At 39.6% G+C, this 72089-nt stretch overlaps 2 protein-coding genes across 2 annotated transcripts; one reads left to right on the plus strand and one right to left on the minus strand.

Moving 5' to 3' along the window:
- The first annotated feature begins 30627 nt into the window (after nucleotides 1-30627).
- On the plus strand, nucleotides 30628-39387 carry LOC145655732 (homeodomain-interacting protein kinase 2-like). The gene is made up of 9 exons (XM_081709227.1): nucleotides 30628-30632; nucleotides 33254-33605; nucleotides 34172-34539; nucleotides 35093-35216; nucleotides 35514-35618; nucleotides 35735-35821; nucleotides 36123-36304; nucleotides 36522-36601; nucleotides 39182-39387. The coding sequence occupies exons 1-9, from the start codon at nucleotides 30628-30630 to the stop codon at nucleotides 39385-39387; spliced, it is 1509 nt and encodes a 502-aa protein (XP_081565353.1).
- A 26855-nt stretch (nucleotides 39388-66242) lies between these two features.
- Nucleotides 66243-71543, minus strand: LOC145655734 (ubiquitin carboxyl-terminal hydrolase 29-like). Its single transcript, XM_081709229.1, has 12 exons — nucleotides 71309-71543; nucleotides 70846-71128; nucleotides 70715-70754; nucleotides 70323-70493; nucleotides 69944-70075; nucleotides 69695-69821; nucleotides 69400-69536; nucleotides 68878-68971; nucleotides 68670-68749; nucleotides 67870-68551; nucleotides 67655-67793; nucleotides 66243-66788 (listed from the first exon to the last, which is right to left on the minus strand). Exons 4-10 carry the CDS (start codon nucleotides 70475-70477, stop codon nucleotides 68422-68424), a joined length of 855 nt encoding a protein of 284 aa, XP_081565355.1. The 5' UTR covers nucleotides 70478-70493; nucleotides 70715-70754; nucleotides 70846-71128; nucleotides 71309-71543; the 3' UTR covers nucleotides 66243-66788; nucleotides 67655-67793; nucleotides 67870-68421.
- Nucleotides 71544-72089: the final 546 nt, after the last annotated feature.

Below are 72089 nucleotides of genomic sequence, written 5' to 3' on the forward strand. Positions count from 1 at the left end.
TATAAATACTTATCCAGTATGTGAGGGACTTACACATTGACTCCAGCTCCACAAAACATCCCAGTGGAGTTCTGGGGCAACACGACATGACGAGAGTCTCCAAGCAGCCACGCTGTGTTAGAACCTCCGTTAGAAGGATATCTCACAAGCCATACATGGGTAAAAGACCTTCCGCTTGAGCCCACAATAATAATGATTTTTTTTCCCCCATGAAAGTGTAGTTGGAAATGTTTCTTACCCAGGGAGCGAATAAGAATATAGGTGACAATGGCAGCCACAAAAATAATACAGCAGATAATGTCTGCACATCTCCTGAACAAAAACAAGAAATATTATTACACATTGCATGATTTAAATTATGTATTAAAGTTATTTAGCTAAGTGAAATAACTTTATAGTCTTAGTCTAGATCTATGGCCTTAGTATAGTTCTTGTATAGCGTTAATAACAGACATTCTGTGATCCATGATGTGTAGAGCTTTAAATGGTTTTTTAAAGTCAGCTGATGTGGAGGAGTAAATCGGAGAAGCACTGAGAGATTGCCGGACTCGCCTCTTGTTAACTGGTCGCCTGAAAATGGGCTCATACGGAGGAGGTTCCCCTGAGAAGATAGAATTGAAGAATATATATATTCTATAAATTCTAAGTATATACCATTACATTAGAATGAATTTAAACCTTTGAAAAACATATATTCAGTCACGCGTGTCTGAACCTTTGACCGGTACGCTATATTTTGTCTAACACATTTTATATACAGTTGTCATGGAACGCTCCCCTTCACACTAGCCATGTGGTACGGCCCGCCGCGTGCAGTGGGAGTTCATAGTCTTGTTTGTAACCACGCCTGTGTAATTAACGCGCAACTGCACATGGTTTAGTCTTGTAACGTCTGTGTGTTTAAACCGCTGTGGGAGTGTGCATCTTAGTCGGTCAATGCCCATGTTCGTGTTCACATAGTTCGTTATCTGTATTCGTGTTTTATGTTCACTGTTTATGTTGCATATGAGCGCCGGTGTCTTTATCGTGTGTTAATACACGTCTGTCCGTCCTGCTCCTTGTCCAGCGACACTAGGGCCGTTACAACACTTTTCTTTTTTTTTTATGACACCTTCTGCACACATACGCTTTCGATCTGATACACAGTTACAGATCGTACACTATATAAATGTTTTTAATATAAGGTAGACCTACCAAGTACGTAAGAACATTTATTATTTTAACATGAAATGTACAAGCTAGTTTTGTACATTTTTTTTCTTTTTTAACCATTGTATTTGACGTATGGGTTCTCATAAAATCTTTGGCATATGGCTATATCTGGAAAAAACAACAACAACAAAACTCACCGCAATAATCTGGCATGCTGACTACAGTACACTCCCTTGCACTTTCGATAAGCGCCATCACACAGAGTCCGCAATGTGTAATGTTTCAGTAAAAAATAATCTTGCATTCGATAATCTATTCTTATGACGCATCATTCCAGGTTATTGACACATTGTGATGTTGGAAGTCACAGCACGTTCTCGTTCTTAGCTCATCAACAAAGGCAGCTTGGTCACGAGCACCTGCTTTCCATGCTATGGGATGCTCGCGCTCAATTTTCCATGTCCTGTATCGAATATTTAGGCCTATACGATTAAACTGTCCGTGGTTACTGTGCTTTTAACGTACAAAAAAAGCTACACAAATAATAAAATAATCTTTACATAATAATGTAACCTTAGGCTTATCGCCAAGATGTAACCTGTGAGGCTAAGTGACAACGTCTCCCGTCCCCTACCTAAACTACGTCTACACTGACTATGAGAATAGTAGTATAGTATAGTAGTTCAAGAGTATAGTAGTGATATGTGATAACAATTTGATTTGTTTATTTTAAAGACTTTCTAAAGTTGCATGTATATAACCAAACAGGCAATTTACATGAGTTTGCCATCCCAATACTTTAAATTTTTACAGTAAATATATTCAACATTATATTATGGGTACAAGGAAAAGTGATATGTAGTGAACCAAATAGATATTTAACAGGCTTTTGCCATCCTATTACTCCAAATTCCTACAGTAAAAATGACTGAAAGTCATTCATGAGTACAAGAGAAACTGTATTTCAAGAATTTAATGAAGTGATTTGATAACAATTTGATTTGTGCATTTCACTCAGCTTCATGTAGTGATATATAGTGAACTGAATAGACATTTCACAGGATATTGCCATCCTATTACTCTAAATTCCTACTGTAAAAATGACTGAAAGTCATACCACAGGTACATAAGATAGTGTATATCAAGAATTTAGTGGAGTGATCTGATAACAATTTGATTTGATTTATTTATAGAGCTTCAATTATTACATATATGGAACTGAATAGACATTCGACAGAATTTTGCTACTCCATTATTCCAAATTCCTGCAGTAAAAATGACTGAAAGTCATATCATGGGTACAGGAGGAAGTTTATTTCAAGTACGTAGTGGAGTGATTTTATAACAATTTGAATTGTGTATTTTATAGATCTTCGAGTAGTGATATATGTTGAACTGAACAGATGTTTAAGAGGATTTTGCCATCCTATTACTCAAGCTTCCTACAGTAAAACACTTGAAAGTCATACCATGGGTACATGAGAAAGTGGATTTCATGAATATTGTGGAGGGATCTGATAACAATTTGACTAGTTTGTTTTCTAGAGTTTCAAAAACTGATTATATAGTGGAACGAATACATGTTTATGAGGATTTTGCCATCCTTTTACTCCAAATTAAAGTAAAAACATTGGAACGTAATAGTATGGATACACAAGAAAGTGTATTTCAAGAATATATTGGAAGGATTTGATAACAATATGAATTGTGTATTTTATAGTGCTTCAACTATTGCATATATGGAACAGAATAGGCATGAACAGGATTTTGCCATCCTATTATTCCAAATTCCTACAGTAAAAATGAGTTATACCATGAGTACATGAGAAAGTGTTTTTCATGAATATAGTGGAGTGTTCTGATAACAATTTGGTTTGTTTATTTCATAGAGCTTCAAATATTGCATTGATGGAACCATATAGACATTTAGGAGGAATTTGCCATACTTGCCATACGTCCTTCGCCATATGCATTCTTGCATTTTTCTCTTTGCTGTTTTCTGTTATAGTCATAAATTCTACATATATTTATTGAGAAAATCCTTTAAAGAGGCGCATGTCCATCATCACGTTTTATTTGTTTGGCTTTTTTTTTTGGTTTTACTATTGGAAACAAAATTACTTTTTTTGCATTTGATGTTGATATCATTATGGCAGGCTTTAGTGGAGGTACTGGTGTCTATATTAGATGATTAAATACACAGCACCAGCAGTTCTGAATCTTTGTGTTAAATAATCTATGCTGATTGTCACGATCAGTCCCTTCCATGTTCCGTGTTTTCCATGTCTTGTGTTTTGTTCCGTTCCACGGTTTCATTTTGTCCTCACACTGATTGCGTACACCTGTCCCTCGTTTCTAGTTCATGTATTTAAACCCTGCTGTGTGCCTTGGTCGTGGCTGCCTGTACACGGGCATCTCGTCGTTCCCGGAAGAAGCAGGCTCACGTTTATTTTGATAACGACGAGATCCCAGGTAAGCGTCTACCCGTCTTGACCAACGCTGCAGGGGGGAGCGGCCTGCAGCGCAAGACGTGAAACCACGGAAAGAGGGAGTCCAGGAGGGTGGCCAATCTTGACATTATTACACTCAGGAATTAAAAACTATATATTTTGTAGCATCCCATGAAATGTGATCTTTCACACATAATGAGAGAGGTTGGCAAAGAACTAAAACTCAATTAAATATATCAACTTCCCCTTAAGCCTCTCATATACTCCACATTTAGGAGCAAGCCTACTCCTACACAATAAGCAGTGCGGTATATGAAAAGAGTAGGCGTATCAAATAAACAGAGCAACATGGTTAAGGTCCAGCCAGATATGTAAATGTTTGCCAGAACATCCAGTGTGTGTCTGCCGTTTGGTCAAAACTGGATCAGTCCAGAGGCCGCCCCGTCAGATCTCTTTTGAACAAAACAGTGGTCGAAATGCTGTTGAGAACAGTTTTACAGTTACAACAACAGAAAAAAGACTCAAATATATGCTGGATGGTTTATTCATTAAGGGAGAAAGCTGTCTCTCTTGTGGAGGATTTGCCACAGAGACCTGGGCATGTGGTATGGTCTCTGCACGGTGCCGTCATTACGCTCCAGACCCTCCACTAGAGGAGACAGAAACATCACAGTGGAAATAAAAACAATATAGTCCTGATGATTGGCATATGTGTAGTAGCTTGAGAGTGAAATGTGTGTGTGAGTGTGTGTGAAGGATTACTCCATATATCCCTTTATGTGCTCGACTGTTTCATTAACGGAAGCGAATCCAGGGAGAGAGAAGTCTGGAGGAACGTCCTGCCAGTCAAAGCTAGGCAGACATCTCCCTAGTTCTGGGTGGAGGGAGAGACAGAAAATAATATGACTAACAATTAAACCTGCTGACTTATCACTGCAGGTATAAGTACTTTCCTGGTGGTTTGGTTATGTTTTGGTACATAGCATAGTCAAACTGTTACAAAACAGAATGGACAAATTAACAGGTAGTTGTGTAATCCTGCTGTCTTTACCTGGTTTACTTGGCGTGTAGAAATATGGACAAAGCTCTTGATTGAGGATGTCTTGGACACTCTGTAGTGGAAATGCATGTGAAAATCTCATTAACATGCAGAATGCTATGTATGCACAAATGCTATGTATGCGTGAGTGGCTAAGCCAATGCATGAATTACATGTACAAAGAGTTGCATATTGCAAAGACTTTTGATACGACAAATTCTGTTCTGTCAAGAGTGAGGTGAGGGTTTATTTCTCAGAGATGAAGCTGGTTACATTGCTTATTTGCAGTGTGAGGTTTTACCAATGTGGTTTGGGCGAGGTCAAGTCTAGGGTCACAATACTGCTGCTGAAAGAAGTCTTTAGGCAGGGCATTTGGGGCATACGCCTCTGGGGGCAACTTCCAGAACTCTGAAGGGCATTTTTTAACACAGACCTGCAAACCAACGCACAAACACACAGAGTGAAGGAGATCTTATTTGAGTAGCTAAACACAGTGTTGCTTTTTATATTTCTATCTACACTATTTACACATTGTTCATTGCATGATAGAGCAAAAGGCTCCCAAACCAAGCAGCAAAAGGAGACCCAAGCCCCCAGACTTACAAACTGGCATTCACATACTACATGCTAAACTGTTTTGTAATAAATGAGTCTCATGTGCATATTTCTAAAAGGCTACTGACATACGTGTTTGGTTTCTGTACAATGTCAACAGGACATTTGTGTGGAAATCTCACTTGAGTGGTTGGACACTGGAGACCCTCTAGAATGGCGTCCATTTCTGTCGTTGCTCTGGCACACTTCAGAAGGTCAAAGTAGAGGACGTTTGGTTTGTCACTGAAACACGAGAGGATGCAGGAAACAAATGCAGCTTGACACATGAATATTAGCCAATTAAATAAACAATTTTTATTCAATTTTTTGAGTATGTGTATCAGGATTCAGTGCTGGAGAGTCACACCACTACCCAGCTAAGTGTTCTTTCTTCGAGGGTGAATTGGACTGGGGTAACCAATAAACTCTGCAGTGTTGTGACACTCCTAGACCTGAGTTTGGACCCCTTGGTTTAGAGACAATCATTAAACACAAGTGATTTGATTGGTTCCACTTGTTGCTGTGCAGTGCCAATCATGAAAATCTTAAAGCTAAAGTCTAACCCATCTTGTCTTGTTGATGTTTCATGTTTCCACATGATTTGCACCTGCACAGCTCCATTGTAACCCTAGTCCGACTCACTAAAGTCCATTCGAAAGAATACTGACGGTGTTCCTTACATACTGGGTGTGCTGTTTTGGTATTCCTGTGAAGATATAAATACTTATCCAGTATGTGAGGGACTTACACATTGACTCCAGCTCCACAAAACATCCCAGTGGAGTTCTGGGGCAACACGACATGACGAGAGTCTCCAAGCAGCCACGCTGTGTTAGAACCTCCGTTAGAAGGATATCTCACAAGCCATACATGGGTAAAAGACCTTCCGCTTGAGCCCACAATAATAATGATTTTTTTTTCCCCCATGAAAGTGTAGTTGGAAATGTTTCTTACCCAGGGAGCGAATAAGAATATAGGTGACAATGGCAGCCACAAAAATAATACAGCAGATAATGTCTGCACATCTCCTGAACAAAAACAAGAAATATTATTACACATTGCATGATTTAAATTATGTATTAAAGTTATTTAGCTAAGTGAAATAACTTTATAGTCTTAGTCTAGATCTATGGCCTTAGTATAGTTCTTGTATAGCGTTAATAACAGACATTCTGTGATCCATGATGTGTAGAGCTTTAAATGGTTTTTTAAAGTCAGCTGATGTGGAGGAGTAAATCGGAGAAGCACTGAGAGATTGCCGGACTCGCCTCTTGTTAACTGGTCGCCTGAAAATGGGCTCATACGGAGGAGGTTCCCCTGAGAAGATAGAATTGAAGAATATATATATTCTATAAATTCTAAGTATATACCATTACATTAGAATGAATTTAAACCTTTGAAAAACATATATTCAGTCACGCGTGTCTGAACCTTTGACCGGTACGCTATATTTTGTCTAACACATTTTATATACAGTTGTCATGGAACGCTCCCCTTCACACTAGCCATGTGGTACGGCCCGCCGCGTGCAGTGGGAGTTCATAGTCTTGTTTGTAACCACGCCTGTGTAATTAACGCGCAACTGCACATGGTTTAGTCTTGTAACGTCTGTGTGTTTAAACCGCTGTGGGAGTGTGCATCTTAGTCGGTCAATGCCCATGTTCGTGTTCACATAGTTCGTTATCTGTATTCGTGTTTTATGTTCACTGTTTATGTTGCATATGAGCGCCGGTGTCTTTATCGTGTGTTAATACACGTCTGTCCGTCCTGCTCCTTGTCCAGCGACACTAGGGCCGTTACAACACTTTTCTTTTTTTTTTATGACACCTTCTGCACACATACGCTTTCGATCTGATACACAGTTACAGATCGTACACTATATAAATGTTTTTAATATAAGGTAGACCTACCAAGTACGTAAGAACATTTATTATTTTAACATGAAATGTACAAGCTAGTTTTGTACATTTTTTTTTCTTTTTTAACCATTGTATTTGACGTATGGGTTCTCATAAAATCTTTGGCATATGGCTATATCTGGAAAAAACAACAACAACAAAACTCACCGCAATAATCTGGCATGCTGACTACAGTACACTCCCTTGCACTTTCGATAAGCGCCATCACACAGAGTCCGCAATGTGTAATGTTTCAGTAAAAAATAATCTTGCATTCGATAATCTATTCTTATGACGCATCATTCCAGGTTATTGACACATTGTGATGTTGGAAGTCACAGCACGTTCTCGTTCTTAGCTCATCAACAAAGGCAGCTTGGTCACGAGCGCCTGCTTTCCATGCTATGGGATGCTCGCGCTCAATTTTCCATGTCCTGTATCGAATATTTAGGCCTATACGATTAAACTGTCCGTGGTTACTGTGCTTTTAACGTACAAAAAAAGCTACACAAATAATAAAATAATCTTTACATAATAATGTAACCTTAGGCTTATCGCCAAGATGTAACCTGTGAGGCTAAGTGACAACGTCTCCCGTCCCCTACCTAAACTACGTCTACACTGACTATGAGAATAGTAGTATAGTATAGTAGTTCAAGAGTATAGTAGTGATATGTGATAACAATTTGATTTGTTTATTTTAAAGACTTTCTAAAGTTGCATGTATATAACCAAACAGGCAATTTACATGAGTTTGCCATCCCAATACTTTAAATTTTTACAGTAAATATATTCAACATTATATTATGGGTACAAGGAAAAGTGATATGTAGTGAACCAAATAGATATTTAACAGGCTTTTGCCATCCTATTACTCCAAATTCCTACAGTAAAAATGACTGAAAGTCATTCATGAGTACAAGAGAAACTGTATTTCAAGAATTTAATGAAGTGATTTGATAACAATTTGATTTGTGCATTTCACTCAGCTTCATGTAGTGATATATAGTGAACTGAATAGACATTTCACAGGATATTGCCATCCTATTACTCTAAATTCCTACTGTAAAAATGACTGAAAGTCATACCACAGGTACATAAGATAGTGTATATCAAGAATTTAGTGGAGTGATCTGATAACAATTTGATTTGATTTATTTATAGAGCTTCAATTATTACATATATGGAACTGAATAGACATTCGACAGAATTTTGCTACTCCATTATTCCAAATTCCTGCAGTAAAAATGACTGAAAGTCATATCATGGGTACAGGAGGAAGTTTATTTCAAGTACGTAGTGGAGTGATTTTATAACAATTTGAATTGTGTATTTTATAGATCTTCGAGTAGTGATATATGTTGAACTGAACAGATGTTTAAGAGGATTTTGCCATCCTATTACTCAAGCTTCCTACAGTAAAACACTTGAAAGTCATACCATGGGTACATGAGAAAGTGGATTTCATGAATATTGTGGAGGGATCTGATAACAATTTGACTAGTTTGTTTTCTAGAGTTTCAAAAACTGATTATATAGTGGAACGAATACATGTTTATGAGGATTTTGCCATCCTTTTACTCCAAATTAAAGTAAAAACATTGGAACGTAATAGTATGGATACACAAGAAAGTGTATTTCAAGAATATATTGGAAGGATTTGATAACAATATGAATTGTGTATTTTATAGTGCTTCAACTATTGCATATATGGAACAGAATAGGCATGAACAGGATTTTGCCATCCTATTATTCCAAATTCCTACAGTAAAAATGAGTTATACCATGAGTACATGAGAAAGTGTTTTTCATGAATATAGTGGAGTGTTCTGATAACAATTTGGTTTGTTTATTTCATAGAGCTTCAAATATTGCATTGATGGAACCATATAGACATTTAGGAGGAATTTGCCATACTTGCCATACGTCCTTCGCCATATGCATTCTTGCATTTTTCTCTTTGCTGTTTTCTGTTATAGTCATAAATTCTACATATATTTATTGAGAAAATCCTTTAAAGAGGCGCATGTCCATCATCACGTTTTATTTGTTTGGCTTTTTTTTTTGGTTTTACTATTGGAAACAAAATTACTTTTTTTGCATTTGATGTTGATATCATTATGGCAGGCTTTAGTGGAGGTACTGGTGTCTATATTAGATGATTAAATACACAGCACCAGCAGTTCTGAATCTTTGTGTTAAATAATCTATGCTGATTGTCACGATCAGTCCCTTCCATGTTCCGTGTTTTCCATGTCTTGTGTTTTGTTCCGTTCCACGGTTTCATTTTGTCCTCACACTGATTGCGTACACCTGTCCCTCGTTTCTAGTTCATGTATTTAAACCCTGCTGTGTGCCTTGGTCGTGGCTGCCTGTACACGGGCATCTCGTCGTTCCCGGAAGAAGCAGGCTCACGTTTATTTTGATAACGACGAGATCCCAGGTAAGCGTCTACCCGTCTTGACCAACGCTGCAGGGGGGAGCGGCCTGCAGCGCAAGACGTGAAACCACGGAAAGAGGGAGTCCAGGAGGGTGGCCAATCTTGACATTATTACACTCAGGAATTAAAAACTATATATTTTGTAGCATCCCATGAAATGTGATCTTTCACACATAATGAGAGAGGTTGGCAAAGAACTAAAACTCAATTAAATATATCAACTTCCCCTTAAGCCTCTCATATACTCCACATTTAGGAGCAAGCCTACTCCTACACAATAAGCAGTGCGGTATATGAAAAGAGTAGGCGTATCAAATAAACAGAGCAACATGGTTAAGGTCCAGCCAGATATGTAAATGTTTGCCAGAACATCCAGTGTGTGTCTGCCGTTCGGTCAAAACTGGATCAGTCCAGAGGCCGCCCCGTCAGATCTCTTTTGAACAAAACAGTGGTCGAAATGCTGTTGAGAACAGTTTTACAGTTACAACAACAGAAAAAAGACTCAAATATATGCTGGATGGTTTATTCATTAAGGGAGAAAGCTGTCTCTCTTGTGGAGGATTTGCCACAGAGACCTGGGCATGTGGTATGGTCTCTGCACGGTGCCGTCATTACGCTCCAGACCCTCCACTAGAGGAGACAGAAACATCACAGTGGAAATAAAAACAATATAGTCCTGATGATTGGCATATGTGTAGTAGCTTGAGAGTGAAATGTGTGTGTGAGTGTGTGTGAAGGATTACTCCATATATCCCTTTATGTGCTCGACTGTTTCATTAACGGAAGCGAATCCAGGGAGAGAGAAGTCTGGAGGAACGTCCTGCCAGTCAAAGCTAGGCAGACATCTCCCTAGTTCTGGGTGGAGGGAGAGACAGAAAATAATATGACTAACAATTAAACCTGCTGACTTATCACTGCAGGTATAAGTACTTTCCTGGTGGTTTGGTTATGTTTTGGTACATAGCATAGTCAAACTGTTACAAAACAGAATGGACAAATTAACAGGTAGTTGTGTAATCCTGCTGTCTTTACCTGGTTTACTTGGCGTGTAGAAATATGGACAAAGCTCTTGATTGAGGATGTCTTGGACACTCTGTAGTGGAAATGCATGTGAAAATCTCATTAACATGCAGAATGCTATGTATGCACAAATGCTATGTATGCGTGAGTGGCTAAGCCAATGCATGAATTACATGTACAAAGAGTTGCATATTGCAAAGACTTTTGATACGACAAATTCTGTTCTGTCAAGAGTGAGGTGAGGGTTTATTTCTCAGAGATGAAGCTGGTTACATTGCTTATTTGCAGTGTGAGGTTTTACCAATGTGGTTTGGGCGAGGTCAAGTCTAGGGTCACAATACTGCTGCTGAAAGAAGTCTTTAGGCAGGGCATTTGGGGCATACGCCTCTGGGGGCAACTTCCAGAACTCTGAAGGGCATTTTTTAACACAGACCTGCAAACCAACGCACAAACACACAGAGTGAAGGAGATCTTATTTGAGTAGCTAAACACAGTGTTGCTTTTTATATTTCTATCTACACTATTTACACATTGTTCATTGCATGATAGAGCAAAAGGCTTCCAAACCAAGCAGCAAAAGGAGACCCAAGCCCCCAGACTTACAAACTGGCATTCACATACTACATGCTAAACTGTTTTGTAATAAATGAGTCTCATGTGCATATTTCTAAAAGGCTACTGACATACGTGTTTGGTTTCTGTACAATGTCAACAGGACATTTGTGTGGAAAAATCACTTGAGTGGTTGGACACTGGAGACCCTCTAGAATGGCGTCCATTTCTGTCGTTGCTCTGGCACACTTCAGAAGGTCAAAGTAGAGGACGTTTGGTTTGTCACTGAAACACGAGAGGATGCAGGAAACAAATGCAGCTTGACACATGAATATTAGCCAATTAAATAAACAATTTTTATTCAATTTTTTGAGTATGTGTATCAGGATTCAGTGCTGGAGAGTCACACCACTACCCAGCTAAGTGTTCTTTCTTCGAGGGTGAATTGGACTGGGGTAACCAATAAACTCTGCAGTGTTGTGACACTCCTAGACCTGAGTTTGGACCCCTTGGTTTAGAGACAATCATTAAACACAAGTGATTTGATTGGTTCCACTTGTTGCTGTGCAGTGCCAATCATGAAAATCTTAAAGCTAAAGTCTAACCCATCTTGTCTTGTTGATGTTTCATGTTTCCACATGATTTGCACCTGCACAGCTCCATTGTAACCCTAGTCCGACTCACTAAAGTCCATTCGAAAGAATACTGACGGTGTTCCTTACATACTGGGTGTGCTGTTTTGGTATTCCTGTGAAGATATAAATACTTATCCAGTATGTGAGGGACTTACACATTGACTCCAGCTCCACAAAACATCCCAGTGGAGTTCTGGGGCAACACGACATGACGAGAGTCTCCAAGCAGCCACGCTGTGTTAGAACCTCCGTTAGAAGGATATCTCACAAGCCATACATGGGTAAAAGACCTTCCGCTTGAGCCCACAATAATAATGATTTTTTTTCCCCCATGAAAGTGTAGTTGGAAATGTTTCTTACCCAGGGAGCGAATAAGAATATAGGTGACAATGGCAGCCACAAAAATAATACAGCAGATAATGTCTGCACATCTCCTGAACAAAAACAAGAAATATTATTACACATTGCATGATTTAAATTATGTATTAAAGTTATTTAGCTAAGTGAAATAACTTTATAGTCTTAGTCTAGATCTATGGCCTTAGTATAGTTCTTGTATAGCGTTAATAACAGACATTCTGTGATCCATGATGTGTAGAGCTTTAAATGGTTTTTTAAAGTCAGCTGATGTGGAGGAGTAAATCGGAGAAGCACTGAGAGATTGCCGGACTCGCCTCTTGTTAACTGGTCGCCTGAAAATGGGCTCATACGGAGGAGGTTCCCCTGAGAAGATAGAAATGAAGAATATATATATTCTATAAATTCTAAGTATATACCATTACATTAGAATGAATTTAAACCTATGAAAAACATATATTCAGTCACGCGTGTCTGAACCTTTGACCGGTACGCTATATTTTGTCTAACACATTTTATATACAGTTGTCAAGGAACGCTCCCCTTCACACTAGCCATGTGGTACGGCCCGCCGCGTGCAGTGGGAGTTCATAGTCTTGTTTGTAACCACGCCTGTGTAATTAACGCGCAACTGCACATGGTTTAGTCTTGTAACGTCTGTGTGTTTAAACCGCTGTGGGAGTGTGCATCTTAGTCGGTCAATGCCCATGTTCGTGTTCACATAGTTCGTTATCTGTATTCGTGTTTTATGTTCACTGTTTATGTTGCATATGAGCGCCGGTGTCTTTATCGTGTGTTAATACACGTCTGTCCGTCCTGCTCCTTGTCCAGCGACACTAGGGCCGTTACAACACGTTTCTTTTTTTTTTATGACACCTTCTGCACACATACGCTTTCGATCTGATACACAGTTACAGATCGTACACTATATAAATGTTTTTAATATAAGGTAGACCTACCAAGTACGTAAGAACATTTATTATTTTAACATGAAATGTACAAGCTAGTTTTGTACATTTTTTTTCTTTTTTAACCATTGTATTTGACGTATGGGTTCTCATAAAATCTTTGGCATATGGCTATATCTGGAAAAAACAACAACAACAAAACTCACCGCAATAATCTGGCATGCTGACTACAGTACACTCCCTTGCACTTTCGATAAGCGCCATCACACAGAGTCCGCAATGTGTAATGTTTCAGTAAAAAATAATCTTGCTTTCGATAATCTATTCTTATGACGCATCATTCCAGGTTATTGACACATTGTGATGTTGGAAGTCACAGCACGTTCTCGTTCTTAGCTCATCAACAAAGGCAGCTTGGTCACGAGCACCTGCTTTCCATGCTATGGGATGCTCGCGCTCAATTTTCCATGTCCTGTATCGAATATTTAGGCCTATACGATTAAACTGTCCGTGGTTACTGTGCTTTTAACGTACAAAAAAAGCTACACAAATAATAAAATAATCTTTACATAATAATGTAACCTTAGGCTTATCGCCAAGATGTAACCTGTGAGGCTAAGTGACAACGTCTCCCGTCCCCTACCTAAACTACGTCTACACTGACTATGAGAATAGTAGTATAGTATAGTAGTTCAAGAGTATAGTAGTGATATGTGATAACAATTTGATTTGTTTATTTTAAAGACTTTCTAAAGTTGCATGTATATAACCAAACAGGCAATTTACATGAGTTTGCCATCCCAATACTTTAAATTTTTACAGTAAATATATTCAACATTATATTATGGGTACAAGGAAAAGTGATATGTAGTGAACCAAATAGATATTTAACAGGCTTTTGCCATCCTATTACTCCAAATTCCTACAGTAAAAATGACTGAAAGTCATTCATGAGTACAAGAGAAACTGTATTTCAAGAATTTAATGAAGTGATTTGATAACAATTTGATTTGTGCATTTCACTCAGCTTCATGTAGTGATATATAGTGAACTGAATAGACATTTCACAGGATATTGCCATCCTATTACTCTAAATTCCTACTGTAAAAATGACTGAAAGTCATACCACAGGTACATAAGATAGTGTATATCAAGAATTTAGTGGAGTGATCTGATAACAATTTGATTTGATTTATTTATAGAGCTTCAATTATTACATATATGGAACTGAATAGACATTCGACAGAATTTTGCTACTCCATTATTCCAAATTCCTGCAGTAAAAATGACTGAAAGTCATATCATGGGTACAGGAGGAAGTTTATTTCAAGTACGTAGTGGAGTGATTTTATAACAATTTGAATTGTGTATTTTATAGATCTTCGAGTAGTGATATATGTTGAACTGAACAGATGTTTAAGAGGATTTTGCCATCCTATTACTCAAGCTTCCTACAGTAAAACACTTGAAAGTCATACCATGGGTACATGAGAAAGTGGATTTCATGAATATTGTGGAGGGATCTGATAACAATTTGACTAGTTTGTTTTCTAGAGTTTCAAAAACTGATTATATAGTGGAACGAATACATGTTTATGAGGATTTTGCCATCCTTTTACTCCAAATTAAAGTAAAAACATTGGAACGTAATAGTATGGATACACAAGAAAGTGTATTTCAAGAATATATTGGAAGGATTTGATAACAATATGAATTGTGTATTTTATAGTGCTTCAACTATTGCATATATGGAACAGAATAGGCATGAACAGGATTTTGCCATCCTATTATTCCAAATTCCTACAGTAAAAATGAGTTATACCATGAGTACATGAGAAAGTGTTTTTCATGAATATAGTGGAGTGTTCTGATAACAATTTGGTTTGTTTATTTCATAGAGCTTCAAATATTGCATTGATGGAACCATATAGACATTTAGGAGGAATTTGCCATACTTGCCATACGTCCTTCGCCATATGCATTCTTGCATTTTTCTCTTTGCTGTTTTCTGTTATAGTCATAAATTCTACATATATTTATTGAGAAAATCCTTTAAAGAGGCGCATGTCCATCATCACGTTTTATTTGTTTGGCTTTCTTTTTTGGTTTTACTATTGGAAACAAAATTACTTTTTTTGCATTTGATGTTGATATCATTATGGCAGGCTTTAGTGGAGGTACTGGTGTCTATATTAGATGATTAAATACACAGCACCAGCAGTTCTGAATCTTTGTGTTAAATAATCTATGCTGATTGTCACGATCAGTCCCTTCCATGTTCCGTGTTTTCCATGTCTTGTGTTTTGTTCCGTTCCACGGTTTCATTTTGTCCTCACACTGATTGCGTACACCTGTCCCTCGTTTCTAGTTCATGTATTTAAACCCTGCTGTGTGCCTTGGTCGTGGCTGCCTGTACACGGGCATCTCGTCGTTCCCGGAAGAAGCAGGCTCACGTTTATTTTGATAACGACGAGATCCCAGGTAAGCGTCTACCCGTCTTGACCAACGCTGCAGGGGGGAGCGGCCTGCAGCGCAAGACGTGAAACCACGGAAAGAGGGAGTCCAGGAGGGTGGCCAATCTTGACATTATTACACTCAGGAATTAAAAACTATATATTTTGTAGCATCCCATGAAATGTGATCTTTCACACATAATGAGAGAGGTTGGCAAAGAACTAAAACTCAATTAAATATATCAACTTCCCCTTAAGCCTCTCATATACTCCACATTTAGGAGCAAGCCTACTCCTACACAATAAGCAGTGCGGTATATGAAAAGAGTAGGCGTATCAAATAAACAGAGCAACATGGTTAAGGTCCAGCCAGATATGTAAATGTTTGCCAGAACATCCAGTGTGTGTCTGCCGTTCGGTCAAAACTGGATCAGTCCAGAGGCCGCCCCGTCAGATCTCTTTTGAACAAAACAGTGGTCGAAATGCTGTTGAGAACAGTTTTACAGTTACAACAACAGAAAAAAGACTCAAATATATGCTGGATGGTTTATTCATTAAGGGAGAAAGCTGTCTCTCTTGTGGAGGATTTGCCACAGAGACCTGGGCATGTGGTATGGTCTCTGCACGGTGCCGTCATTACGCTCCAGACCCTCCACTAGAGGAGACAGAAACATCACAGTGGAAATAAAAACAATATAGTCCTGATGATTGGCATATGTGTAGTAGCTTGAGAGTGAAATGTGTGTGTGAGTGTGTGTGAAGGATTACTCCATATATCCCTTTATGTGCTCGACTGTTTCATTAACGGAAGCGAATCCAGGGAGAGAGAAGTCTGGAGGAACGTCCTGCCAGTCAAAGCTAGGCAGACATCTCCCTAGTTCTGGGTGGAGGGAGAGACAGAAAATAATATGACTAACAATTAAACCTGCTGACTTATCACTGCAGGTATAAGTACTTTCCTGGTGGTTTGGTTATGTTTTGGTACATAGCATAGTCAAACTGTTACAAAACAGAATGGACAAATTAACAGGTAGTTGTGTAATCCTGCTGTCTTTACCTGGTTTACTTGGCGTGTAGAAATATGGACAAAGCTCTTGATTGAGGATGTCTTGGACACTCTGTAGTGGAAATGCATGTGAAAATCTCATTAACATGCAGAATGCTATGTATGCACAAATGCTATGTATGCGTGAGTGGCTAAGCCAATGCATGAATTACATGTACAAAGAGTTGCATATTGCAAAGACTTTTGATACGACAAATTCTGTTCTGTCAAGAGTGAGGTGAGGGTTTATTTCTCAGAGATGAAGCTGGTTACATTGCTTATTTGTAGTGTGAGGTTTTACCAATGTGGTTTGGGCGAGGTCAAGTCTAGGGTCACAATACTGCTGCTGAAAGAAGTCTTTAGGCAGGGCATTTGGGGCATACGCCTCTGGGGGCAACTTCCAGAACTCTGAAGGGCATTTTTTAACACAGACCTGCAAACCAACGCACAAACACACAGAGTGAAGGAGATCTTATTTGAGTAGCTAAACACAGTGTTGCTTTTTATATTTCTATCTACACTATTTACACATTGTTCATTGCATGATAGAGCAAAAGGCTCCCAAACCAAGCAGCAAAAGGAGACCCAAGCCCCCAGACTTACAAACTGGCATTCACATACTACATGCTAAACTGTTTTGTAATAAATGAGTCTCATGTGCATATTTCTAAAAGGCTACTGACATACGTGTTTGGTTTCTGTACAATGTCAACAGGACATTTGTGTGGAAATCTCACTTGAGTGGTTGGACACTGGAGACCCTCTAGAATGGCGTCCATTTCTGTCGTTGCTCTGGCACACTTCAGAAGGTCAAAGTAGAGGACGTTTGGTTTGTCACTGAAACACGAGAGGATGCAGGAAACAAATGCAGCTTGACACATGAATATTAGCCAATTAAATAAACAATTTTTATTCAATTTTTTGAGTATGTGTATCAGGATTCAGTGCTGGAGAGTCACACCACTACCCAGCTAAGTGTTCTTTCTTCGAGGGTGAATTGGACTGGGGTAACCAATAAACTCTGCAGTGTTGTGACACTCCTAGACCTGAGTTTGGACCCCTTGGTTTAGAGACAATCATTAAACACAAGTGATTTGATTGGTTCCACTTGTTGCTGTGCAGTGCCAATCATGAAAATCTTAAAGCTAAAGTCTAACCCATCTTGTCTTGTTGATGTTTCATGTTTCCACATGATTTGCACCTGCACAGCTCCATTGTAACCCTAGTCCGACTCACTAAAGTCCATTCGAAAGAATACTGACGGTGTTCCTTACATACTGGGTGTGCTGTTTTGGTATTCCTGTGAAGATATAAATACTTATCCAGTATGTGAGGGACTTACACATTGACTCCAGCTCCACAAAACATCCCAGTGGAGTTCTGGGGCAACACGACATGACGAGAGTCTCCAAGCAGCCACGCTGTGTTAGAACCTCCGTTAGAAGGATATCTCACAAGCCATACATGGGTAAAAGACCTTCCGCTTGAGCCCACAATAATAATGATTTTTTTTCCCCCATGAAAGTGTAGTTGGAAATGTTTCTTACCCAGGGAGCGAATAAGAATATAGGTGACAATGGCAGCCACAAAAATAATACAGCAGATAATGTCTGCACATCTCCTGAACAAAAACAAGAAATATTATTACACATTGCATGATTTAAATTATGTATTAAAGTTATTTAGCTAAGTGAAATAACTTTATAGTCTTAGTCTAGATCTATGGCCTTAGTATAGTTCTTGTATAGCGTTAATAACAGACATTCTGTGATCCATGATGTGTAGAGCTTTAAATGGTTTTTTAAAGTCAGCTGATGTGGAGGAGTAAATCGGAGAAGCACTGAGAGATTGCCGGACTCGCCTCTTGTTAACTGGTCGCCTGAAAATGGGCTCATACGGAGGAGGTTCCCCTGAGAAGATAGAATTGAAGAATATATATATTCTATAAATTCTAAGTATATACCATTACATTAGAATGAATTTAAACCTTTGAAAAACATATATTCAGTCACGCGTGTCTGAACCTTTGACCGGTACGCTATATTTTGTCTAACACATTTTATATACAGTTGTCATGGAACGCTCCCCTTCACACTAGCCATGTGGTACGGCCCGCCGCGTGCAGTGGGAGTTCATAGTCTTGTTTGTAACCACGCCTGTGTAATTAACGCGCAACTGCACATGGTTTAGTCTTGTAACGTCTGTGTGTTTAAACCGCTGTGGGAGTGTGCATCTTAGTCGGTCAATGCCCATGTTCGTGTTCACATAGTTCGTTATCTGTATTCGTGTTTTATGTTCACTGTTTATGTTGCATATGAGCGCCGGTGTCTTTATCGTGTGTTAATACACGTCTGTCCGTCCTGCTCCTTGTCCAGCGACACTAGGGCCGTTACAACACTTTTCTTTTTTTTTTATGACACCTTCTGCACACATACGCTTTCGATCTGATACACAGTTACAGATCGTACACTATATAAATGTTTTTAATATAAGGTAGACCTACCAAGTACGTAAGAACATTTATTATTTTAACATGAAATGTACAAGCTAGTTTTGTACATTTTTTTTCTTTTTTAACCATTGTATTTGACGTATGGGTTCTCATAAAATCTTTGGCATATGGCTATATCTGGAAAAAACAACAACAACAAAACTCACCGCAATAATCTGGCATGCTGACTACAGTACACTCCCTTGCACTTTCGATAAGCGCCATCACACAGAGTCCGCAATGTGTAATGTTTCAGTAAAAAATAATCTTGCATTCGATAATCTATTCTTATGACGCATCATTCCAGGTTATTGACACATTGTGATGTTGGAAGTCACAGCACGTTCTCGTTCTTAGCTCATCAACAAAGGCAGCTTGGTCACGAGCACCTGCTTTCCATGCTATGGGATGCTCGCGCTCAATTTTCCATGTCCTGTATCGAATATTTAGGCCTATACGATTAAACTGTCCGTGGTTACTGTGCTTTTAACGTACAAAAAAAGCTACACAAATAATAAAATAATCTTTACATAATAATGTAACCTTAGGCTTATCGTCAAGATGTAACCTGTGAGGCTAAGTGACAACGTCTCCCGTCCCCTACCTAAACTACGTCTACACTGACTATGAGAATAGTAGTATAGTATAGTAGTTCAAGAGTATAGTAGTGATATGTGATAACAATTTGATTTGTTTATTTTAAAGACTTTCTAAAGTTGCATGTATATAACCAAACAGGCAATTTACATGAGTTTGCCATCCCAATACTTTAAATTTTTACAGTAAATATATTCAACATTATATTATGGGTACAAGGAAAAGTGATATGTAGTGAACCAAATAGATATTTAACAGGCTTTTGCCATCCTATTACTCCAAATTCCTACAGTAAAAATGACTGAAAGTCATTCATGAGTACAAGAGAAACTGTATTTCAAGAATTTAATGAAGTGATTTGATAACAATTTGATTTGTGCATTTCACTCAGCTTCATGTAGTGATATATAGTGAACTGAATAGACATTTCACAGGATATTGCCATCCTATTACTCTAAATTCCTACTGTAAAAATGACTGAAAGTCATACCACAGGTACATAAGATAGTGTATATCAAGAATTTAGTGGAGTGATCTGATAACAATTTGATTTGATTTATTTATAGAGCTTCAATTATTACATATATGGAACTGAATAGACATTCGACAGAATTTTGCTACTCCATTATTCCAAATTCCTGCAGTAAAAATGACTGAAAGTCATATCATGGGTACAGGAGGAAGTTTATTTCAAGTACGTAGTGGAGTGATTTTATAACAATTTGAATTGTGTATTTTATAGATCTTCGAGTAGTGATATATGTTGAACTGAACAGATGTTTAAGAGGATTTTGCCATCCTATTACTCAAGCTTCCTACAGTAAAACACTTGAAAGTCATACCATGGGTACATGAGAAAGTGGATTTCATGAATATTGTGGAGGGATCTGATAACAATTTGACTAGTTTGTTTTCTAGAGTTTCAAAAACTGATTATATAGTGGAACGAATACATGTTTATGAGGATTTTGCCATCCTTTTACTCCAAATTAAAGTAAAAACATTGGAACGTAATAGTATGGATACACAAGAAAGTGTATTTCAAGAATATATTGGAAGGATTTGATAACAATATGAATTGTGTATTTTATAGTGCTTCAACTATTGCATATATGGAACAGAATAGGCATGAACAGGATTTTGCCATCCTATTATTCCAAATTCCTACAGTAAAAATGAGTTATACCATGAGTACATGAGAAAGTGTTTTTCATGAATATAGTGGAGTGTTCTGATAACAATTTGGTTTGTTTATTTCATAGAGCTTCAAATATTGCATTGATGGAACCATATAGACATTTAGGAGGAATTTGCCATACTTGCCATACGTCCTTCGCCATATGCATTCTTGCATTTTTCTCTTTGCTGTATTCTGTTATAGTCATAAATTCTACATATATTTATTGAGAAAATCCTTTAAAGAGGCGCATGTCCATCATCACGTTTTATTTGTTTGGCTTTTTTTTTTTGGTTTTACTATTGGAAACAAAATTACTTTTTTTGCATTTGATGTTGATATCATTATGGCAGGCTTTAGTGGAGGTACTGGTGTCTATATTAGATGATTAAATACACAGCACCAGCAGTTCTGAATCTTTGTGTTAAATAATCTATGCTGATTGTCACGATCAGTCCCTTCCATGTTCCGTGTTTTCCATGTCTTGTGTTTTGTTCCGTTCCACGGTTTCATTTTGTCCTCACTGATTGCGTACACCTGTCCCTCGTTTCTAGTTCATGTATTTAAACCCTGCTGTGTGCCTTGGTCGTGGCCGCCTGTACACGGGCATCTCGTCGGTCCCGGAAGAAGCAGGCTCACGTTTATTTTGATAACGACGAGATCCCAGGTAAGCGTCTACCCGTCTTGACCAACGCTGCAGGGGGGAGCGGCCTGCAGCGCAAGACGTGAAACCACGGAAAGAGGGAGTCCAGGAGGGTGGCCAATCTTGACATTATTACACTCAGGAATTAAAAAATATATATTGTAGCATCCCATGAAATGTGATCTTTCACACATAATGAGAGAGGTTGGCAAAGAACTAAAACTCAATTAAATATATCAACTTCCCCTTAAGCCTCTCATATACTCCACATTTAGGAGCAAGCCTACTCCTACACAATAAGCAGTGCGGTATATGAAAAGAGTAGGCGTATCAAATAAACAGAGCAACATGGTTAAGGTCCAGCCAGATATGTAAATGTTTGCCAGAACATCCAGTGTGTGTCTGCCGTTCGGTCAAAACTGGATCAGTCCAGAGGCCGCCCCGTCAGATCTCTTTTGAACAAAACAGTGGTCGAAATGCTGTTGAGAACAGTTTTACAGTTACAACAACAGAAAAAAGACTCAAATATATGCTGGATGGTTTATTCATTAAGGGAGAAAGCTGTCTCTCTTGTGGAGGATTTGCCACAGAGACCTGGGCATGTGGTATGGTCTCTGCACGGTGCCGTCATTACGCTCCAGACCCTCCACTAGAGGAGACAGAAACATCACAGTGGAAATAAAAACAATATAGTCCTGATGATTGGCATATGTGTAGTAGCTTGAGAGTGAAATGTGTGTGTGAGTGTGTGTGAAGGATTACTCCATATATCCCTTTATGTGCTCGACTGTTTCATTAACGGAAGCGAATCCAGGGAGAGAGAAGTCTGGAGGAACGTCCTGCCAGTCAAAGCTAGGCAGACATCTCCCTAGTTCTGGGTGGAGGGAGAGACAGAAAATAATATGACTAACAATTAAACCTGCTGACTTATCACTGCAGGTATAAGTACTTTCCTGGTGGTTTGGTTATGTTTTGGTACATAGCATAGTCAAACTGTTACAAAACAGAATGGACAAATTAACAGGTAGTTGTGTAATCCTGCTGTCTTTACCTGGTTTACTTGGCGTGTAGAAATATGGACAAAGCTCTTGATTGAGGATGTCTTGGACACTCTGTAGTGGAAATGCATGTGAAAATCTCATTAACATGCAGAATGCTATGTATGCACAAATGCTATGTATGCGTGAGTGGCTAAGCCAATGCATGAATTACATGTACAAAGAGTTGCATATTGCAAAGACTTTTGATACGACAAATTCTGTTCTGTCAAGAGTGAGGTGAGGGTTTATTTCTCAGAGATGAAGCTGGTTACATTGCTTATTTGCAGTGTGAGGTTTTACCAATGTGGTTTGGGCGAGGTCAAGTCTAGGGTCACAATACTGCTGCTGAAAGAAGTCTTTAGGCAGGGCATTTGGGGCATACGCCTCTGGGGGCAACTTCCAGAACTCTGAAGGGCATTTTTTAACACAGACCTGCAAACCAACGCACAAACACACAGAGTGAAGGAGATCTTATTTGAGTAGCTAAACACAGTGTTGCTTTTTATATTTCTATCTACACTATTTACACATTGTTCATTGCATGATAGAGCAAAAGGCTCCCAAACCAAGCAGCAAAAGGAGACCCAAGCCCCCAGACTTACAAACTGGCATTCACATACTACATGCTAAACTGTTTTGTAATAAATGAGTCTCATGTGCATATTTCTAAAAGGCTACTGACATACGTGTTTGGTTTCTGTACAATGTCAACAGGACATTTGTGTGGAAATCTCACTTGAGTGGTTGGACACTGGAGACCCTCTAGAATGGCGTCCATTTCTGTCGTTGCTCTGGCACACTTCAGAAGGTCAAAGTAGAGGACGTTTGGTTTGTCACTGAAACACGAGAGGATGCAGGAAACAAATGCAGCTTGACACATGAATATTAGCCAATTAAATAAACAATTTTTATTCAATTTTTTGAGTATGTGTATCAGGATTCAGTGCTGGAGAGTCACACCACTACCCAGCTAAGTGTTCTTTCTTCGAGGGTGAATTTGACTGGGGTAACCAATAAACTCTGCAGTGTTGTGACACTCCTAGACCTGAGTTTGGACCCCTTGGTTTAGAGACAATCATTAAACACAAGTGATTTGATTGGTTCCACTTGTTGCTGTGCAGTGCCAATCATGAAAATCTTAAAGCTAAAGTCTAACCCATCTTGTCTTGTTGATGTTTCATGTTTCCACATGATTTGCACCTGCACAGCTCCATTGTAACCCTAGTCCGACTCACTAAAGTCCATTCGAAAGAATACTGACGGTGTTCCTTACATACTGGGTGTGCTGTTTTGGTATTCCTGTGAAGATATAAATACTTATCCAGTATGTGAGGGACTTACACATTGACTCCAGCTCCACAAAACATCCCAGTGGAGTTCTGGGGCAACACGACATGACGAGAGTCTCCAAGCAGCCACGCTGTGTTAGAACCTCCGTTAGAAGGATATCTCACAAGCCATACATGGGTAAAAGACCTTCCGCTTGAGCCCACAATAATAATGATTTTTTTTCCCCCATGAAAGTGTAGTTGGAAATGTTTCTTACCCAGGGAGCGAATAAGAATATAGGTGACAATGGCAGCCACAAAAATAATACAGCAGATAATGTCTGCACATCTCCTGAACAAAAACAAGAAATATTATTACACATTGCATGATTTAAATTATGTATTAAAGTTATTTAGCTAAGTGAAATAACTTTATAGTCTTAGTCTAGATCTATGGCCTTAGTATAGTTCTTGTATAGCGTTAATAACAGACATTCTGTGATCCATGATGTGTAGAGCTTTAAATGGTTTTTTAAAGTCAGCTGATGTGGAGGAGTAAATCGGAGAAGCAATGAGAGATTGCCGGACTCGCCTCTTGTTAACTGGTCTCCTGAAAATGGGCTCATACGGAGGAGGTTCCCCTGAGAAGATAGAATTGAAGAATATATATATTCTATAAATTCTAAGTATATACCATTACATTAGAATGAATTGAAACCTTTGAAAAACATATATTCAGTCCCGCGTGTCTGAACCTTTGACCGGTACGCTATATTTTGTCTAACACATTTTATATACAGTTGTCATGGAACGCTCCCCTTCACACTAGCCATGTGGTACGGCCCGCCGCGTGCAGTGGGAGTTCATAGTGTTGTTTGTAACCACGCCTGTGTAATTAACGCGCAACTGCACATGGTTTAGTCTTGTAACGTCTGTGTGTTTAAACCGCTGTGGGAGTGTGCATCTTAGTCGGTCAATGCCCATGTTCGTGTTCACATAGTTCGTTATCTGTATTCGTGTTTTATGTTCACTGTTTATGTTGCATATGAGCGCCGGTCTCTTTATCGTGTGTTAATACACGTCTGTCCGTCCTGCTCCTTGTCCAGCGACACTAGGGCTGTTACAACACTTTTCTTTTTTTTTTATGACACCTTCTGCACACATACGCTTTCGATCTGATACACAGTTACAGATCGTACACTATATAAATGTTTTTAATATAAGGTAGACCTACCAAGTACGTAAGAACATTTATTATTTTAACATGAAATGTACAAGCTAGTTTTGTACATTTTTTTTCTTTTTTAACCATTGTATTTGACGTATGGGTTCTCATAAAATCTTTGGCATATGGCTATATCTGGAAAAAACAACAACAACAAAACTCACCGCAATAATCTGGCATGCTGACTACAGTACACTCCCTTGCACTTTCGATAAGCGCCATCACACAGAGTCCGCAATGTGTAATGTTTCAGTAAAAAATAATCTTGCATTCGATAATCTATTCTTATGACGCATCATTCCAGGTTATTGACACATTGTGACGTTGGAAGTCACAGCACGTTCTGGTTCTTAGCTCATCAACAAAGGCAGCTTGGTCACGAGCACCTGCTTTCCATGCTATGGGATGCTCGCGCTCAATTTTCCATGTCCTGTATCGAATATTTAGGCCTATACGATTAAACTGTCCGTGGTTACTGTGCTTTTAACGTACAAAAAAAGCTACACAAATAATAAAATAATCTTTACATAATAATGTAACCTTAGGCTTATCGCCAAGATGTAACCTGTGAGGCTAAGTGACAACGTCTCCCGTCCCCTACCTAAACTACGTCTACACTGACTATGAGAATAGTAGTATAGTATAGTAGTTCAAGAGTATAGTAGTGATATGTGATAACAATTTGATTTGTTTATTTTAAAGACTTTCTAAAGTTGCATGTATATAACCAAACAGGCAATTTACATGAGTTTGCCATCCCAATACTTTAAATTTTTACAGTAAATATATTCAACATTATATTATGGGTACAAGGAAAAGTGATATGTAGTGAACCAAATAGATATTTAACAGGCTTTTGCCATCCTATTACTCCAAATTCCTACAGTAAAAATGACTGAAAGTCATTCATGAGTACAAGAGAAACTGTATTTCAAGAATTTAATGAAGTGATTTGATAACAATTTGATTTGTGCATTTCACTCAGCTTCATGTAGTGATATATAGTGAACTGAATAGACATTTCACAGGATATTGCTATCCTATTACTCTAAATTCCTACTGTAAAAATGACTGAAAGTCATACCACAGGTACATAAGATAGTGTATATCAAGAATTTAGTGGAGTGATCTGATAACAATTTGATTTGATTTATTTATAGAGCTTCAATTATTACATATATGGAACTGAATAGACATTCGACAGAATTTTGCTACTCCATTATTCCAAATTCCTGCAGTAAAAATGACTGAAAGTCATATCATGGGTACAGGAGGAAGTTTATTTCAAGTACGTAGTGGAGTGATTTTATAACAATTTGAATTGTGTATTTTATAGAGCTTCGAGTAGTGATATATGTTGAACTGAACAGATGTTTAAGAGGATTTTGCCATCCTATTACTCAAGCTTCCTACAGTAAAACACTTGAAAGTCATACCATGGGTACATGAGAAAGTGGATTTCATGAATATTGTGGAGGGATCTGATAACAATTTGACTAGTTTGTTTTCTAGAGTTTCAAAAACTGATTATATAGTGGAACGAATACATGTTTATGAGGATTTTGCCATCCTTTTACTCCAAATTAAAGTAAAAACATTGGAACGTAATAGTATGGATACACAAGAAAGTGTATTTCAAGAATATATTGGAAGGATTTGATAACAATATGAATTGTGTATTTTATAGTGCTTCAACTATTGCATATATGGAACAGAATAGGCATGAACAGGATTTTGCCATCTTATTATTCCAAATTCCTACAGTAAAAATGAGTTATACCATGAGTACATGAGAAAGTGTTTTTCATGAATATAGTGGAGTGTTCTGATAACAATTTGGTTTGTTTATTTCATAGAGCTTCAAATATTGCATTGATGGAACCATATAGACATTTAGGAGGAATTTGCCATACTTGCCATACGTCCTTCGCCATATGCATTCTTGCATTTTTCTCTTTGCTGTTTTCTGTTATAGTCATAAATTCTACATATATTTGAGAAAATCCTTTAAAGAGGCGCATGTCCATCATCACGTTTTATTTGTTTGGCTTTTTTTTTTGGTTTTACTATTGGAAACAAAATTACTTTTTTTGCATTTGATGTTGATATCATTATGGCAGGCTTTAGTGGAGGTACTGGTGTCTATATTAGATGATTAAATACACAGCACCAGCAGTTCTGAATCTTTGTGTTAAATAATCTATGCTGATTGTCACGATCAGTCCCTTCCATGTTCCGTGTTTTCCATGTCTTGTGTTTTGTTCCGTTCCACGGTTTCATTTTGTCCTCACTGATTGCGTACACCTGTCCCTCGTTTCTAGTTCATGTATTTAAACCCTGCTGTGTGCCTTGGTCGTGGCCGCCTGTACACGGGCATCTCGTCGGTCCCGGAAGAAGCAGGCTCACGTTTATTTTGATAACGACGAGATCCCAGGTAAGCGTCTACCCGTCTTGACCAACGCTGCAGGGGGGAGCGGCCTGCAGCGCAAGACGTGAAACCACGGAAAGAGGGAGTCCAGGAGGGTGGCCAATCTTGACATTATTACACTCAGGAATTAAAAAATATATATTGTAGCATCCCATGAAATGTGATCTTTCACACATAATGAGAGAGGTTGGCAAAGAACTAAAACTCAATTAAATATATCAACTTCCCCTTAAGCCTCTCATATACTCCACATTTAGGAGCAAGCCTACTCCTACACAATAAGCAGTGCGGTATATGAAAAGAGTAGGCGTATCAAATAAACAGAGCAACATGGTTAAGGTCCAGCCAGATATGTAAATGTTTGCCAGAACATCCAGTGTGTGTCTGCCGTTCGGTCAAAACTGGATCAGTCCAGAGGCCGCCCCGTCAGATCTCTTTTGAACAAAACAGTGGTCGAAATGCTGTTGAGAACAGTTTTACAGTTACAACAACAGAAAAAAGACTCAAATATATGCTGGATGGTTTATTCATTAAGGGAGAAAGCTGTCTCTCTTGTGGAGGATTTGCCACAGAGACCTGGGCATGTGGTATGGTCTCTGCACGGTGCCGTCATTACGCTCCAGACCCTCCACTAGAGGAGACAGAAACATCACAGTGGAAATAAAAACAATATAGTCCTGATGATTGGCATATGTGTAGTAGCTTGAGAGTGAAATGTGTGTGTGAGTGTGTGTGAAGGATTACTCCATATATCCCTTTATGTGCTCGACTGTTTCATTAACGGAAGCGAATCCAGGGAGAGAGAAGTCTGGAGGAACGTCCTGCCAGTCAAAGCTAGGCAGACATCTCCCTAGTTCTGGGTGGAGGGAGAGACAGAAAATAATATGACTAACAATTAAACCTGCTGACTTATCACTGCAGGTATAAGTACTTTCCTGGTGGTTTGGTTATGTTTTGGTACATAGCATAGTCAAACTGTTACAAAACAGAATGGACAAATTAACAGGTAGTTGTGTAATCCTGCTGTCTTTACCTGGTTTACTTGGCGTGTAGAAATATGGACAAAGCTCTTGATTGAGGATGTCTTGGACACTCTGTAGTGGAAATGCATGTGAAAATCTCATTAACATGCAGAATGCTATGTATGCACAAATGCTGTGTATGCGTGAGTGGCTAAGCCAATGCATGAATTACATGTACAAAGAGTTGCATATTGCAAAGACTTTTGATACGACAAATTCTGTTCTGTCAAGAGTGAGGTGAGGGTTTATTTCTCAGAGATGAAGCTGGTTACATTGCTTATTTGCAGTGTGAGGTTTTACCAATGTGGTTTGGGCGAGGTCAAGTCTAGGGTCACAATACTGCTGCTGAAAGAAGTCTTTAGGCAGGGCATTTGGGGCATACGCCTCTGGGGGCAACTTCCAGAACTCTGAAGGGCATTTTTTAACACAGACCTGCAAACCAACGCACAAACACACAGAGTGAAGGAGATCTTATTTGAGTAGCTAAACACAGTGTTGCTTTTTATATTTCTATCTACACTATTTACACATTGTTCATTGCATGATAGAGCAAAAGGCTCCCAAACCAAGCAGCAAAAGGAGACCCAAGCCCCCAGACTTACAAACTGGCATTCACATACTACATGCTAAACTGTTTTGTAATAAATGAGTCTCATGTGCATATTTCTAAAAGGCTACTGACATACGTGTTTGGTTTCTGTACAATGTCAACAGGACATTTGTGTGGAAATCTCACTTGAGTGGTTGGACACTGGAGACCCTCTAGAATGGCGTCCATTTCTGTCGTTGCTCTGGCACACTTCAGAAGGTCAAAGTAGAGGACGTTTGGTTTGTCACTGAAACACGAGAGGATGCAGGAAACAAATGCAGCTTGACACATGAATATTAACCAATTAAATAAACAATTTTTATTCAATTTTTTGAGTATGTGTATCAGGATTCAGTGCTGGAGAGTCACACCACTACCCAGCTAAGTGTTCTTTCTTCGAGGGTGAATTTGACTGGGGTAACCAATAAACTCTGCAGTGTTGTGACACTCCTAGACCTGAGTTTGGACCCCTTGGTTTAGAGACAATCATTAAACACAAGTGATTTGATTGGTTCCACTTGTTGCTGTGCAGTGCCAATCATGAAAATCTTAAAGCTAAAGTCTAACCCATCTTGTCTTGTTGATGTTTCATGTTTCCACATGATTTGCACCTGCACAGCTCCATTGTAACCCTAGTCCGACTCACTAAAGTCCATTCGAAAGAATACTGACGGTGTTCCTTACATACTGGGTGTGCTGTTTTGGTATTCCTGTGAAGATATAAATACTTATCCAGTATGTGAGGGACTTACACATTGACTCCAGCTCCACAAAACATCCCAGTGGAGTTCTGGGGCAACACGACATGACGAGAGTCTCCAAGCAGCCACGCTGTGTTAGAACCTCCGTTAGAAGGATATCTCACAAGCCATACATGGGTAAAAGACCTTCCGCTTGAGCCCACAATTATAATGATTTTTTTTCCCCATGAAAGTGTAGTTGGAAATGTTTCTTACCCAGGGAGCGAATAAGAATATAGGTGACAATGGCAGCCACAAAAATAATACAGCAGATAATGTCTGCACATCTCCTGAACAAAAACAAGAAATATTATTACACATTGCATGATTTAAATTATGTATTAAAGTTATTTAGCTAAGTGAAATGACTTTATAGTCTTAGTCTAGATCTATGGGTTTAGTATAGTTCTTGTATAGCGTTAATAACAGACATTCTGTGATCCATGATGTGTAGAGCTTTAAATGTTTTTTTAAAGTCAGCTGATGTGGAGGAGTAAATCGGAGGTATGGTCTCTGCACGGTGCCGTCGTTACGCTCCAGATCCTCCACTAGAGGAGACAGAAACATCATAGTGGAAATAAAACCAATATAGTCCTCATGATTGGCATATGTGTAGTAGCTTGAGAGTGAAATGTGAGCTAATAATGTTTTTTATAATTCTATTCTCCCTGAAGTAAAGGGACGAGACCATACAAGCTTTCGACTGTGTGTGCCCAATGTCATTATGAACTGCTGGAATGAAGAGAGAGAGAGAGAGAGAGAGAGAGAGAGAGTGTGTGTGTGTGTGTGTGTGTGTGTGTGTGTGTGTGTGTGTGTGTGTGTGTGTGTAGCTTACAGAAGCATAGGAAAAGGGTGTCCACACACATGCTGTACACTAAATAAGCCCTGCGCGATGAAATAAGCTCCCACAATCACCGTCTAAAAAAACAGCAGTAGTAGATATACATGCTGGGCCTTCAGTATTATGAGAGGAACTGCTGTCCAGAATAAATGTGTAAATCATGGTTATTTACAAACAAAGTGACTTTACAATCACTGTCAATAAGCATTTTGGAATCTAAAAAAGAAAGAACCATTTCTTCAGTGTACTGAATATGCTGATGTTTTGTTCTCACACAGAAGCAATTGTCACCACTTGAGCTTTTCTGAGGTTACAATACGTACAATAACGGGCAACCAGTAATAATGCAGCAGCTGAAGCTGGAAATTGTCAGATGGCAGCCTGATTCTCCCAGAGAAGAAGAAGAAAGCCAGCAGACCTTACAGGGAATGTAGAAAAACCCTCAGAGTTACCTATTAAAGTGTGTTGCCATGTGCCATCATGGTCAGAATGTGATGAAGTGTAGTATGGGTAATATACACATGACTTCACTCTATATTTCTCACCTACAAATCCGACCACTAGCACCTTGCAGGAAAACAGCAGCGTGTCTGTAACACGGTCCAACACCACCACCCTGTGGACAGAGGGACATGGTCAAGGACAACGTGCTAAATATGAGCTAGAACAACCAGACACAAAAATGACTGATCAAAATAGCTAATGTCAACAAATATGTATACAAATTAAAGTCATATTCATATGAATATGTAATGATAAATTCCAACATTTAATATTTTTGCCTTAAAAAATGGAAATGGAAGTAATTTGTTCCACAACAGTAAGATTACATCATTTATATACACACAAACCCAGATTGTGTTTTAGACTAAAATGTAATTCATGATAAGTAGAATCTTTACATTGCAACTCTCTTCTTTACCTTTAAACACATTGAAACAGCGTTTCAAAGCATTGTAATCGCGCTAAACACTGTTTCAGGGCAAGAGATTGTGTTTTAGACTAAAATGTAATGCATTATAAATGGAATCTTTACATTGCTACTCTGTTCTTTACCTTTTAAACATTGAAACAGCATTTTAATCGCCCTAAACACTGTTTTACGGCAAGAGATTGTGTTTTAGACTAAAATGTAATGCATTATAAATGGAATCTTTACATTGCTACTCTGTTCTTTACCTTTTAAACATTGAAACAGCATTTTAATCGCCCTAAACACTGTTTTACGGCAAGAGATTGTGTTTTAGACTAAAATGTAAAGCATTATAAATGGTATCTTTACATTGCTACTCTGTTCTTTACCTTTTAAACATATTGAAACAGCATTGTAATCGCCCTAAACACTGTTTCAGGGCAAGAGATTGTGTTAAAGACTAAAATGTAATGCATTATAAATGGTATCTTTACATTGCTACTCTGTTCTTTACCTTTTAAACACATTGAAACAGCATTGTAATCGCCCAACAACACTGTTTCAGGGTAAGAGATTTTGTTTTAGACTAAAATGTAATGCATTATAAATGGTATCTTTACATTGCTACTTTGTTCTTTACCTTTTAAACACATTGAAACAGCATTGCAATCGCCCTAAACACTGTTTCAAGGCAAGAGTTTGTGTTTTAGACTAAAATGTAATGCATTATAAATGGAATCTTTACATTGCTACTCTGTTCTTTACCTTTTAAACATATTGAAACAGCATTGTAATCGCCCTAAACACTGTTTCAGGGCAAGAGATTGTGTCAAAGACTAAAATGTAATGCATTATAAATGGTATCTTTACATTGCTACTCTGTTCTTTACCTTTTAAATACATTGAAACATTTTTCATCAGCTTACACTAATGGTCTTTGTAATGATGAGCATTAATGATTAGAGGGGGTATCTCCCTCAATTATAGAGCGGATGAACTCTTGTTATGCAATTGATTAATTGACAGAGGTGCTGCAAGTTCAGGAGCCTCTCAGTTGGAAAGGTGTAGGAAATACTGCAGTCAGCAAGGTATCAGCAAGCACTTAGAGTGCCAGAGAGTCTAAGAATAGAAGCTGTTTTTTTCTTGGCCTTCTGTTTTTCAGTGTGGCAGCATCGCTGAAAGGTCAAGATGTTGTTTTAGCACACAGAACCACCTTTGAGTAACGCAAGACAAAGAACTTGTCTTTTCTGAGAAGCGTGTAAAGAGAAAGCAATCACTTGCTAAAGCCTGCCCAAAAAACAATGGCATCGATCAGGGCTCTGCTCTGCTTCAGACAGAAATATTCAAAATTAAAACTAAAACAGCAGTAGATGTTTTAAAAAAAATCAAAGCTCTGTGATTTAGCTAATTTAGCTAATTGATGGTTATTATGGCACATCACATTCAGCCTCAAAGAACAAACAATCTCTCTTGTTCATTTGGTTAGTAGTCCTGTTTTCATCTTTCCATAATGGTATATTCTCTTGCCCTTCAGATTCCTTCAGTGGGATCTCCCACTCCAAGAAGGTTAAATTTGAGAATCCTGCGCGGGGCGGGAGCCCTGGCCCTCGGATTCGGGCGGGGACACCCTGGCCCTCGGATCCGGGGTTCAATTCAATCGATGGCTTACCTGCCATGGTCTTTTCCCCCTCTGGAGCCTCGGACGAGGCTTCGTCGTCGTCTTCCTCCTCTTCCAGCTGGCAGGGCGGAGACGAGGCATTGACCTCGCGGCGTGCTGACGGCTATCAGAAGCGGGGCAGCCTCAAGAGGAAGAGAGAGGAGGCACACAGCAGCAACAGTGTACAGATCCTGGAGGAGCTCTCCTCCCCTGGGTTGTCCAAGCGTGTGGCCAGGGGCAGCGATTGCGAGTACCAACTGGTGCAGAACGAGATCCTCCGCTCCGTCTCCAACAGCTACGAGGTTTTGGAGTCCCTGGGCCGTGGAACCTTTGGCCAGGTCGCCAAGTGCTGGAAGCGGGGCACCAGTGAAGTAGTCGCAATCAAGATCCTGAAAAGTCATCCGTCCTATGCTCGACAGGGCCAGAACGAGGTGGGAAAGTTGTGCCTGCTTTAAATGAGCTATTGATATGGCCTAGAATCAGCTGTAGCCCTGATTCTGTTATTGTTTGTTTCAGTTTTTACAACATATGTTCTGTTGGTGTCAGATGTGCTAACGCACACTGTGGAATTTGTATACAGCCAGGGTAGCACAGAAATACTTGTTTGGCACACTAGTTCTAATTTTCACTAGTTCAGTAGGAACTAGTTCGGATAACACACGGACAGCTTGAAGCTTACTCTAAAAAGAAGATTTAGCTTCAGTTGTGTAAGCCATACCTGTTTGGATGTGCATTAAAAATGTTATTGTTATGAAAGAGCATTAATCTGCATTGTTTGAGTACCAAAAGCAAGTTCATGGGTTCATTTCCAAGGGACCACTTCCATAATTGCATCTCCCAAATCCTGTAGAAGTAAATGGTTGAAGGGAAGTACACAAAGTGCTTGATGCTATTGAAAATAAGTAGGCTATTTGTCAGCAGTATCAAACTTTGAAGCTGTGACCACGTAGCTTCGGCTTAACGCGTATTCCGTCTTCCCTCCTTTGCTCCTCCTCAGGTGAGCATCCTGAGCCGGCTGAGCAGGGAGAACGCCGACGAGTTCAACTTCGTGCGCGCGTACGAGTGCTTCCAGCACAAGAAGCACATATGCCTGGTGTTCGAGATGCTGGGGCAGAGCCTCTACGACTTCCTCAAGCGCAGCAAGTTCAGCCCACTGCTGCTGAAATGCATCCGGCCCGTGCTGCAGCAGGTCGCCAAAGCGCTCATGAAACTGAAGAGCCTGGGCTTGATCCACACCGACCTCAAGCCCGACAACATCATGCTGGTGGACCCCATCAGGCAGCCGTACCGCGTCAAGGTCATCGACTTCGGCTCAGCTAGCCACTTCTCCAAGGCCCCCAGCTACCTGCAGTCCAGATACTACCGGTGAGGGACACGTGCTGAGGCGTGTTAGAAATAAGTGTGCACTTGTTGCACTCGAGTGTGCTTTAGAGTAGAGCTGCATGTTGTGGACAGTTGTAATAACCCTGCTACACATTAAAAGCCTATGATGAGCATTACAGTTAACTGGAGCACGATTGATTTATAAGTGGTTTATTTTTATTGGGTCATGTGAGTGCTGTTATTTAGCAAAAACACCTAATGAACCGTCTTCGGTGTCTGAGATTAGTTAGGATGCGCTGAACTGCAGGCTTTGGTAATATCAGTATTTAGCGAGTCTGTACAAAACCGCTATTACATTGTAGCTACACTGTTAATTAACAGTGTAATATACTGAGTAACGGGTGTTTAACTGCATTGGTACTCTGTATTTACTTAATGCAAAACAGAACATTATTGTAGTGTTGGTGCATTGTAGTGTTGGTTCCATGTTACACTAGAATAGTGGGTGTGTAATGTCTAGGAACACAAACACCCCCCCACGGAATTATCAGCCGAGGCTGATTTCATGATGGCGATCTCTGTGTTTTTGGTCCAGATCGCCTGAGCTCATCCTGGGTCTCCCATTCTGTGAGGCCATCGATATGTGGTCCCTGGGCTGTGTCATTGCTGAGCTGTTCCTGGGCTGGCCCCTGTATCCCGGAGCCTCCGAATATGATCAGGTAAGCACATGGTCCTTTGAGCTGTGCCTTAACGCCCGTACAGCATCAGTGGTGCAGACCTGTAGTGGTTTTGTGGCTGTAGTGATATGTGTGTGTGTGTGTGTGTGTGTGTGTGTGTGTGTGTGTGTGTGTTTGTGTGTGTGTAGTTTGACCTTTTAGCTGCTTTGTCGGCCCGCTCATTTTTAGGATTAATATAAATGAGTTTCTATGGCCTGTTTTTTTAGACATGCACTTTGAAAATGAAAGGATTAACTCAAAATAAAGTCATAATCCTTTTGCCGTATGGTGTCTCTGCAGATCCGTTACATCTCCGAGACGCAGGGCCTACCAGCAGAGTGCATGTTGAGCGCAGCGACCAAGACGCACTACTATTTCTACTGCTACCCCCTGTGGAGACTCAAGGTTTGCCTGTCTTCAAATGCCAAATGCCATGTGTTTTTTATAAGGGACGTAACTTAATGACTTCATGTAACTTAATGGTGGAGCTGAATGGTTTGTTTTTTCTTTCCTTTCTCCAGACACCTTCGGAGCATGAGGCGGAGCGTGGCATCAAGTCCAAAGAGACTCGGAAGTACATTTTAAACTGCCTTGACGACATGATGCAGGTTATTTGGGCTTTTGTGCGCGTAACTATACGCATTTCTTTTAGTGTTGCGATGTGAAATTGAAGAACGTGACAAAGGGCTCCCGCAGCTCACATTATAGAGCAGGTAGAACAAGGTGCTAGCTGAAAGGTCGAGCGTTTCTGCTGTCATAATGAGTAGCGCATGTAAGTCGCTCTGGAGAACGGCATCTGCGAAGGGCAGAGCAGTGCGTAGAAATTTGCTGCAGAACTTCGTTCGTATTGGGTGCATTGCCGCCCTCTGCTGGTGAATAATATGACTCACCCATGGGTCTCTCTCGCAGGTCAATATGACCAGTCTGAAAGGCACCGACGTCTTGGCGGAGAAGGCCGACCGGCGGGAGTTCATCGACCTACTAAAGAAGATGCTCACGCTAGACGCTCACAAAAGGATCACGCCAGTGAAGACCCTGAACCACCCGTTTCTGACCATGACCCACCTCCTCCACTTCCCTCAGAGTGCACAGTGAGTTGCTCCAGGCCTTCCAATCTACATGTCAGTGTTTCAAAAACATTTTAAGGAACACCGTGTTAATTTAGAAATCCAAATAGCATCAGAGTTTCTCTGCTAGTACTGTAACCCCCCCCCCCACCTGTGTGTGTGTGTGTGTGTGTGTGTGTGTGTGTGTGTGTGTGTGTGTGTGTGTGTGTGTGTGTGTGTGTGTGTGTGTCTCTCGCTGCAGTGTGAAATCTTGCTTGCAGAACATGGAGATCTGCAAGCGGCAGTGCACAGGCTTCGACAGCAGCAAGACCCTGTTTGATGGTAAATCTGATGCCCACTTTGGTGCTTCTTTTAAATGTTACATTAGGGTTGGCTTTTTGTTTGTTTGTTATTCTTCAAGTAGATTTAAAACATCACCAAACTGGCCTCCGATTCCACCTATAAAAGAAGACAAAAATGGTTTCAAATGCAAGTGTTCTACCAAATCATGTTACTGCTCAAATGTGATCCACAAATGGTGAATCAGGTTGTTGCCTAGTATTCGAGTAGCCGATAAAGAGGCCCCTCTACCGTAGTTCAAAACGAAATTCCGTTGAATCCAAACTTCATTGTGTAATTGTTGATCATTGTAGCTGAGGTTTTTGTGTCTCTCGTTCTATAAGACCAACACTATGCTTTCTTCTATGGTTCTTGTATGTGTATTTGTGGAAAATTCAATTCTACTTGTGTTTTTGCAGTACACAGTACTTAAGCAGACCGAGAACTCTTCTTGGTTTTTCAAGGGTTGCGACTTGTGCAATATTCAGCACATTTAAATAAATGTTTCTTTCTTTTCCTAGACGTTTTCCAAACACTTGATTCTTTATGACATTATGAAAATTTCTTTCTTTCCTCGAGTACAAACTCGAGTCCATCATTCATTGGCTGATATGTTACTATCATACATGTATACATGCAGACTCAAGCAAGGAGTTTGTAATGGTGGTACAACTGTGTTCAGGTCATTTGATACTTTTTATTGATAAAGATGTTCTTTTCCAGACTCAGTAGGGTTTTGTTGTTTTGTTTTGTTTTTTGTACCTCTATGAACATTATTGAATAATATGCCTTATAAGGGAATCTCTAATTAAGAGAATCATGTGTTTACATTTGGAATAAATTACATTCTGATAATACCCTAGCACCTGAGTCATACACGTTTTCTTTAATGAAAGGGGTTCAAACCTCTCCTGTACACCAAAGCATCCCAAGCCAAGTCTTGGAGGATTTGTCTGTCAGTCATTAAAATATCAGTTCACAGAAAGATGGATGAAACATGTTTTACTTTGATGAACTTTTTACCTTGGAGTACTTTGTTTAGTGTGAGAAGCTGTAAATGTGTCCAGTCCTTAAAGCATTATTCTGATTTTTCTTGTCCCCTCCATCATTTTCATGCTCTCCTTGTAAGGGCTGTGAAGATGCTCAGCAGAAAATGAGCTGCTCAGCTGCAGAAGAGCACTTCAGCCTACATTTCAAGCCAATTCAAATTTGAACTCCTACACTGTCTTCTCACATCCATTTCTTTTTGAATGTCAGTTAGGACATCAAGATGAATTAAGCACACTAAGCCCAATACTAAGAGACTGGTAGAGTGGATGAGCCACACAGCAGGACACAGCACTATTTTTGCTTCAGCCAGTGCTAACTTGATGCAGTCTTGCTGCTTGGGGATTTTGCAGGCTTTGACTTCTTGGGTGTGTGATGAGGATTTTGCTTAAATTAAACTCCTCATAAACACGTATGACCAACCTGTGCCTATGCTCTACCAGGACCTCATCGCGTACTTCTCTTTCAGTAACTCGGAGCCTGTGTTTTTTTGTTTTGCTATTTCTGACATGATTGGGCAACATTTTCCTTTTAATGTATATGTGGAATCCACAAAAAATATACCCACTTAAGTGTGCTTCAGCATAAATAAGCAGACACTGCAGTTTGGATTATTTCTAGGGAAACAGGAAAATATAGTATCTTTAATTCGCTGCATAACAGTTTACATTAATTATTAATCATTCGTATGTGTTGACAGTTGCAATAAACAGATTAAGAAAACATGCCGTGAAAATGCTGCCGTGTCCGTATTATAACAGAAATAATGCAGCTTCACTGAGCAGATCATCCATAAAACTTGCTCTATATGGATTTTATGAATAGTATGTTAATTTTGTTTAAAAAGACGATGAGGCCTAATGGGAAAGGCTAAAGTGTCAAGTCGGACTTGAATTCAACGACTCAGGTAACATTGGGCTCTCTAGCTAGGTTAGCTAACAGACAAGCTGTCTATTTGAGATGGTTAACTTAGCTAGTTCACACATTACTTATGCACATCTCTTGCGGCAACAGATTCTAATTTTCATGGCGATGGAGCACGTTAGTTAACTAGCAGATTAACTGCCAACTATTTACTGTAGCTGCGTTTAACGTTATTATCTAGCATTGGCTCGCTAACCGTCGGATTGCTCTAAAAGAGCTGTGACAGCTGCATGTCAGTCCTCGGTCGCTGAACTGTCTTCATGTCTAAGCACGGATACCTGTCGATAATGGGATCATTTGGGGGAGAATGAAGTGTGAACTAGCTAGGATAATTAGCTACTATGGCTAGGTACCTGTCTGCCAACGATGTGGCAAATTTAAAATACTGCAGTTCTTTCGTATAAAGGGAAGCTTAAAATTGTGACATGTGACCTTTTATCTTGGCTGCTGGCTAGCTATTGTAATTAAGTTGAATTTCAGCTTGGACACCTTTATAGTAATTGATGGTTATTATGACACATCACATTCAGCCTCAAAGAACAATCTCTCTCATTCGTTTGGTTAGTGGTCAGTTTTCATCTTTCTCTAAAGGTATATTCTCTTCCCCTTCAGTTTCTTCCAGTGGGATCTCCCTCTCCAAGAAGGTCAAATTTGAGAATCACGCGTCTGGCGGGAGCCCTGGCCCTCGGGTTCGGGCGGGGTCGCCCTGGCCCTCGGATTCAGGGTTCAACTTGTTCTATGGTTCACCTGGCCTGGTCTTTTCCACCTCTGTAGGCTGTGACTTGGGTAATATTCAACACATTTTTAAAAATGTTTGACAGTTGCAATCAACAGATTAAGAACACATTTTGCAGGTTAATTACTATAGTGGTAGTGTTTTTTAAAATCTACTTCTATTTTAGCTTTAATTTTGAATAAAGCCCATAACTAGATCTGCATGGCTTGCGGCTATTGTAATCAAGTTGAAATTGAGCAGAGCTAAATTATTTAAATAAAGCACTTTCAGGGTGATGTGGAGGCAAAACAACATGGAAGATTGTGATTTACATCCGCTTGGTTTTCTTGAGCCTTCTTTCTGCAAGATTAAGGGTGGGAAAATCAACAGAGAGTAAGTTATGAAGTTAACTAGCTGGCGTTAGATAAATCACAGAATTGTGGTTGTGTTTTTTAAAATCTACTTCTGTTTTAGTTTTAATTTTGAATAAAGCCCATAACTAGATCTGCATGGCTTGCGGCTATTGTAATCAAGTTGAATTTCAGCTTGGACACCAATATAGTAATTGAAGGTTATTATGGCACATCCCATTCAGCCTCGAAAAACAAACAGTCTCATTTGTTTGATTCGTGTTCCTTTTTTCATCTTTCCCTAAAGGTATGGCATCGCAGCTCCAGGCATCCTCTTCCGCTTTCAATTAACTCTAGTTAATTGCTTCAAGAAGATCAAATTCGAGCGTCATGCGTCTGGCGGGGACGCCCTGGCCCTTGGATTCGGGCTCCAATTCAACCTATGGCTCACCTGGCCTGGTCTTTTCCACCTCTGGAGGCTCTGAGATGTGCAATATTCAATACATTTAAATAAATGTTTCATTCACATTATGGAAATTTCTTATTTCCTGTAGTATCTTCAACGGTTCAGTTTTGCCAGCATGCTCTATGTACCTCTTTGAACATAATTGAATAATATGCCTTGCAAGGGACTGTTTTAATTAAAAGAATTAAGATAATCATGTGTCATACACGTTTTCTTTAATAAACGGTTGGTGGTGCTGTGCCAGTTTCACTAATTACTTAAATCACTCAGGCAAGGTTGAAGCTGCTGTAAATGATTTTGAAGTTATCAACTTCTGCTGTACCACTGAAGGAGTCCACCCCCTCCCTTTAGAGCATCTGTTTTTTTAATGGATATAAATCTGGAAAATTACAGACTTGACAGATTAAAAAGCTAACAACAACAAAAATAATCAGAGATGACTTTTATAAGCCGTCACCTTAAAAAGGCACATTTAAAAAGTGGATCCAGTGCTCCAGCTTGCATGGAGTAGGCTGGAACATGTTCCTAATTAGGAATCACAACATGGCTGCTCAGGAAATCTGAATGCCAGACAGACAAAAACAAGGGCTTCAAACCTTTCCTGTAACACCAAAGCAACGCAAGCCAAGTCTTAGAGGATTTGTCTGTCAGTCATCAGCTATGGCTGTGTCACCTGACTGAGAAACACCTGGGTTACCTCTGACCCATGGGGTGGTAAATGGTCTACCAAAAACGACCTCAAATAGTGACAATTTGGTGGTGGCACTGGGCATCATTCTGATCTCACACAACACTGCTGGCAGTAGATTGAGGTAATAAAAGCAGTATGGGCATCCGGTGATATGGAAGAGGATCGCCTTTTAAATAAAATGCAAGTAGCTCAGGTTGAACATAATGGTACCAAGAACCGGTTGGTGTAAATATTGAATATTAATATGCATACATTGAATAATGTATGGTTTGGAGAACAATAGTGGAACCTGAACAAGTATTATTAAAAATTTAAATTGTGTATTGAGTGTTTTAAAGTGTGTATTGAGTTAACAGTCTTGAACTTAGGAAGACCTAGGAAGGACAAGATCTATCCATTTCTTTCCTGTTTTCCATCATGGCCTTTGTTTCAATGTATAATTCATTTTGTCAACAATGCCAGATGACTGAGGATGGTAAGGGATGTGAAACTTCCAGTCAATAGTTAGGTAGGTGCATAGTTTCTGAGTTACCATAGAAATGAAACAGGGTCCCTGATCTGAATCTATTACCCGAGGCGCACCGTACCTCGGTATTATGTCCTTGGCTAGGATTTTAACCACAGCGCGGGCATCTTCCTTAGAACAAGGAAACGCCTCAGTCCACTTGGAAAACCTGTCTAGAATCACTAGCAAATACTTCAACTGACCACAAGGTGGCAGGTGCGTTTTGTCTAGCTGTAGATACTGAGAGGGATCTGCTCTAGTAGAAAGTGCCATTATTGTTGGTGATTTCAATATTCACTTTGATAGTGCCCAACACCCTCTGAACTTGGCCTTTAGTTCTATATTAGAATCAATTGGTTTCAATGTACAAAGAGAACCCACACACTCTGGTGGACATACTTACCCTGCTCTCATATTGACTGACTAAATTAGTACTTATTGTAGGGTATTGTTTATTACAATGATGTTGATTAACAAACTCTATCACTTATTGTTTATTGCACTTATCATTGTTTAAGATAGACCTTATGTGTTTTGTACTTCTAGGTATCAGCATTGATCCCAGTATTCTACAGTATTCTAGTTCACTGGTATGTTGGACTCTAACCTACTGTACTGTACTAGGATATATTCTATGAGTAAATGACAAAGCACTTTTGTAAGTCGCTATGGATAACAGTGTACTGCTAAATGCTGTAAATGTAAATGTAAACATACGCTTGACTTAGTACTGCCATACGGTGTAGACATGGAGAAGGTAGTTATACTACCCCAGTCAGGTGCCATCGCAGGCCATTCCCTAATTTCATTTAAACTATGCATGAGCCACACTATCGTAACCTCGCCTCGCTATCATACCAGACACACGATCACATCGTCCACTGCACCTGGATTTATTGGGAATCTCCCAGACTAAAAATTTGCGCCTAGGATTCCCTCAAACCCAAAGGAACTTGATCAAATTACTGAATGCTTAGAATCAGTATTCTGCTGTGCACCTAATGATGTTGCTCCATTTAAGAATAAAAAAATTAGCTACAAAAATGTAGTACCTTGGTATAATGATCTCATTCGCAATTTAAAACAAAACACTCAAAGAATAGAACATAAATGGCACCGCACTAAGCTCGTAGTCTTCCAGCTTGCATGGAAGGAGAGCCTACTCACCTATAGAAAAACACTTATTACTGCTCGAACAGCTTATCTCTTGAGCCCAATAGAAAATAACAAAAATAATCCTAGATTTCTTTTTAGTATCTGTACAGTCAGGTATTTTATTAACTACTTCCCATCTTGGGGGTCCATGGGTTTTGAGAGTTATGATAAACTGGGATGTTATGATGCTGTCACTTCACCTCTCTTCTGTCACTCGAGTGTGTTGACTGAGAGCGGCGGAGTGCTGATGTTCCAGGGTGCCCTCGTGCCTGTGTTTCCTTCTGGCTCTTTCCTTTTAGCTGTGCTGCCATAGCTAGTTCTGCCGGAGCCCATCTTTGCACATTATAGTTCCCTAATTTACACACCCTTGTACCTGGACATGCCTAATAATCTAGTCTCTCTTTCTGCCGAGGTACACCTACTCCTGATGTCATGATGTTACTGAGCCTCAACCCGTCTCAGCTGCCATGGCTCTTCCCACCACCCCCTGATGTGCCCTGCTGTAGGCCACCACAGCTCCACCCTAGCCAACTGCTTCTCCCTTGCCCTTAATGGATGCTCTCTTGTGGGATGGGCTTTGGACACATGCACACCATCGCGTCAAGACTAGGGCCTCTAGCAAATTGGACTGGACATTAACTGCTTATTTTTTCATTTTTTTATTTATTTCTCTCTTAAAATTGATATTATTGTGGTGAGCGTTGCCAGGCAAAGGAGGATGGGCTTCCCCTTTGGGTCTTGGTTGCTCTCAAGGTTTCTTCCTCATGCTCTAGGGAGTTCTTCCTCGCCACTGTCGCCCTTGGCTTGCTCACTGGGGGCTTGGACTTGGACATTTGTAAAACTGCTTTGTGACAACATCTGCAGTAAAAAGCGATATATAAATACATAAGGATAGTGATATTAAATGCAACCGCAGAAAAATGAACCAATAACATCATTCTTGCACAAAGAATTGTCCATCCCACTACCAATGTTACAATGTATTCACCAAATCTACTTTTACATATTGTTATTTGCATTCGGCACTATTATATACAAACCATACATTAATCAATATGTTCCAACACATTCCAAGAGAAGGCTTCTCTTGACCTTATCCTAAAGAAGATTGTTTTTCTATATGGTCTTGAGCCTGGTGGAGAGGTCATATATCTTACCCTGAGGTCCACCAAAGCCTACCTAGGATCCTTTGCTTAAGCCTGCAGATGCCTCTGCCCTGTACGCAAATCAATCTGAAAGGACACAGAATCTTTATACTCCCTTGTTTTATGTTATTAATATGTCTAATGCATTGTTCGGTCTCTTTTGCCTGTAAACACTCCTTATTACCTCAAGGGCATGCCACTGTGTGAGTCCTCAGCCCGCCCGAACCAACACCACTGCTACGACCACCTCCGTCGTCGGGCCACGGCCGTCGATCTTCTTTTCTGATTCATCAAGAAGTCTTTTGTAGGGCTGAAAGAAGATCGATATGTATTACATGTTTTAAAATTCAAATTCTTATATGTTGTGTCTTGTTTTGTACATTGTTGTATGTCAGTAGATAATGTTGTTTTTAGTTTATAGATTTGTAAAAAAATAAAAATAAAAATCTCAATACTATCTTAATAGGTTTCCAACAGTGCCATGGTAGGCAGTAGTTCACCTGGGTGCTGGGAATGTTGACATGCCTATCGATATCTTGTTGCCATTTTTTTTTTTTGCCTTGGCTCCTGCCACAGTTCCAGCAGTCTGTGATGTCATCCTACGATAGGTCAGGAAGCGGCTCCGTTCTTCACCACCGGCCCGCAGCCTACTCGCTCGGCTGGAGGAAAGTCAACTGGTACCCTTACCTGTGAGAGGAAGAGGAACAGGGACAGACAGGAGGGATTCCTGCATTGAACATCAGATGGATTATTGAAGTTGATTATTGTAGTTTCTGGGCAGAGAAACTCTATTAAATGTATCTGAAATACAATGTGTGAGTGTTGGGTTTAACAAGATGGCTGTCGTATTTTGAATTCAATGGGAGGTGTAACTGTATTTAAAAATGGTTCTTTGGCACTTACTGGCAGTATGTGTTCAGAACACATCTCACATCCAACATCAAGCTCTTATTTAACTCCTATAGGATTTTAACTTCTGACTTTGAATCTTTGTTTCATTTAAAGGGATACTGTGGGCTAAATGGAGCTAAATCTACAACTACAGTAGTGAACTGTATTACTACAGAGAAATCGTTTTGGGATTCTGTGTGTTTAAAATAGGAAAAAAAATATCTGAAACTTTAAAAGGGCTGGCAATTAATATGATTCATGTTTCAACAGAAATATAAAACACATTTTAGGACTTGCAGATGCTTTATTTTCGTTAAAACTATTTGTAGATTATGTTGTGAACTATGCCCTAATTTGTTGTTTGTTGTTTGGGACCAGTCTGTGATGATCTGTAACCAACACAGCAGCATAACCAAATTTGAACTTCTGCTGTATTGCAAAACAATATCAAATGTAAAAATATGATAATTATGGCCACATTACATCTCTATCACTTATTGTTTATTGCACTTATCATTGTTTAAGATAGACCTTATGTGTTTTGTACTTCTAGGTATCAGCATTGATCCCTGTATTCTACAGTATTCTAGCTCATTGGTATGTGGGACTCTAACCTACTGTACTGTACTAGGATATATTCTATGAGTAAAGGACAAAGCACTTTTGTAAGACGCTCTGGATAAGAGCATCTGCTAAATGCTGTAAATGTAAATGTAAATGTAATCAAAAACCAGCCATTTTTGCACATTTTCAGCAAATTGATGTTTCAGGCTTTATTGATGATTTGAGCGTTGCCTTGTAAAGAACGATAACATCCTCGTGAAACGTGACGAGATGGGGGAAACATCTTCACTACCTATCATAAGACAAAAAAGTTATTGATTTTTAAAAAATGGATATAACTGTGATATTCTGTCTAACAACTAAATTGTCATATGTGTTTCTAGCAATATGTTCTTACCTGTAGTTGCAGCAGCAGCTACAGTGTTAGGGTGCTCCTTGCTTTTCTTTTTGAGTTTCTAACAAAAACAAAACAATGATTTAGTAGAAAAATATCAGAGCATAAGTAAATTTATAACTAAAAGTACAGATACAAACCAGTAATAATGCAACAGAATATAATTTAGAACAAATTATGTCATTTATGCAAAGTGATATATACACATTCAGTGTGAAATGAAATTCAAATATGCACTACTTTAAAAATGAATAATGTAACAAAATCTAAATAAGAAATAAGTCAAATGTTTTACCTTTAAGTCCTTTGAGACCTTACTGAAGGGGAATAGAAAATGCAATCTCCCCTTCTGGGCTTTCATGGTTTTGCTCTGATTGTCCAGAGCAGGCTCAGTACATGGTGACCTAGCAGACATCTCAGACTGTAGTGATGGAGAGCTATGTATATCGATGCTGAACAGGGAAGACCAGTCATTGTGTACACTGGGGGACTCTTGAGCCTTCTTCACAGAGGGTGGGACAACCAACTCCATAACTTGGCTTGCCATGACGTCGGAGGAGGTGTTCATACTATCTGTGCATAGCTCTGATGATGCCTGTGATGATTTCAAGTCATCCTGCTCTAGGTAGATTGGCATGACCATACCACAGAGCTCACAAGATGAGACCCCTTCAAGGTCAGGATTTATTAAATGACGGGACAAAAAATGTGTCCTTCCTTTTATGCGGGGATTGATGTCTTGCGACAGTTCAGCAAATTCCTCCATCTCATCATCAAAGCGCTGAAGCATATCCGAAACCGGAGAGCCAGCTATAGGAATGGTACTTATAGGTCTAGATGTACCATCGTCATGGACATCTGAGGATAACGATGTCAAACTCTCAGTATCTCCTATCAGAAGCTCACTCATTGCTTCTGAATTTGTATCTTCCATAGTCGAGTGGAATTTCATCACAATTTGGTCTCTCTCATGGTCATCCAGGCAACTGCGATGCGTATCAATAACTGCAGTCCTAACATCTCTGCTTAGAGAGTCTATATGAGCTGTCCCCTCCTTCACGTGGACTGAAGCTGAATGATTTATCTCACAAGATCTGGTACGGAAAGCATTCAGCAAATCTGCAGTTTCCTTCTTGGAATTTGCAAGCAACACTGATCTTAGATCAACATCTAACATTTCTTCCAGAGATGAAAGAAGACCCATCACAGTTACTTCACTGACAATGTCGGCAATGAATGAACCCATATGAGAGATCATGACCTTTGTCTCCTGTGAAAGAAAGGAGAGATAACATAGAAAGGCGAACATTGAAAATTGCTCCAAAATGGTTTTGGTTGTTTGGTTTAGAATTAATATGAATCCCATTTAAAATATGTTGATGTGTAAGCAATGTAGTATGACTTACTAGACTAGGGATTGCTTTCCGGATAGATGTCCACTGCCTAAAAGAATGTGAATAAAAGCATTCTTTAGAACTATAATTAATATTTATTCTAAAAATCTCATACATTCAAAAGTATACCAAAAATAAAAATGATAAATTGAAAAAGCAGAAGAAGAAGAAGAAGAAGAAGAAGAAGAAGAAGAAAAGTTTTAAAAATGGCATACTCATTAGTCAGATCCATCACAAAATGGGTCAAGATTGGTGCAATATCGAGCTTCTCCAAGTCTGGGATGATTTTTTTGGCTCTATCAAGGAGCATTTTGCTGTCATTCCTCACAGGTTTATTCTCGTCTTGTCTTGTGCTTTTTGACTTGCTCTTGTTTTGAGAACCATAGAAGAGGTTGAATAAAAAGAAATTAAATATCAGGATAACATAACAACTGTGCTGACATCTCACTTATTAGCAACAATTCGATTTTCTGATGAATAACAAATTTGGCCATTTTAAACTCACCTTTTTAAATACTGAAGAAGCCCGTGCCACTTTTGGAGGTGAAGGAATTTTACTATGGAAACAACAAAAATATATAAGGAAATGTTGTTCGTTTGTCATTCTTCAAACATCAACAGCCTGAACTAAAATCCATGATCAAATTATTTTGAGAGAGCTTGTGTCTAAGTTTATAGATTGTTATTCTTATTCTCTATTTAATGGATGAATCACTCATAGAGCTCAGGTCCATGTTGTATTTTGTTAATTGCACAATACAATCAAAATTATTTTATTCTACTTTAGCACATTATAAGGAAAATAAGACTAATTCCTTTAACATTACTTCCTAATCTTTTAAAATAACAAGGCTGATGAAACATGTTTCATCTGTTTCATGTTTCATCGTTCCGATACTTTGGAATAGTCCAGAAAGTATTTAGAGTGCAAGCTCTATTGGTGTTTAATACAGATTAAAGAGTGGCTTGTTTAGCTTGATCTAATTGTTCAGCTTGTTTAGCCGGTTTAATTTAAATTCTGTTTCAATTAATTTCATTTTCTACATTTATATTTTGTGACTTTTAACTGTTTTATTTGATCAATGTTTTATTACTGAATACTGTTCGTTCATTGCAGTGTAAAGCACCTTGAGATTTTGGGTTCTATAAGGAATATGCTATATAAATAAGAATCATTTTAAATTAATATTGTTATTCTAAGATTTTTTAACATTGTAGTGCAAAGGCCTTACATCTTCCTGCCAAAAAGACGCTTCTGTTTCTCCATTTGTCCTGGTCCAAGTTTTCTTAGGACTCTCCTGGAATACTTTGTTCTGAAAAGGCGATATGAAGTCAAAAGCATAAATCATTTTTACAGTTTGGTGGACAGACAGCAATCTAACATGTAAGCAGGCAGGCTTGAGGATCAGAAGGCAGACAGTTATACATGTGAATGGCAGTCAGTTCAGAAAGACTGTCAGTATGCAGACCAACACTCATGGAGGACAGAAAACAGGCAAGAAAGCAATCAGAATGGCAGCACACCTTTACAGGCAAATTTCAACAGGCAAGCAGCTGGGTATGCATATCCCTAAACCATTAGTTCCAAAGGCTAAATCTTACTGCATTGAATACAAAACGTTTATGAATGGTTTAAACTGATTTTATTAGTGGTTAATAATTAGGTCACAAACAACTTAAACATCATTAAGTAAACAGTCATGACACATAGACAAAAGGGGCAGCAGGAATGTGTTGACCTGTGGAATGTGTTGGTGGGTATATGGAAGTAACTTATTAGCTAACAAATATCTGACCCCACGTAATGGTGACTGTTGGAGAAGACAAACTAAGATAAGTAACCAGTCAGGTTAGCAGTACATATGAAGGTGAGCTAACTAGCCCATATGGCAAGCAACAGGTCAGCTGCTCTTTTTACGCATTTAAACTGTTCATTTATAGCCATTAACAAGGTACTTTTAAACTCTAGACTTTGGAACTCTCAAATGGAACTCTCTTTTGAGTTAAGGGCCAAAAAATTTGCTCATAACATAAAACCCGTTTTCGCTTCACTGCTTCAAGCAATAAGTCTTTTTTTTTGATAATTCTATTACATATATTTTTTTCCGTTTCAGACAACGGGACGAGTATGACAGCGACTGAAACGCACCCATTAACACTAGCTTACGTGTTAACCAACAGTCACTTCCAAATATTCAACCTGTGGCTCGGCACCGCTAAAATGATTTTATAACCGTGAGGGCATCTGACAGAATCAACACATAACCGACAACTGCTGTGAAAGTTAGAAAGCACAGAATACATACATTGTTTTTGCTCACACAGCGCACAAAGTGTTAATGGTCAAAATTATCAAATTAAATTGTTTATATTAAGCAGATTCTCTCTAGTGAGTGAACAGAGGTAGACGCAGAGAGAAGGGCGCTACTGTGGACCGACTCTTCTCTGCTAAGTAGAGCTGTTCGTCTCAAACTGCCGCACTTAGGAACGTTATATGCACCTGCAGCGTGGACGTACCACATCGAAATACGTCACCAATTGTGGGCAGACAAGAAAGGGCGGGTATGGTGATGAAATTTGGTTTAATCACTTATATTACTTGTCTTGTACCTTTAAAACAGCAAAATCTAAATAGCATAAAAAGCAGTCGCTTATGCTTGACATAAAGCCTTGTGTGAGAAAACAGGTGGAACGTCAATGCATTCCATAACTATATAAAACTACAGCAGACAGACCGTTCATCATAAAATTAGAAAAGCTCTAGCTATAGTAGCTAAGCGGACATTTAGACAGACAGACAGATACATACACATACAATTAGATGGAAAATAGCCTTCTGTAATTACAAAATTGACTTATTCAACCGTACCTTGTTCTGGAAAGTTGACCTACGATTAGGTTTAATTCACTCTATTGTCTTCCAACTTTATAACTGCTGAAATCTGTCAAGTGAAATGACATATAAATGCTTGCGCTCACCTTTACATACTTGTAGTGACGTCAAAGCTGTTGTGATGTCATATGCATTGTGACATTTCTAGAATGCTGCACTGACATTTTGGTTATTGGGAAAATAAGTCAATAGTTCAAAAAATATTTGAAATCCCTATTTTTAGCAGCAGCCGAGTAAGTAGCTGATAGATGGGTACTGGTAGATGGGTGCATCTTTCTTCAAAAGAACCCTTATATGACTTTCAACTTTTTTTTCGTATAGAGACCCTTTTGTGTGTAACAAAAAATAATGTGATTTGTCAAACATCCAGTTTCAAACAATATTTGCCCCAAAAAAGGCCAAACCAAAGACATAAAGAATAATCATTGTGACATTGTGACAATTGTGACATTTCTAGAATGCTGCACTGACATTTTGGTTATTGGGAAAATAAGTCAATAGTTCAAAAAATATTTGAAATCCCTATTTTTAGCAGCAGCCGAGTAAGTAGCTGATAGATGGGTACTGGTGGATGGGTACATCTTTCTTCAAAAGAACCCTTATATGACTATCAACTTTTTTTTCGTATAGAGACCCTTTTGTGTGTAAAAAAAAATAATGTGATTTGTCAAACATCCAGTTTCAAACAATATTTGCCCCAAAAAAGGCCAAACCAAAGACATAAAGAATAATCATAATAAATTAATTCTCTGCAAAGTTTACAAAGATTTGTACTGCAAAGAATGACATTTACTGTTTGTGAACAAGTCAGTAACAATAATATCCAGTAAAGTGGTGGTATATTTCAGAGAAAAGTTACATATTAAACTTATTTTCCTCAAAATCTTCATTTTGATTAACATTTGAGGTATGAAACCTAATATTTAAGCAGTTCCTGAAACATTGGTTGTACATGCACTTGCATAAAGTGATCAATCGGTCTGGCTACAAACCGGCACATTCTACAGAAACGGCCCTCATAGCAGTGACGGAAAAATTTGCTGCTAAAGCTGCCAAACTGTCATGTGTTTTGATTCTTCTAGTCCTTTCAGCAGCCTTTGACATTCTTCTCTAATCTAACACGGTCTTGCAGATTTCTCCTTTGTAACATACGAAGGATTCGGCCCGTTCTCTCACAGGAAGCTACCCAGGTGCTTGTGCAGTCTCTTGTAATCTCAAGGCTAGACTACTGCAACTCGCTACTTGCTGGTCTTCCTCCGAGACATCAGACCTCTACAATTTGTCCAAAACACATCAGCAAGACTGGTCTCGACTGGTCTCCCTTTATTGGCTTCCAATAGCTGCACACATCAGATTAAAACCTGAATGTTTGCCTACAAAGCCAAAAATGTCCCTCAATATTTGATGTCAATGTTAAAAGCCCGATCTGTACCTTGAGTACGTCGAACCTCAAGTATGGCTTGGCTTGAAACACCATGCTTCAAGTCTCATGGAAGACAAGTATCGAGAGTATTCTCTATCTTGGATCCTAGATGGTGGAACAAATGTCTGCTTACTGTCTGGACAACAGAGTCCCTTGTGGTCTTCAAACGCAGACTGAAGACCCATCTATTTGTGGAATATTTAAATGAGCACTGATCCTACACCTATGTTGAGTAACTGAACCTCTGGTACTTATTCTAGAGTATTGTTTTCCGAACTTATCGATATCTGTTATAGAGTATTTTGCACTTCTAGGCATCAGCACTGATCCCTGTATTTCAACAGTATTCTAGTTCAATGGTATCTTGGACTCTAACGTACTGCACTGGCTAGGATGTATTCATTCCTTGAGTAAATGATAAAGCACTTTTGTAAGTCACTCTGGATAAAAACATCTGCTAAATATCGTGAATGGAAATGTAAATAAGCCTAGAAAAGAATGGAATTAATAACAACATCACATACAAAAAAATAAACTTGGTAAAAAAAAAAGCAAGAAAACAGACAAAATCTTTCATAGGTACTGAAAACAAAAAGAAATTTTACACATCAATATGAAATTAACAATAAGTCTCTAACATAAGTTACTTATACTGAAACTTGCTGATGTGGTTGGAAATATTTCCAAGAGGAACCTGTGGATACCCAATGTCCTCCTCATGATACATTCCATAATTGAAGCATTCCGAGGGATTCGCCTTTGGAATCAGACTCTGTTTGGACTGCTGACACCTCTAAACCGATCACACAAGTTAAAGACGGGATGTAGGGCTTTTGGGCAGCTGGACATCAACTTTTTCTCACAATTTTTCTTCATCTGAAGTTGAACTGAGTGAATTGAGTGAAGTAACCTCATGTACCACAGAAACTATTCAGCCTCCTCTCAACGGCTGCCAACGCTTTTCTCATCTTCATAGTTTCTACATCCTCCAGAGCATCTTTGAAATGGAATTTCATTGCTCCTGCAAACCTGGTGTACATGTAAATGGAGTACTGTATCTGCTTTTACCTCCTGTAATTATACTGTTTATAAACAGAGAAAGAAATGATGCTCATGAAAGAGAAAATGTAGACGTATGGCTTGATCCTCATGGCTGGTGGATTGTTTCTATGGTACCTCTTAAGCAGCTGTGGTGTTACTCACGACTCATTTTGCCTTTAGGTTTGCTTTAAATGCAATTGTGAATGGAACAGCTACAAGCAGCACTACGATACACTCCTCTCTGAGACAACCAACAGCATTTTGTTGCAGGAAATGAAGAAAATTGCCAGGGAAAAAGCAGACATAGCGTATTCAAAATACACAACACCAATCATGAGGAATGAATTGGAAGTAGCTGTAAGGCTGCAAAGACCAAATGATGTTGAGAGTGCATACAGGGCAATCTCTGAGCATACCTACATGGTACAGGAAATGGAGGAGCAAAGACTCAGTTCTGCAGAACCACAACCAGCACGGCAACCAGCACTCCAACCAGGACAGCAACAACAACGGCAACCAGCACGGCAACAGGAATGGCAACCAGCACATCGACCAGCACAGCAACCAGCACAGCAACAAGAACAGCGCCAAGCATGGCAACAAGAAAAGCAACCAGCATGGCAACAAGAACGGCCAACAGCATGGCAACAAGAAGAGCAACCAGCATGGCAACCAGCATGGCACCCAGGACAGCAAGAAGAACAGCAACCAGCATGGCAACCAGCATGGCAACCAGGACAGCAAGAAGAACATTAGCATTATATGACTAATAGAATATCCTAAATTTCAGCAAAAGCTCAGTAAATATGTTTTGCTGAAAAACCCAATTAAAACTCAAAGGTTAATGCAGAAATGATTATATAATTTGGGAGCACTGGACTTACTGTGTGGTAGGAGGGACTTGCTCCCAAAGTCCTAAAGAGGAATATTGCTGGGATCATGCAGGCAGTCTGTGCTTTCGCAAGGCAATCAGCATGTGGAGTCTGGTGTTTTCTGCTGAGGTTAGGTGTGATGTGAGCTGTTCCTTGAGCGCTGATCCACACTGCAGACGTCATGGACAAATACAGAGCGCTCTGGACGGGCCTGCTAAAGCTATGCGCACCATCGTCACTAGAGTGCACTTTACACACTTTCATCATTGCTAGAGTGAGCCTTACACACTTTAATTGCCGCAAAAGTGCGCTTTACTCACACACTTTCAGACTCTTATATGGATTTGGTCCAACCACATTCTTCCAATCGAGAGCCCTCCGGTTGGATTTCTGTGCCATATATTTGAACATCCTGCTCTTCCCGGCATGTCTACACACACCAGCACACATGTCCGTTCAGAACCAGAGGCTTCAGATGGGTCTAAATGAACAGTTTAATCATGAGTGCTTAAGGAGGTGCTGTGAAGCTCAGAGATATAAACCACTTGGTCTCCCTGTTGCTGGGTGTAGATGTTTTGCAGATCTGCAGCAGGCCCGCCTCACCAGTCGGAGCACAAAGCAGAAGGTTCAGCTCCTGGGAGCCCTGCTTGAGTGTGTTTCAGCCCGCTGCCCTGCATTTGAAGAAGATTATGATCATGTCCAGTTAAACGGCCCCCTCAGCCATTCAGAACACCTCAGAACCTCACGCAGTACCCTGCAGGAACTGAACACAGGCACCTTTGTTTTTTCACTGCTGTTGAAGTCCAGGAGCAAAGCCTCCTCTGATGTTCTCCTGTGCTGTCCTCCAAAGGATGCCCATGAGTTCCTGAGTTACTGCAGCTGAAAGAGGAGGAAGAGAGGCTCGGGGCCTCTTTCTTCTCTTACATCTGCCCTGTGGAAAACTTTTGAGTTTCATATCAAGTCTGTGCTCACATGCACCAGGTAATTATGTATCACTGTTCCATATCTCATTTGTGTTAATGGACTGGTCTTAACCAGTCTTAACGTGTTTGTTTAAAGTGTACATTTTCTCACCGAGAGCAGGCGCTTTCTCCGGACATCTGTTTAAAGTGTTCATGAAAGTTTCATAACATACATAACTTAAATGTGAACATTTAAAATGCTCACCAGTTCAGCTTCTATTCATCACATAACTTTCAAATCCCAGAGTGTGTGAGTTTGGGAAAACATAACTGACATGGACTGAGCATTCTACGTGCTCTGCTGGCTTTCCATTAGTGTACATGTTTACTGTTTTGATGCTCCACATTAGATAAGCTGTTATCTACTAGTAAAACATACACAAGCATATTAGCATGTGATAACTCACACACTGTATAAGGGATGCAGCAAGTTATTTCTGTGCAAATGTTTTAATATTTCTGTTCTCCATTTTGTGAAAGCTGTGGACAGCAGAGCTGCAGAGTGGATGTCTACAACTACCTCTCTGTTAATCTGAGCCCTACTATGACCGACAGTCTACACACTTACTTTAAGGTCTGTCACGTCACACACCCTCTTTGGATAACGCTTCATTACTGTGTTGTAAAGGAGAGAATACAGTTATGACATGCTGCCATTTTGATTTTATCACTCTCAATGAAAGGGTCTCTTTCTTTTTTCAGCCAACACTACTTGAGCGTTTTTGTGTGTGAAGTAGGCTGCAAGGCAACTGAAGAGGTGGAGTTTTTCACACTGCCACAGTGAGTCTCGTCTGACGTAGATGACCTTAAAGAATGAGTTTTAAACCAGTCCAACACACACACCCTCCTCCACTCACACACACTTCCAGTCCTTAAGTCACTTTTCCTCTTGGAACAGTATTCTGATCCTCCACATTAAGCGGTTTGACATGCTGGGCCAAAAGCTCTCAGACGTGATGGATGTCCCGTCCGAGCTGGATCTCTCTGCCCTTCCTGGGGTGGCTTCTCTCAGACAGCAGTCGAGGTGAGCTCGTACCATCAACCCGTGCCCACATACTTCTCTGTCCACCCATTCCCATTTAGCTACAAAATGCTGACTGAATGGCTTTGTGGTTTGTCCTCAGTGGAGCAGCGGGAACCCAGGAAAAACCCCAAGAAAAGCAAAATGATAAACTGGGGGCAAACTCCAGTCCCCAGCCAGGTAGAGTTGTGCCATTTTCTTTCAGTGGAGTGATAATATGGCTGTGTATAAGTATCTGCCATAATGACTAAGTTCTTTTAATCCATCAGTAGTAAATGACAGAGGAGAAGGACAGGGAGCTAGAAGACAGCACGTAAGCCCACCGGTGAGGAGAGAGAGAGACCAAAAAGAAGAGAGATACAGGCTGAGAGAGACACAGAGACAGAATGAGAGAGAATGAAAGAGGCCTGTTAATACAGAGATGGGGTTTCAACGATCCATGATGCATTTTCAGTTAATCGTATGAAAAAAACAGATGTAGTTGTTGGTTGCAGGAATGTGCACCCACCTACAGACTCCTGGCTGTGGTTTCTCATTTAGGTGACAGCATTTAGGTGGTCTTGCTCTAAGAGCCATCAGACCTCTACAACTTGTCCAGAATGCAGCAGCATGACTGGTCTTCAGTCTTCAAAGGTTCACACATTACTCCATTGCTGCGCTCCCTTCACTGGCTTCCAGTAGCTGCCTGCATCAGATTTACAAACTTAATGTTAACCTACAAAGCCAAAAATGGACCAGTCCCTCAATACATGATGTCAATGGTAAAAGCCTGATCTGTACCTCGAGTACTTCGAACCTCAAGTACGGCTCGCCTTGAAACACCATGCTTCAAGTCTCATGGAAGAGAAGCATGGAGACTATTCTCTGTCCTGTATCCTAGATGGTGGAACAAATGTCCGCTTGCTCTCTGGACAGCAGAGTCCCTTGCAATCTTCAAACGCAGACTGAAGACCCATCTATTTGTGGAATATTTAAATGAACACTTTCCATGCTCCTATGCTGACTAACTGAAACTCTAGTACTTATTATAGGGTATTGTTTTTTGCACTGATGCTGACTAAAGGAAGCTCTAGTGCTTATTGTTTATTGCACCGATTGTTGTCTGAGAGAGATTATATGTATTTTGCACTTCTAGGCATCACATTAATATACTGTATTCTACTGTATGCTAATATACTGTATTCTAGTTCATTGGTATCTAACCTACTATACTGGCTAGAATGTTTTCATTCTATGAGTAAACGACAACAGTACTTTCGTAAGTCGTTCTCGATAATAGCCTCCGCCAAATGCCATAAATATACACACGACTGTCTCGTTTTATCGTGATTAAAATATGCTACTTACGGGACTGGGTTACGGATGTTTTGCTCTATAGCCAAGTTATAAATATCTTGCTTTCTCTCAAGGGCAGGGCTTAAATTATGTCCACATAAAGCGCCAGTGTTCGGTCGATTTCTATTACCTACGGAGCGGTGCAACCACGCGTTAACACACAGGTACATCAATCACCATCAGGTCAGGTTTCTGGTGGACCCGCGTAGTTCTTTTCGATGTTGTGCTTAACCATAACATAAAAAGTAAAATGACATTTCGACAAAACAGGATACATCGAATAACCAGAATACTGGTTACCTTTTCGTTAATATTGATGTTAAACTGAACCACACGCCAGCAGTTCGACCCTCCTCACATTGTGGGCCAAGCCAGTAATAAAGCTAACATTACTTCGCCCACGTCTTCTTGATACTTCTGTGTTCATTTGGCCAGTGACATGTTAATTACTTAAAATTAAACTAATCGTATTATTTATTGATCTTAAACAAACTAAACTAACGTTAACTAATTAATATATCGTAATGTGAAGGTAACCTAAATTTCACCCTAGCCTATGCTGTTTTCCTCCTGTTATAACTACATTAACCGATTAGCCTTCAGTTAGCTAACGGTAGGTGGCTAAAACTTGCAATGATACAAAATCGTCAGAAATGGCACTAAAACACAATGTAAACATAGAAAATTCCAGTAATGGCGAGGCTATTCTGTCCCCTTTTATTAACAAGGGTCACCAATATGATTAATTATTTTTCAATGATTCATGTGAAAATCCATTTTTGTTCTGCTTTGTTTCTTTCTGTTAGATCACTGCCTTTGGTCTAGCGCTAGCTAGGCTAGCCAGCTAGCTAACTATTCAACGAAACTTTGAGTACACAAACGCTATGGTAAAAACCTGTGGTAAAAATGCCAAAACGTGAAGTAAAATGTTAACTGGAGATGGTAAATGTCATTAATGCATCAAACTGTATGACCGAAGGATAAACTTGTAGCTATGTCGTTATGACCAGCTGTATGTCAAATGACCCAGTATGAACCAGAATTAGCTAGCTAGGTTAACTCTATATCTTGCTAGCTAGCTGATTTTGTGTATCGTTTAATTGAGGGGCAAGTCTGCAAAAATGAATGTTAGGCAAGACTGTAGTCACAATCCATATTGTGAGAGACACATCCCCCCCAGATATTCAGATATGCTCAAATTAGCCCCCCCCCCCTTTATATCGAGGTAATACATTTAAATATTCCACTCACCAGCTGTGTTAGGATGCATCAGTGTTCTCATCTGCTAATGATTCACTTTTTATTATAACACTCACTATTACTGACTATCTAACGCTTGATTTGCAGGAAAAGGCAACCTTAACGTCAATACGGCCTTTCGCGCTGAAACTGTAGTTGTAGAAATAAATATTTTACTTAAAAGCGTCAGTAATTGTGTTAAGTGGAAACAGACATTTTTGGTGAGAATGGGTCAGTTTGTAAATGCGAAATCAATCAACCATTACTACTGTCTTTAGCTTATCATGTCTAAGTTTCCTGGAAAGTTAAATAGTCACACATTCATGCAGTGTTCATCAATGGTTCATCAATGTTTTTAGATTTCGTTCTATACTTTTTATTTCCTGTTCACTCTGGTTCATTCAGAAAGTATGAGGATGTTGACAGGTCAGGGAGAGTGGGTGATATGGATGTGAGTGAGAAAAGGAGCAAATATTGATGGTTAAGACCAAGTAATGATGGTAAGGAGAAGGTAAAAGCTGCTCGTTGCCTGGACAGAACTTTGGAAACCAGTCGTCGTTCTGAGAAAAACATAGCAAGTTACAAATTTGTCCAGTAGAAAGAAATTAAACAATAAGAAATATGTGTCTATGTGTGTTAGAGGAGCAGTGGTTAATAAAAAGATCAAATATGTAGACACATTTCTACATTTGTACTGGGGGCCCTCTTGAGGTAATAAAATGATATTGTATCAGAAAAGTGTGGATGGTCCGGAATAAACTGGTTTCATAGAGGAAAGACCTCTCTAGGCCTCAGCATAAATTATGTCTTTAAATTTGTGTATTTGATATTCGGGAAAATGAGGAGGAGCACGGAGGCTACATGATGGCTTTTTCGCTTTTATGGTTTTATTTATTTTTTCTTGTTTTTTGTTTTGTTATCATTTCTTTACTGTTTGACTACATGATGACTTTCTTTGTTTTAGTCTTCTTCTATTTGATTGACATTAGGTCATTTTTGTTTAAGGTAGAGGCTGGATAAAATGTTTAGCATGACCATTCATGGTGATGCAGTAGATTTCGTTCTAAATTAGAGCGATGGTAATACTGTCTTGTCTTGCTGGGTAAGGATATAAATTCAGCTCCTACTTGATGGCAGTTTATGTTTTTATTTTATTTTATCCAATTTTGTTTTTTGTTCCTACTTATCTCGCATTTCCCAGTTACTTTTGTTGTTTTCTTTTACTTTGCTTTATACATTATGTCTAATCATCCAGTGTACCGAATCAGCACAGCAAGAGAACCTTCCTGACTTCCTAGATGGTTAGGAATGTATTAGTGAGCTCACATACAGTAGTTCATATCAATAGGTTACAGTTACTCACAGTATTAGTAAAATTATGAAGTGTAATATCTTAGTAGAAGGAACAACTCAACTATCCTGCCCCATGCCTGATGATGATTAGATAGGGTCTCTGCTGGCAGAGATAGCCACCTTGGACACAACGTATAGGTAAGAAGGAATGAAAGGTTGGGGATAGTCAATTAACCAATTGAGTTATATTAAGTATATAAACAAACTATTAAAACACTATCAAAAAAATATATCGATAGATTGCAAACAAAAACGCTGACTATAATGGGTTCATGACAAAAGTCATGAAAGAGGGGAAATGAGGTAATAAAGATATCTTAAGCGGAAAAATACACTGGTAGAAACAATATGGACATCACTGGAAGAACCAATATGGGCATCCGGTGATATAGAATAGGATCGCCTTTAAAAAAAAAAAAAAGTAGTTCAGGTAGAACATAACGGTACCAAGAACCGGTTGGTGTAAGTATTGAATATCAATTTGCAAACACTGAATAATGTATGGTTTGGAGAACAATATTGGAACCTGGACAAGTATTATGAAAAAATAAAAATGGTTATGTAAGGGTCCTTGAAGAAAATGTATAAAAGATGTGCCCACCTGAGACTATTAGACATTCTCCTGTCAATACCTCATTTGTAACATTGAGCTCAGAATAAAGACAGGACCAGCAGTTCTCTTCAATTATTTCAAAGTCTGGATCTTTATTTCTATTGAATTGAATTGTGTATTGACTAAACAGTGTTGAACTTAGGAAGCTCTAGGAACGAAACTTTCTTTAGTCATCCTACAGGAAACAGGTGGATAGAAAAGGACAGAAACAGCAATATCACAGGCTGACTAATTTACTGATTATATTTAAAATTGCATTCATTCAAAATTTCTCCTCCCAAAGTAAAAGAATGGTGTCTCCAATCCTTAGAGTTCTGAATGTCAGAGGTTGGTGAACAAGTGCTCAACCATGGATGGCATTGCAAGGCTCCCCCCATTGGCAATGCACAAAAGCTGCTTCCAGCAGGGTTGGGTTGAAGTAACAGCAAAATGTAATAAAAACGCAAATGAACTTGATTCTTTAGTGCTCTGGTGAAGCAATTTTTAATCTATTGATGCAAGGTCCCTTGTGCTGTCATTGTACATTGTACATTGTGTATATAATCATAATATACATATATTGTACATACATTGTTAATATATTTTTGTACATACATAGAATATATATATTTATCTGTATATATATTTTTTTCTCTATGCACCCCTGGTTCTCTTCCTCAGTTTGGACAGAGCACTCTCCACCATTTCACTGCGTGTTATACTGTGTATGACTATGTATGTGACGAATAAACCGAACTTGAACTTGAACTTGTCTGTGGTCCCACCTGGTCAGACCCACGATTCCTTCTGCCTAGCCAACTACCTACGAACAACAGACAAAGAGAAACATTTCCTACCCCCACCTCACACACCCCCGCCCATCTAATATGCATAGGGGGGGCATGGACCCGCCGAAATATTACAGCTTGAAACGATGAGTCTAGAAACAGGTCCGATATTTTATACTCCAACAATGAACTCATGACAATAAAGTGGCTCTTGCAGGTGTGAATGACAGTGAGAGCGGACCCTCTGAAACAAGCTTTAGTGAAAACATGAATAACAACGAAACCGATGGGTGCATCAACCCACCGGTGCTAGCAGTCGTCGTTCGAGCTGTGATCAGGAATCTGATGTATAGAAATATTGATGAAGATATGAGAGAAAACTGTCACGGCTGTGCTATTGACCATCCTAGTCAGCGTCAGCACACATGCCTGTACGATCCGGATGAATCCTATTTCAGCCTCAACACACCTAAGCTGATACAATAAACTGTTCAAGCCGTGGTTCATACATACTCTAGCCAGAGCTTTGAAGCTGTGCGGCATTCAGATACCTCCATCCTCTAGCAAGATTCAGGCAATCGCTGAGGTAGTGGTAACCGACCTGCAGGAAGAACAGAATATCAAATCCACTCTCAAAGAGTTCATAGTAAAAAACAATAGCGTGTGCGGGGAGCAGGTACAAGACGCCGTTGTGGACTACTGGAAGCTGCACGAAAACCTGAATGAAAAAAACGATAGCATGTGCATGGAGCAGGTACATGACGACGTCATGGACTACTGGAAGCTGCATGAAAACCTGAACAATGAAAACGATAGCGTGCGGGGAGCAGGTACACGGCGATGTCGAATACTACTGGAAGCTGCACACAAGCCTGAACCCTGGTGCTTGAGCCAAATGGGAATCTGCATGGACACCAGCGCTGGTCCTTTAACCGAGAAAAAAAAAAGAGTGCTGAGGACGAAGTTGATCACGCTGTTCTGTAAAACCCTTGAAAATAGAGTCAGAACCGTAAATCGATAATATCAAATCCGCATATAATTTGGAAAAGCTGATGTGTGTAGTATGTGAGTCTAGTCAGTGGAGTTCTCTAGTATCGGAAGCCAATAATACATGTTATCCTTTACACATATGTATATGTATATATATATATATGTCATGTTATTTCACATATGTTTGAAAACCCGATGAATGTAAAAACGGGCATATATTATATATATATTCACATATGTAATAGATGTATGTGTTTTGAAACTAAGTAACGATGAAAAGGTTGATGTATATAAAACCTTTGATTGCATGCTTTCATTTTTAATTGAATGTAACGTAAACATAACCTCTTTTGCCAAAAAGATGCTAATAAAACCATAATCCAATCTAGCACTCTTTTCATTGTGTTTCAATCATTTCGCCATGACTGAACATCTGCTGAAAAATATTTACTACACTCCTTCAAACCCAGGATCCTATGGAGGGGTCAAGAGTCTGCAAAGGTCCGTGGTGGATGAAATCGGTAAACGGATTGATGATAAGGAAATCAAAAACTGGTTAGCAGCTCAGGATGCATACATGCTACATAAACCAATCTCTGTGAAATTTAAAAGAAACAGAGTCATTGTAAAAAAACACAGATGAACAATGGCAGGCCGATTTCGTGGACATGACCAACATAACGGGAACATGAAATTTATGCTAACGTGTATAGATATACTTTCCAAGTATGCTTGGGTATGCATGATGAAAAACAAGACAGGTTACCAAAGCCTTTGTTTCAATTCTAAAAGAAGGCAGAGTTCCTAAAAAACTTCAGGCTGATGAAGGGAAAGAATTTTTTAATAAAGGATTCAAAACATTAATGAAAAAAACAACGTCAATCAATTTGCTACTGGGACGGGACAAAAAGCATCAGTGTGTGAACGGTTCAACAGGATGTTGAAAACCAGAATGTGGAGATACTTCACAGCCATCAATACGAGAAAATACATCGATGTGGTACAAGACTTGGTTCATGCTTATAACAACAGCTTTCACAGAAGCATTCAAATGAAACCCGTTGAAGTGAACGAAGGAAATTCCTTCACGGTGTTTAAAACCTTGTATGGGTTGTTTCAACCGAAAAAGGTGGAAAAACTAAGATTGAAGTTTAAAGTCGGTGATACCATCAGAATGTCACGATTAAAAAGACATTTTGAGAAAGGGTACGAGCAGGATGAATCACTTTATGGATGAATATTTTACCGTTTCTGAATGTCTAAGGAGAGACCCTCCTGTATACAAATTACGGGATTTTGATGGGGAAAATATAGATGGGATCTTTTATGAAGAGGAGCTGCAAAAGACTTTAGTGGCCTTTAAAACTGAAAAAAAATTGTAACTCGGGTTTATTTTGTTCATCAGCTCATCATACAGAGGTTGCCAACATGTATAACACCATACAATGTTATCAGGAACAAGGAACTCGTGATCGTGTGAACCTACGGAGATACATAAAATAGAATTATAAACCGTGAGCATAAAAAGATCATCATGATGGTATCTTCTTTACCAGAACAAATAGATGTTACATCATTTAATGATTCATTTAAGGAAATAGAATTACCTACTTCGAAGTTCAAGTTTTTCTGTATAGCTAGCCATGAGAATAAGAATAGCCATCGAGTTTCAGTCAATCAAAATGTTTCACGTACTCTAAAACACAATGGTCATATTTGATATTGATCAAAAATAATCAGAATAAAGATAATATCCTTTCCTAGCTCGCAAAAAGAATAGATACGTACATAATGTACATAATATGTAATGATCGTTTGTTAAGATGTATGTTTTATCTAGACCTAAAAATTAATTATGACGCTAAGGCCTACCGAGTTAAATCATACAGTGCATGATAAATTATTTCAACCATTAGCTAAATAAATAACTAGATACACTTTAGCCTTTTTAGTAACTTATACTAATATAAAGTATAGCATGAATTAGTTAAGCATTACTGAATTGCTTACCTGTTCAAAACGGATGAGCCATGTCCATGTTCATTCAGAGGTCTTCACAAAAGTTTTTAGATGTATCGCTTACAATTACGACTGTGAACTAAAGGAGTGAAGTACCGTAAAACACGGCTTTAAGAAAGAAGTGTAGGTGGGAAAAAAAGAAATGGTTTTCAGATAAAAGCTGTAAATTACAATCCACCCCTCCCCAACACCACTCTCAGATGTGGAATGCACTGAAAAGTGTTAAGGACCCAAAGTGTGATAACGGACAAGAACCTAGTGTGATAAAACTTGTAAAGTAACCACATCCTGCTTTTTCCGTGAACAACGAGATGCCCGTGTACCTGCAGTGCCAGGGGATTTACTGTCTCTGGTTCGGTGGCGCTGAGACGTAGCGAACTCGGACTGTGCAGAAACAACTGGAGTTTTGTCCAAGCCTACCGTATCAGGAATGGGTTTGCTATTCCTCGACTAGTTTTGGCCAAGGGCGAGCGAGGGACTGCGGGTTGCATGACTGCACATTCCTTGACCAATGCATTGTTAATGATCCATTATTTTCAAAGTGTGCGTGCCCTAAAAGTATGCAAACTGTTCAAAACATATGCCTTAAATTAGAAAATGATATGTTACTGATCAATGAAATAACCAACTTTCTGGAGAAGCAGATCCAGTCTGGTTAGCAGTGGCTCGCACTGCTGTCTGTGCAAACAGTTATACTGTGTATGACTATGTATGTGACGAATAAAGCAAACTTGAACTTGAACAGTGTGCACTTAAAAAAGGGATCCTCGCGATTCTTTTCCAGCTGTTTGTCTTGGTTTTATTTGATAATGTTTCTCTCATCAATTATGCAAAATATATGTATTGAATTCTGTTAAAATTATTATAATAAATGCATTTATCTATTATATTTACACATTTGTTCTGTGTCTGAACAGGCAGGGTATGGATACATATACTTTGACATTTCCCAGATCTATAAACAAATCTCACATACAAGACTGCACCTTTTGCAAAATTGTATACTTGTTTTTGTATCTGGAGTAAGCAGAATTAATGCCGTAGGTCACAGAAGACCTGTCTTTTTTGTGTGTTTGCTTTAGCAGAGACCTCTTGTGGTGACTTGTCACAACTACGGCAAGAGGCAGTCGCAGACGAGCTCTTGGACGCCAAAGATCACAATAGCTTGGACTTTCATGTTCTATTTGTGCTTTATTATGCGTACAGTAGTTGTGGCATGTTTTATTTTTCCTTTCATAGCATCTCATAACATAGTAAAGTGAATAGTGGGAAAGTGGAACAAAAGAAAGGCATTAACATTGGGTCCCATGACAGTGTTGCAGTAAAGAAAGGAAAATAGGACATAGCTCACATTTCTTTTCAAGTAGCTCTCTCTCTCTCTCTCTCTCTCTCTCTCTCTCTCTCTCTCTCTCTCTCTCTCTCTCTCTCTCTCTCTATCTATCTATCTATCTATCTATCTATCTATCTATCTATCTATCTATCTATCTATCTATCTCCCTCTCTCTTGCTGTCCCAGACAAATTGGGACACACGTCTGTGCTACTGGTTTAGGGTTAGGATTAGGGTTTGGTTAGCGTAGAGTTAGGGTTAGGGTTAGTTTTTTTTTTTTTTTTTTTTAACAATACCCATATTTTTATACATTATATATTTTATATATTTTAATGTTGATTGTTTTGGTTCTGTATAAATTAAAAAAGTTTTTATGCTGCATTTGGCCTCAATTAATGTATTTTAAACATATTAGATGTGAGTCCTTGACCAGCATGTCAATAAAGCTACATCCAGTTGCTCTTATCACAGTGTGTTCAGTTCTTCTTGAAAGGGTAACATCGCAATTCTAAATTGTATTACAGTAAACCAAAGATTAAAGATTATTTGGTTGTACTATTCTATTGATCCTATAGTCAGTGGCTATCAATAAGAAATGATCAAGCACAGTTTTATTGGGTGTGTGTCTGGAAAGAGAACTATAGGTCCCGGTGAGATTTTTGGTTCAAGATTAATCATCATGCAAATGATTGTGATTAACACTTTGTCTGTTTAATTAAACTGTTATACTATAAACCTAATATTTTAATAGGGCTGGCAACTTTCTAGATCCGATTACTACACGTGTGTGAAGTACAGGTGCTGTAGCTATACAAAATACAAATGTCCACAGTAGCCTAATTATAATATATGCATCCAAAATAAACACCAGAAGCCTGGACTAATGCTAATGTACATAAGTGCATTAAATCTAGGTAGAACTGTTCGATAGGTAGGATAAAACACTTGTCCCGCCATACAAAGAAATGAGAGCGTGATAAGGACTCCAAGTCGCCACCAGATGGCGCCCGAAACCGCTTAAATGTATTCCAGTCGGAGATGCCTTTTACCTTAACATGCCAGGATACACACTCACTGGATGTTTAATCTTTCGAATGGGTCAGCTATATTTTTATAGTCAGGAAAGATTTTTTATTATTATTAATCAGTTAAGTAATTCAAGCTGTTGCATTTTGCTGAGTTGAGGGAATATTGCATAACCCTGTAATAGCCAAATAATTAGATTTGATGTGCTATTTTGTGGATTAATACCATACCTGGCATGGTTTTAATGGCACATGGTCAGTAATTGCTGTCAAAATACAGAGGTTCATAAGAACCTCCTTCCTTCATAAGGAGACTCCTGTTTTTGAAACTGTTTTGCGCTAACACCACTGTTTCTGCATACTAGCTCTTACTGCTTTTTTGCAACATGTTTATTCTTCGCCGTTAGCGATAGTTTTATCTGTGAGAAGTGTAGATGAATTGCTGTTCTGTGACGTGGGAGACAAGGCAGGATGCAAAGACGAGCCGTGGTTCACATGAGACATGTTTATTAACACACAAAACAAAATGAAACCAAACACGAAGAACATTAAGCACTAACATCGGAGGCTCGTCGCTTTCAGAGTCCTCTGACCCTGTCTATAAACCACAGGAAGGATCCTCATGGCGGGCCTCCTCCACCTCCACTGATGGATCCTCAGAGCGGTCGGATTCGGTGTCCGACCTGAGGCCGACGTCAACATACTCCTCACTCCTGCTGTAATCCTCATAGTCCTCCTGGTAGTCCGTGGGGGGAGAGTAGGACCCTGCAGAGTCAGACCCTGGATATTGGTAGTCGTAATCGTACGGGTCCCGGTAATCCAGTGAAGGTAGGCAGGACTCTGCAGCATCTGATCCTGGACCACCACCAGGGCCCCCCCAAAATCCTCCAGAGATACTCTCCCCCGATGTGATGACAGGGAGTGTTCCCACAAGCATGGAGGATTCTCCTGCATGGGTTGGGTAGAAGCAGCTACACTGCTTCTTCCCCTTTTTCTTCTTTCCCTTGGCTCGAGGCAACCTTCAACGGTCGGTGTTCCTGTGACGTGAAGCCGGATGCAAAGATGAGCTGTGGTTCAGATGCCACAGACGTTTATTATCATACAGAACAAGACAAAACCAAACATGAAGAACATTAAGCATTAACACTACTTAGAACATAACAGGCAGTCTTAAAACACAACAAAGCAGCATACATGGGGTCAAACACTGACAAACAACAACAAAACAAGGGTTTAAATATGTGTGCTCACAATTAAAAGAACTATAGACAGATGCTGGTTCACTCCTAACATCTGCAAATTAAAATACAAGTTGGTTATTTCTCAAAAAGGACTGAAGCTCTTCCTCTGTCAGTGAAGCACCCTGGTAGTGTTCTCATATGTGGCGATGGAAGTGACGTCCATGTAAATAGGTGTTTAATCACTGCCATGTGCTACTTGGAAAAGAAATGTATCTTTTAGTATGAACAATGTTGGGGATAAATAATGGGGACTTGTACATCTCCAATAGCGATTAGAAGACAATAACTGACACTAGGACACCTCATCTAAATATGTTGACTTGACAAGTATAGTATTATTCATGTTATAAATCTATGGGATAAAAATATGGAAAAAGTGTTTTAACAAGAACGCCAGAGGGGGCATTTACTATTTTGTGGAGAATAAAAAATGGCTCATTTTAATGGGTTAAAATTTTTTTAATTCTTTTACAGAGAGGGAAGGGTGAAAGGACTGAGAAAGAAGGTTAGCACCTGCCAACCGGTGCTGGGAGTAGGCCTCACTCACCTGTCATGCACAAAAGACCTGCAGTCCCAGGGCACAGTAAAGGCTAATTTACTCCCTACATATATAAGCTTGTAAAACTTGTTTCTGTTAGAGTGCTCCTAGACTGAGGTACCTACATTCCTAAGTCTGAAAGGTGAGATTCTACCTGTGCACGTAGAAAATCAGGTAGGCTGTTTTTGTCCTGCTCTTCAGGATGGCTGGCTCAGTGCTTCTTGATACTTTTAAGTCACTGAATGACAACCAGCTCTGTCCTTCTCCCTCAGCTGTGTCACTGATATAGTGGCCTGTCGGAGTAGTCGGTGGTCCTTAGTCATTTAATAGTTTCTACTGCACGTGTATAAATAATGTCAGATTACTCACCATGGTCCATGCTGTCACCTAAATGAGAAACCACCGCCTGGAGTCTGTAGGTGCCAGTGGGTGCACATTCCTGCAACAAACAAATACATCTTTTTTTTCATACGATTAACTGAAAACGCATCACGGATCGAACGCCATCTCTGTATTAACAGGCCTCTTTCATTCTCTCTCATTCTGTCTCTGTGTCTCTCTCAGCTTGCATCTCTCTTCTTTTTGGTCTCTCTCTCTCCTCACCGGTAGGCTTACTTGCTGTCCTCTAGCTCCCTGTCCTTCTCCTCTCTCATTTACTACTGATGGGTTAAAAGAACTTAGTCATTATGGCAGATACTAATACACAGCCATATTATCACTCCACTGTAAGAAAATGGCACAGCTCTACCTGGCTGGGGACTGGAGTTTTCCCCCAGTTTATCATTTTGCATTTCTTGCGGTTTGTCCTGGGTTCCCGCTGCTCCACTGAGGACAAACCACAAAGCCATTCAGTCGGCATTTTGTAGCTAAATGGGAATGGGTGGACAGAGAAGTATGTGGGCACGGGTTGATGGTACGAGCTCACCTCGACTGCTGCCTGAGAGAAGCCACCCCAGGAAGGGCAGAGAGATCCAGCTCGGACGGGACGTCCATCACGTCTGAGAGCTTTTGGCCCAGCATGTCAAACCGCTTAAGGTGGAGGACGAAAATACTGTTCCAAGAGGAAAAGTGACTTAAGGACTGGAAGTGTGTGTGAGTGGAGGAGGGTGTGTGTGTTGGACTGGTTTAAAACTCATTCTTTAAGGTCATCTACGTCAGACGAGACTCACCGTGGCAGTGTGAAAAACTCCACCTCTTCAGTTGCCTCGCAGCCTGCTTCACACTCACAAAAACGCTCCAGTAGTGTTGGCTGAAAAAAGAAAGAGGCCCTTTCATTGAGAGTGATAAAATCAAAATGGTAGCATGTCATAACTGTATTCTCTCCTTTACAACAGGGTAATGAAGCCTTATCCAAAGAGGGTGTGTGAGGTGACCGACCTTAAAGTAAGTGTGTAGGCTGTCAGTCGTAGCAGGGCTCAGATTTACAGAGAGGTGGTTGTAAACATCCACTCTGCAGCTCTGCTTTCCACAGCTTTCACAAAATGGAGAACAGAAATGTTACAACATTTGCACAGAAATAATCTCCTGCATCCCTTATACAGTTTGAGTTATCACATGCTAATATGCTCAGTTTTACAAGTAGATAACATCTTATCTAATGTGAAGCATCAGAGCAGAAAACATTTAGAATGCTCAGTCCATGTCTGTTATGTTTTCCCAAACTCACACACTCTCTGAGATTTGAAAGCTATGTGATGAATACAAGCTGAACTTGTGAGCATTTTAAATGTTCATATTTAAGTTATGTATGTTATGAAACTTTCATGAATACTTTAAACAGAGATGTCCGGAGAAAGCGCCTACTCTCTGTGAGAAAATGTACTTTAAACAAACACGTTAAGACTGGTTAAGACCAGTCCATTAACACAAAGGAGATATGCAACAGTGATACCTAATTACCTGGTGCATGTGAGCACAGACTTGATATGAAACTCAAAGTTTGCCACAGGGCAGATGTAAGAGAAGAAAGAGGCCCTGAGTCTCTCTCCCTCCTCTTTCAGCTGCAGTAAGCAGAGCATCAGGAACTCATGAGCATCCTGTGGAGGACAGCACAGGAGAACATCAGAGGAGGATTTGCTCCTGGACTTCAACAGCAGCACGGTGAGAAAACAAAGGTGGCCGTGTGCAGTTCCTGCAGGGTACTGCGTGAGGTTCTGATGTGTTCTGAATGGCTGAGGGGGCCATTTAGCTGGACCTGTTCATAGTCCTCTTCGAATGCAGGGCAGCGGGCTGAAACACACTCAAGCAGGGCTCCCAGGAGCTGCACCTTCTGCTTTGTGCTGCGAGTGGTGAGCCGGGCCTGCTGCAGATCTGAAAAACATCTACACACAGCAACAGGGAGACCAAGTGGTTTATATCTCTGAGCATCACAGCACCTCCTTAAGCACTCATGATTAAACAGTTCATTTAGACCCATGTGAAGCCTCTGGTTCTGAACGGGTACCTGAGCATCTGGCAACTAGAAGGATCCGTCAAGCAGGATGACTGAGCTCTGATGGGTCTCCAGAAGCAGGAGATACTCAGTAGGCACTGCAGAGTGGCGTTCATATAGCAGCTGTTCCCAATGTTGGGAAACCTAACAGGTCATCCATGTTAAAAATAGATTTAGTGCACAAGCTCTGAAACATCCAGGCCACTACATGTCAGTATAATGGCTGTTTCATAATGTGAAGAAGAACTGCTAAATGACTTACTGCTCATTTAATTACAATATGTTTGTATTTGTATAGGAGAAAAAGACTGAGCTTCACCTGTGTAAACTGTAAAATCATCTACTCTTAATAGGCTGTGTAGTAAAACGCGGTGTGTATTCTCGTCTTTACCCGAGCTGCCGAATGTTGAGGTGTTCGACAGCGGAATGGATGGGGGTGTGGCCTTGGCCCTCACCCTGACCAATCTGACGCCTCCTTTTACTCCTGAGGACGTGCAGCAGCTGTCCCAATAAATTCCGCGGCTGAACACGAGTGTCTGCTTGCATCAGAACAGCCGGAAACCTGAGAGACAGAAAAGAAGGGAGAGATGAATACACAGTGGCCAGTTATGCACAAAATGTTCACATAACAACCCTTAGACAGATAAAGGTGTGAAGAATGAAAAATACAATGATGTTTTTTCTCGTTTTATGCCCCAAGGAAGTTACAATGGCAGTGCCATTGGGTAACCACCATGCCACACTTTTCTCTGCCACGAAGATTAATTTTGATAATGTACCCACCTCTCAATGCGCACGGAGTCCACATCTTTATCTGCAGCCTCTGTATAGAGAACAGAAACTTGGAGTAAATGTCCTTAACCAAAAACAGACTATGCATTTGAACAACATGATCAAATCTGCTGAGCTCTAACCAGGAACAATCACTGCTGTAGTCCTGAGCGACTCATATGAGGAGGAGGAGGAGGCTTGACCAGGAAGGCACGACTGGGTAGAAGAGGCATTGTGGGATATGTCCACAGGTGAAAAGGAAGAAGCAGTACTGAAGATCAGGGACCCCTCAGAGGAAGAGGGGCAAGAAGTGGAGGTGGTCACATTCGCGGCGTGACCGTCTAATGCCACGCAGGAGTCAGACACTTTGGAGGATGAGATTATGTGTCTCCACCAACTTCTATTCGTTTTCTCCTTCTTCTTTTTCTGTAGAAAAGCATTGTAGAAACGTATTGATTTGTATATGAAGTATTATCGCGACTTAGCGATATCTCGGTATTCTTACAAGAATCTCATTTTGATTTAAAAAACAAAACAAAAAAAACTTTTTAATCATCTGCATTTGCGCTAGTTTTTTTAACAGGAAAATGCTAATTAGTTACGCACTGTAACGGCCCGAGTGCCGCTGGTCAAGGAACAGGACGTACAGACTCGCTCCACGGAGACGTTTATTAACGATTATTAACATACGATACAGACACCGGCACTCACGTATAACACAAACTGTGACCGTGAACACGAACATGATCAACGACTGACAATAAGGCACACACTAACAAGGGTTTAAATACATACAAACATGACAAGAGTAAACCGATGCAGGTGTGTGCTGAACAACATAGGCAAGGTTACGCACGAGACAGTCAACGAAGAACTCCCAGTGCACGCGGCGGGCCATACCACGTGACCAGTGGAAGCGTTCCGTGACATGCACAATAAATCTTAATCCTTTTCAGATTATCGTATTTAAAATCGTTCCCAAAGTGTAGGAAAAAACATACATACCTTCATACACGAGCAAACACAGCCCATCCTGTTCGAATCTGTGATCTACTCGATTAGAGAATTAAGTAAAATATCAAATATGGTTTTTACAGGTCCTTTAACTGATATTCGCGATACAGCGCACCTCATTGTTTTGTTTTAAAACGGAGTTTTGACTCTTAGATGTTATGAATATGTATTATTTCGTCATTACTGATGCAAGTTCTCAGTTCTCATACGTTTTCACCCTCTTGAAAATAAATATTATTTACGTGTGTGTGTGTGTAAGCGTTTCAAACGTAAGATTCTTTAACTTCCGCAGTATAGTTTGGTAAATTCAGGTAGCGTAATGTTTTTCCTAAAATCCTCACTGTCTCGCCCTGTGGTAAGGAGAAATGTTCCA

The sequence above is a fragment of the Electrophorus electricus genome, unplaced genomic scaffold (genome assembly GCF_041902795.1).
Source record: "Electrophorus electricus isolate QZ-2024a unplaced genomic scaffold, ASM4190279v1 Scaffold33, whole genome shotgun sequence".
Taxonomy (NCBI): Eukaryota; Metazoa; Chordata; class Actinopteri; order Gymnotiformes; family Gymnotidae; genus Electrophorus; species Electrophorus electricus.

Coding starts and splice junctions, on each gene's coding strand:
- LOC145655732 (XM_081709227.1), top strand. Junction 33,606..34,171: donor CTCGACAGGGCCAGAACGAG/GTGGGAAAGTTG, acceptor GCTCCTCCTCAG/GTGAGCATCCTGAGCCGGCT. Junction 34,540..35,092: donor CTGCAGTCCAGATACTACCG/GTGAGGGACACG, acceptor TTTTTGGTCCAG/ATCGCCTGAGCTCATCCTGG.
- LOC145655734 (XM_081709229.1), bottom strand. CDS start 70,477: ATGCAAGCAGACACTCGTGTTCAGCCGCGGAATTTATTGGGACAGCTG. Junction 69,822..69,943: donor TCTAGTTGCCAGATGCTCAG/GTACCCGTTCAG, acceptor TGCTGTGTGTAG/ATGTTTTTCAGATCTGCAGC. Junction 68,552..68,669: donor GAGTTTTTCACACTGCCACG/GTGAGTCTCGTC, acceptor CTCTTGGAACAG/TATTTTCGTCCTCCACCTTA.